General features: G+C 49.5%; 1 pseudogene; it reads right to left on the bottom strand.

Moving 5' to 3' along the window:
* Positions 1-18,412: 18,412 nt before the first annotated feature.
* LOC129037127 (succinate dehydrogenase [ubiquinone] flavoprotein subunit, mitochondrial-like) lies at positions 18,413-47,484 on the bottom strand (annotated as a pseudogene).
* Between the last annotated feature and the right edge of the window lie 24,605 nt (positions 47,485-72,089).

A 72,089-nucleotide genomic window follows, 5' to 3' on the forward strand; every position in this document is an offset into this window, starting at 1 on the left:
CCGTGCAACAAAAAGCCTCTGTTCCACCCAGAAGAGCCCTGAGCAGAGAGGGCCCTGCCGAGGCCTGCCGCGATGGACTCACAGATGGGCGCCTGGAGAGAGCGGGCTTTCATTAGGTCAGCCCAAGGGTGGGGGGAGCAGACAGCACCGCTGGGCTTGGCTGGGGAAAGAGGCGCCCTGAACCTGGAGGAACTTCAAGAGTTTACAGGATGCTCAGGAGCCTCCTTCACTCCGCCTTTTCTTCACGTCCTAAAGTGCATGGAGCTGGTCTTCAGTTTCCAGGCAGTGAGCATTGGCCCATGTGGGCTCTCCTCTGCCAAAGAGGGTCCTGAGAGGACCCCCACAACTTACAGCCCCCACCGCTTAGAGCCCCCACCGCTTAGAGCCCCCACGACTTAGAGCTCCCACCACTTAGAGCCCCCATGACTTGTAGACCCCATGGCTTGGAGACCCCATGGCTTAGAGCCCCCACAGCTTAGAGCCCAACCACTTAGAGTCCCCACCACTTACAGACCCCACAGCTTAGAGCCCCCACCACTAGAGCCCCCACTACTTAGAGCCCCTACGACTTGGAGACCCCACGACTTGGAGACCCCATGGCTCAGAGCCCCCACAGCTTAGAGCTCCCACTACTAGAGCCCCCACCACTTAGAGCCCGACCACTTAGAGCCCCCATGACTTAGAGCCCCCCATTCCTTTGGATTTTGGGGAGTTGCCCCGTCAGCTCCCAGTCTTTGTGGCTCTGTAATCTGAGATGTCCGAATGATCCTTTGATAGAAAAGCCCAGCCCTGCGGTTTCCTCTGCAGCCCATTGATGGGGGAAGTGGGGTCCCGCAAGGCTCTGGTGGGCCTGGAAGCTGGGCCTGCTGAGCCATGGGGCTATTCTGATCACCTCCTTCCTCTCTGCCCTATTGATGAGGGGGACCCGCTGCCCTCAATAGCACCAGATGCCTGAGTGCCCAGCACCCAACCCCGGACAGCTGAGAGCGACAGCAGGCCATGGTCACAGGTGCTGATGTGCTGGTGGAAGGCGGCCCACTCCACTCGGGGACAGGGTGGGCTCTCAGGGGCTGCATGGCCTTGCAGTGACCGCCCACAGGGTGAGGGGACCCTGGCTCTGTGGGGCTCGGGGCAGGCTGTTGAGAGAATCCTGTGGGCTGGCAGGGATCTGAAGCCCAGAGGGCTGAGGACCGGATGGGTGCTGCTGGTCCCGCTAGTGGAGGAACTGGCAGGGTGGGGAATCTTTCCCCCTGGGGGGGCACATCCTATGAGGACAGCAGCTCCCAGGAGGCCTCCAGAGGCTGGGAGGCCTTTCAACACGAGGATCTTACTGGCCAAAGCTGCTGCTCAAACGAACGCTCCGAAAGTCTCAGCAGGTGAGAGCGCAAGTCTCAGTGCCGGAAACTGCTGTGCTGGGGGTGAGGGGGGGTAGACCCAAGGGCAGCCAAGGGCTTTGTGGGGGCACCTGGGGCCCAGGGGCACAGGAAGAGCCATGCCCCACATCCAGTGCCCCCAGGTGTAATCCCGCTCCTCATGGCCCAAAAGGTTTTATGCGTGGGTGGGTTTTAACTGGGTGTCTGGAAGCAGGTAAAGTTGTGTCTGAGCTTGGTAATGAGAGGAAGGGTGAAAGGGAGGGACATCTTGGAGGAGACATGCCTGATGCAAAGTCTTTACCAAACAGAAACTCCACAGGCCTGACCATACCTGACCAGGGCACAGGGCAGCCGAGGCCAAGGGACAGGTCCTGGTTTGGGGTCACTGTGTGTTCTTGATCAAGGCATTGGGTGTTCAGCACCTCATCTTCCTTCTCTGCAAGGTGAGGGGCTTGGTCCCTCAAAACCCCAGTGCATTTACGAATTTTAACTATTCTACAAGGCTACGGCCAACACGTGTGCCTCCGAGTCAGCCTGAAGGCAACACGCGGGGAGCCTGGCGGAAAGCAGCCGTGTGGCCGAGGGCGGACGCATGCCGGGAAGAGCCCCTGTGCTGCGTTCATTAAGTTGTGATGGTGGCTTGTTAGCAGCTTGTTTTACTTCAAGATACTTCACTACATAAAGATTTTCAATTGTAAGATAGATTGAGTTGAAAACTGACTTTTCTAAAAACAAGGATTATTCCACATTGCAGAAATGATCCTCAGCTTCAAAGTTTTGTTTTTTAATGAGTGCACCCTTTAGGCATTTGGCACGTCTGGGCTCCAAATGCTTGTGTTCGTCCTGCGGACCTTGCAAAACGCACAGTGCCTCATGTCTCCTTCTGAACCTGGTCTGGTGTGAGCAGTGAGGAGGGAGTGTCTCAGGCTCCCATGGGGCTGAGGATGGGCTTGGCGATGTCCCTCAGCCCACAGAGACAGAGACGCACCCGGAACCTCCAAGCCATGGGTCTTGTCTGCAGCTGGGCCAGGTGGGGTGCACCTGCCAAGGGAGCCTCCAGGGTGGGTGCTGGCTGGCCGTGTGCCCTCTTCACACACAAGGGCAGGCCAACTTGAGTGGAACCGTGTCTGCACGCAGTGCTGTCTCTGCCCCCAGCAGCTGAATGCCACCTGCTGAGCTAATATTTGCTGAGCCATCGAGTCATGGATTCCTTCCTGACAACGTTGCTTAAGTGTTTATCTGAGCAAGAGCTTGGGTCAAGGTTGCCCTCGTCTCCCTGCCTCCCTCTGCAAACACCATTCAACTGCCAGCAGTGCCCTTGATGTCCCGTGTCCAGCTCCTCTGAGGGTGGTTTCCTGGCTCATAGTTGCCCAAAGTACGGCATTCCTTGTGGTGAACCACAGGGCTGGCCCAGGCTTCTTAGAGGTCGGAGGAGGAGAAGATGCCACGTCCAGCAGAAAGAGCTGCACAGTGGCGGCCCCGCATCAGAACGGCAGCTGTGGGGTGGCTGTGGAGCAGGGCACTGGCAGTGCGTTGTTTATGATGAGCTCTGCAACCAGTGGCTGTGTCTGGTTTTTTTTCTTTAATGGAATGAAGCAAACACAGGAGTCCCATGTCCCTGCAAGGACACAGTAGGGGTCTGGGTGATTTAGGGCCCTGGTGAATTCACACCCTCCAGGACACGAAGCCCTGTTTTCTGCACCATTTTACTGATGAGAAGCTTGAGGCTAAGAGAGGCCACTGGAGCAATCCGAGGGGAAGCCGGATCAGTGCTGAGCCCTGCGGGCCTCACCTCCCAGGCCACAGCCTCCCTTACCATCTCTCCAACCCCAGCCGAGGCCCTGGGTCCACCCCATGTCCGGGTCATGCTCCAGGAAGGGGTCAGTGCTGATCTAGAGCCTGGCGACAGAGCCCCTGGCCCGAGGCCTCCAGGAGGAAGTGTATCTCCAGCTTGCTGCCCATTGGCTGAGGACAGCGGGCCAGGGCATGAATCCCACGTGCACACAAGTGCTGTTCTGCTCTGTGCTCCATGAACACAGGTGCCCCGAGCGCCTCCGGAGCGCCAGTGCAGAGTGCGGTTCTGCTCTGTGCTCCATGAACACAGGTGCCCCGAGCGCCTCCCGAGGGCCACGTGCGGAGCGGGCAGTGCCAGATGGGGCCCACCGCTGTCCACAGGGCTTGTGGAGGTGCTGCCGTGCCTCCCGGATGCCCTGTCTGGGCCTGCACCCTTGCGCCGAGCTGAGGAGGCTGTGTGCCTATTTGGGAGGTGCCTGGGAGGTCACAAGCACAGCCTGTGGGTGGCCCAGAGCCAGTGACTGACAGTGGCGGGTGCCATGGCCACCCTGGCCTCCCCAGGGCCAACAGTGGGGTGCGGGTCACTGCCCAGAGCCCCCGGGCACCGGCTGACAGGGACCCCCTCCTGATGCCTGGTCCTGCCCTATCCTGCTCGCCTCGCCCCTCACCCTCAGGTTTCTCCTGCAGGAATCCCCATGGGGGTGCTGGCTGCTGAGGGACGGAGCTTCCCTCCTGGTGGGGCTACAGGGTGAGGAGGGCTTCGCATGGCGGAGGCGGCAGAGGGAAGGGCGCTGTGAAGGCCCTGGCAGCGTGAGAACAGGTTCACGGGGTGGGGGGGCATTGGAATAAATGGAAGAAGAACCGATATGATACAATATAGTGCTTTAAATTATGCACCTGCAGCACTTTTATGACATGGAATTGTCTTAAGAAAATACTACGTGACAATGAAGGACGCAGAACTGTGCGACTCAACCCTGAGTAGACACGAACACAGAGGAAAGTCCCGGAAGGCCTGTGGCCATGGTTTTCAGTTTCTTCCTTTCCCTCAATGCCTCTTCCAGTTTTGTAGGGTTAGCACGCATTGCTTTCATAAATAAATACAAAATAATAATGTGTGACATAGAAGGTTCGACTTCTTGAAATGTTGAACTCTAGGTAACTGTTTGACTCTAAACTTGTTTCTGGAAATGATTTTCCTGTTTCTCATGAACTGCTCAGGTGGGTAGAGGCCACTTACAGTTGGCAAACGGCAGAGGGCCCAGGTGTGGAGCTGTGGCCCAGGCTGGTAACGGGGAAGTTCCTCTGATTCCCAGTGCCTTTCCAGGCACGCCCACCTCCGTGAGTTGTTGAAACCTTTGCGCCTCCTCCTCAGGTGGAGCCCACACTGCACTCCCCTGTCAGCTCAGGTCCTGTGTTTTTTACCTGGGGTGAGCAGGGCCCAGCCCACCGTGTGGGTGAGAATTTGGTGAATTCCCTGTGTGCGGGTTTCTGCGTGCCCCACGTGCGTGCACCAGGGCCAGGTGCTGTTTCACTCACAGCCAGGAGGTCCATGGCCCTGGATGGTAAAAGTGTGTTTCTCCCCAGGGCCTGACTGCCTTGAGATGCTGCCTTCCTCTAGGGGCCTCTTGGAGTGTCTGGCTGGGTCCCTGCGTCCAGCTGGGGACTCAGTGGACAAGTGGGGGCGTGGCGGGGTGGGAGAGAGTGCCGGGGAGCATGGCATCCTTGCCCCCTATGCTACCAGGCAGGAGCAGTCACGTGGTCGTGTCTGAGTGCAAGGGCACAGAAGCCAGTGGCCCTGTGCTGTGGGAGGGAGTTGGCTTGGCCAGCACACTGACTTGTTGCTGCACTGGTGCCCGAAGCATGGCTCCTGATCGGCGTAATAAATGCCGGCTGCCACGGGGAAATGTCTCTCAAAGTGTGTGCATTGCTACATCCAAGAACAAGCCACTTTCTAAGACAAAAGGAGCATATCCCAGGCATTTTAGCAGTAACTGGCCTCACATCTATTCCTATCACATCTGCAGTGACTTCCTTCACTGAAGGCTGGAATCCCTCAAAGTCATCCATGAGGATTGGAATGAGCCTCTTCCAAATGCCTGTTCATGTTGACACTTTGACCTCCTCCCATGAATCATGAATGTTCTTAGTGACATCTAGAATAGTGAATCCTTTCCAGAAGGTTTACAATTTACTTTTCCCAAATCCATCAGAGGAATCACTAACTATGGCAGATACAGCCTTAAAAAACGTATTTCTTAAATAATAAGGCTTGAAAGTTGAAATGAGTCCTTAGGCTGTGGAATGGGTGTTGTGTTAGCAGGCATGGAAAGAACATTCACCTCCTTGTTCATTTCTATCAGAGCTCTTGGGTGACCAGGTACATTGTCAGTGAGCAGTAATATTTTGAAAGGAATCTTTTTTTCTGAGCAGTAGTTCTCAACAGTGGGCTTAACATAGTCAGTAAACCACGCTGTAAACAGACATGCTGACATCCAGGTTTTCTTGTTGCATCTATAGAGCAAGGCAGAGTAGACTGAGCGTGATTTTTAGGGGCCCTGGGATGTTCAGAATGGTCCATAAGCATCGGCTTCCAATGAAAGTCACCACCACACCAGCTCCTAACAAGAGCGTCAGCCTGTCTTTGAAGCTTTGAAGCCAGGCACTGACTTCGCCTCTCTAGCTAGGAAAGTCCTAGATGGTGTTCTTCCAATAGAAGGCTGTCCTATCTACATTGAAAATCTGCTGTTAAGTGCAACCACCTTCATCAATGATCTTAGCCAGATCTTCTGGACACGGAAGGTAACTTGCTGCAGCTTCTCCATCAGCACCTGCTGCGTCACCTTGCGTTTTTATGTTATGGAGATGGCTTCTTTCCTTAAACCTCATGAACCCACCTCTGCCAGCTTCCACTCTTCCTCTGCAGCTTCCTCACCTCTCTCAGCCTTCACAGAACGAAAAAAGTTAGGGCCCTGCTCTGGACTAGGGTTTGGCTTAAGGAAATGGTGTTGCTGTTTTGATTGTCTATCCAGAAAACAAAAACTTTCTCTGTATTAGCAACAAGGCTGGTTCACTTCCCATCATTCATGCACTCTCTAGAACAGCACTTGTGATCTCCCTTAAGAACTTTTTCTTTGTCTTCACTACTTGTCTCACTGGTGCAGGCCTTGCTTAGCTTTCAGCCTATCACAGCTTTCAACCTGCCTTCCTTGCTAAGCTTAATCATTTCTGGGTTTTGATTTAAAGTGAGACGTGGTGGGTCTTCCTTTCACTTGAGCACTCTGCGGCCATGGAACGGTTACTAACTGGGCTAATTTCAATATTGTTGTGTGTCAGGGAACAGGAACACTTGGGAAGAGGGAGAGAGGTGGGGGAACGGCTGACTGGAGGGGCAGCCAGAACACACCAAACATTTATTAAGTTTGTGTCTTATATGGGTGCAGTTCATAGCACCCAAAACAATTACGTTGGTAGCATTGAAGATCCCTGATCACGGATTGCCACTGCATATATAATAATATGAAGAAGTTTGAACTGTGGCAAGAATCACCAAAATGTGACCCAGAGCCACAAAGGCAGCACACGCTGCTGGGAAAACCGCGCCCGTGGAATTGCTCCACGCCGGTTGCCACAAACCTTCGATTTGTAAAAAAAGTAACATCCATGGAGCAAAATCAAGCAAAACACCATAAGACAAAGTACACCTGTACAGCTCTCTATAGATCTACATTTTTAAGTACATAGATCTATATAATTTATATAATACTTACATAATATCTCTATATAGTATATATTAGGTATGCAATATTGATTATACAGAGCTACATGTAGATCTATAAATTATATACATAGCCAATATTTTAAAACATATAAGAATGACTCTTTATAATGGCAGAAGACATAAATGTCTCCTCCTTTTCTATCTATGCATCTGGAACCTGATAGAGAAACCAACCCTAACAAGCTTTCACCGTACAATGGGCCTGGCTTCACTGAATCCTATCTGTGAATCTGGAACCTGACAGAGAAACCAACCCTAACAAGCTTTCGTCGTACGATGGGCCTGGCTTCACTGAATCCTATCTATGAATCTGGAACCTGACAGAGAAACCAACCCTAACAAGCTTTTGTCATACGATGGGCCTGGCTTCACTGAATCTGCATCTTACGTAACACTTACTGCCAGTAGGACCTGCCTAGTGACATTTAGCTGCCCTTCAAGTGGGCTGGCACCAGATGGAAATTGGACATAAGCTTTCGTGAGAGATAGTGTGCAGTTCCTGAGCTTTGTGTTACCAGATACTGTCTCTTCTCAGATGAGGGTCAAATTGAAATTTCATTACAGAAACCACCAGTCGCCACTGTTGAAGTTCAGAAGGGGTCCACCTGGTAAGGAAGGAGAGCACTACTACTCCTGCTGCCCACCTTGCCTAGTTCACAAGACAGGAGGAAAGAGAGAAAGCAAAGAGTTGGAAAGAAACAAATGTAAGATAAATAGCTAGGCGACCTTGGCACCACCACCCAGCCCTAGGAATTAAAAAATAATAATAATAACATCAACCCCTGACCTAAACTACTTGTGTTATCTGTAAATTCCAGACATTGTATGAAAAAGCATTCCAAAACTTTCTGTTCTGTTAGCTGATGCATGTAGCCCCCAGTCACGTTCCCCACACTTGCTTGATTTATCACAACACTTTCACGTGGACCCCTTAGAGTGTAAGCCTTTAAAAAGGCCAAGAATTTCTTTTTCAGGGAGCTCGGCTCTTAAGATGCAAGTCTGCTGACGCTCCCGGCTGAATAAACCTCTTCCTTCTTTTGTTTTTTTTTTTTGAGACAGAGTCTTGCTCTGTCACCCAGGCTGGAGTGCAGTGGCATGATCTCGGCTTACTGCAAGCTCCATCTCCCGGGTTCACATCATTCTCCTGCCTCAGCCTCCCAAGCAGCTGGGACTACAGGTGCCCACCACCACACCCAGCTATTTTGTATTTTTAGTAGAAATGGGGTTTCACCATGTTAGCCAGGACGGTCTTGATGCCCTGACCTCGTGATCCACCCATCTCGGCCTCCCAAAGTGCTGGGATTACAGGCATGAGCCACTGCATCCGGCCAAACCTCTTCCTTCTTTAAGCTGGTGTCTGAGGAGTTTTGTCTGTGGCTCATCCTGCTACACTGGGATGGCCTTTTCTGGATCCATGAAATGAGAATTCAGTGAGTCAACTCTCAGGGTAACAGGATTTTAAGACATCTTCATTTATGTAAAAGAAATCCCGTTCACAAACATTCCATTCTCAGTAACTGTGTTAATTGTAAATGAGTCTTGTACAGTCACTAGAGCAGGCATCACAAAAACATTGGTGCCTCGTTTTCTCATTGATAAATATGCATGAAAGTCGTCTGTTTCAACGATGCAGACAAAGATACAATGTTCCCTAATCCAGGTTACATCTTTTAGCCTGATTGATGGATTATCACTAATTAGATTTTATTCTTAGTTTTGTTACATGCAAATTTATCTCAGTGAAAAATAAACTCAACTAAATACTGTTCTTTACTTGCTCTCTTGGATAATAAGAATGTGGAGGGAAGGGTGAGGTTGCAGTGATGTGAGGATAAGGGGAAGGTGGTGACAGACCTGGACCTGGCAGAGGAGGAAGAGGAGGAGGAGGTGAGAGAGGCCCCTCATCTTCCCTGGTGTCATGCACGTGACCTCAACTCTCAGCTCCTGTGGTCTGGGTGGATCCTGGGTGCACAGAAAGCCTGGGACAGAGGTCCCGGGGACAGAAGGTCCTTGTTTCAGAGGATCCAGGGTGAGTCTGCAGCGAGTTTGCAGCAGCTCACCCAGCACGATGGGGAATGGCAGGGCTGGCTCCCTTTCTTGGGTTGCAGCTTTTCCAGGTCATGACATTGGCTCACTGAGCACAGTTCACACAGAGGAATGGCCAAAGCTCCAGGAACAGGGCTGGGCACTGGGTCATTCCGTGTTTGGGAAGATATCTTTCTTTTCATAAGGAATGTGGCATACATGCACACACACACACACAAACTGATTAACACACATATACACATAAACTAATAAACACATATACACACGTGTACACACTCACATATTTACCAACATATAAACATGCAAACACACACACCCACACACACACCGACACACACGTATATAGAAATTCATAACAGACACACACCAACACATGACCATACATCTACAAACTTATAAATGCACACACACACACGACATACATACAAATTCATAACACAGACACACAACAACACATGACCATACATCTACAAACTTATAAATGCACACACACACAAACACACATCAACACTCATACATACAAATTCATAACACAGACACACACCAACACATGACCATACATCTACAAACTTATAAACGCACACACACACATGACATACATACAAATTCATAACACAGACACACACCAATGCAGTACCATACATCTACAAACTTATAAACGCACACACACACACACCCCAGCAATACATATGTGTTAATCCATTTGTGCTACTATAATGAAATGCTTCTTGCTGGGTAACTGATGAAGAACAGGTTTTTTTCTTGCACAGTTCTGGGGGCTGTGAAGTCCCACATTGAGTCACCAGCCTTCATCCACCCTCCACCCTCGTGACCTAAGTTCCTCCCAAAGGCCTCACCCCCAACACTGTTGTACTGGATATTAAGGTTCCAACACATGGATTTTGGGGGACCCGTTCAGACCATAGCAACATTCATACACACAAACTCTTACCCTTGAAAATTAAAACCCTCACACTGAACTTAGGTCCTGAAACCTCCTCTCTGTTCTAGACTCCACTCAGCTCAGCCTCAGCCCTGGACTTCTCGCTCCTGGGGAGTTCAGTTCCCCGCAGCAGCTCCAGCTGGGCCTCCTCGCCCGGAATGGGCTGGGTCGCTTCGGGACCTCAACATGCTCGGCCATCACCACACTTTGAGGGGTCTCAGGAGGTAGCAGGATGCATCGTGCCATTGGTCATGCAGGTTGCACGTTCCTCAGCCCCTAGAGCAGCGGTCCTAAACCACAGTCTGTGCCGGCCGCAGGCCTGGTGAGCACGGAACAGAGGCAGCTCTCGGGACGAGAAGGAAGCTTTCTGGAAATGCCTCCCTGGCTGAGCCTGGTCAAGTGGCTGCGAGCCCACGCCAGGCAGCTTCCAGGGCCCAGGAAGTGATGCTGCATCGGGGACCCCCCTGTCAGGAGGCTGATGCGGACCCACATGCTAGCTGGCCACATGCGGAAGGGTCTCCGGGGGCTGCTGCCTCATGTCTCTGCCGCTGCTTCTCTGGAGGACAGCCCCTAGACAGGCTCCTGAGATGTGGCCGCTGCTGCTGCTCCCCTCACTCACTGGAAGCGCACGGTCTGCAGCTCACCCCAGAATCCTTGGGTGGGCTTCACCCACAGCCTGTAGAAAAGCCACATGGATTCAAGGCCGTGCCTCTGCACCGTGTCCTCTGTCCCTGAAGGCAGAGGGGACTTGGAGCTGGCCCCAGCATGGCCATCAGGGCTGTGCCCAGGAGCCACCTTCTCACACCCAGTTGAGGGCCTGGTAAAGCAGCACCCCCAGCAACAGCTATACAAAGAGCCCCTCTGGCCAGCCCTGCCCCCCACCTTTCCTTGTGGAGGGTCTTCAAGTCCAAGGTCCTCAGGGGTTTGCTAAGGCCCGTCCAGGGCCCTGCTCTGCAGAAGCAGTCTCCTCCTGTGGACAAGGCTACAGGCACTCACAAATGCCAAAAAGCAGCAGAGCCTGCAGACCACAGAAGCCACGAGCCAGGGCAGCTGCAGGCACTCACCTGGTGACAGGCACCCTGGCCCACCGGCATCCGAGATTCTCCTCCACACCTCCCCCTGTCCTCCGCACCTCCCCCTGTCCTCCTCACCTTCCCCCACAACCCCATCCTCTGGGCTGTGACTTCCCACCCTCTGGGTCCTGGCCCAGTGTCTGGCCTCCCAGCAAGGGGTGAGGTTGAGAGAGGCTGACAGGCATCTCAGACATGAGTCAGCCCATTCAGTTCCTTTTCCAGGGGCCACACTGAGTCGGCCCATTCGGTTCCTTTCCCAGGGGCCACACTCGAAGTCACAAGAGCCTTGATATGTTGCAGTGACCACCTGTTGCCGGGGCTGACTGGCTTGTTACCCTGGCACCTGGAGGCCTGTCTCAGATCCAACCCATCCTGCCCACCACATTTGCTGGACAAACCCTTGTCCCCAAGGAGACAGTGGCCACTGGTCTCTGAGTTTCTCAGGGAGTTGGGCCTGCCCCTTGGGATCTGGAGGCCCCTGCAGCGTGGGGAGGAGGGGCCATCCCTGGTGTCACAGGGGAGCTCAGCAGGCAGGGGAGAACCTCGCAGAGGCTTGGAGCTGGGATGGGACAGGCGACGTGCGGCTCTTCAAAGGCGACTGTGGCTGTTTGTTCATTTCAGAATATCCCTTAAGCCAACTCTCCCCAGCAGGTGAATTATAAAATCAACACAGTGCTTGAAATGTCTAAACCTTTGAAGAAATCCCTAAAAGGACGACATAAAAGTGTTAAGTTTATTTTAATTAATTCCGCTAAATATGTGGATGGATAGAGACCATGCTTTAAGACAACCTCCAGCAAATTAAGGTGAACAGTTCTGCAGAAGAATGAGTATCATGCCTAGTGTATACCTCCGAGGTCCTGGGAGTCCTGGGCACAGGCGAGACCCGGAGGACAAGGGTGAGTCCATCCACAAGGCGGGTCTGTGCGCTGGTGAACTTAGAGAGTGCAGGATGTTCCCGGTGTCGTCTGGATTCCCAGGCTTTGCTTTGCATCTTGCCTCCCTCTGGCCCCTTGCTCCCGGCCTGGCTCTGGCTGCCCCTCCATGCAGCGCCGCCCGCCGTCCAAGGCTGTGAGTGGGGCTGCCTGGAAGAGGAGCCCAAGTCCTCCTCACCCCTTCCAGCCGCCAGCTGGGGGTCCCACCCAACATCGCCCTGTGGCATCTGCCCGAATGCCCCATGGGCGTCCTGCCTCCCTCCACCTGGTGAAAGTTCTGTGAGAGGCGCCCTCCATTCCTGCCAGGCCTTTATCACACCATGCTCTGTGCAATGTTTTTGTTAAATAAGATAACGTGAGCCCTCTCCAAGTTACTTATCCTGCAGGGTGCAGGGTGGCGACTCATGCCCAGGCGAGTGACCTTCACCAGCCTGTCCTGGATTAGCCGGTGACTGTGCAGGATTGTGCAGCTTAGAGCCAGAGCTGCTGTGCAGGGTGCTGCCCCTGAGCCATCCCAGCGCATCCCGGCATGGGCAGGGTCACGGCTGGATTAAGGGGAAGGTGAAGTGGGGTCAGCGCCCTGCCCCCTGGACACACAGCGGGGGCTGCTCCTGGGCATGGCCTTGGGGCGTGAGGTGCAGCTGACTACACACACTGGCCAGGGGAGGACCCCTCTTCACCTCCACACCGCATGCCCCCCCCCACCGGTTTTTCTGCTTTTGCTTCCTGACCTGTTGTCTGCCAGCACACACCCATCAGCTGGAGGGCAGAGGAGCCCTCTCCCCAGTAAGGACTCACCCAGGCCGAGGAGCCCAGGTGGACAGCAAGGTTGCCATGAGCTGGGGCCGTCCTGAGTCCAGTCCAGTCCTCCCTCGGGGCATGTCAGCCTGGTGGGCAGAGCTCCATGCCCTTGAGGCTCACCAGGTTTGGAGGCTGGACAGGTGAAGACACTCTGGTGCCATGTGGCTGAGTGGATATGGCAGGCAGAGCGAGGACGGAGGGAGGGGCACGTGCTAGTGCCAGGAGGAGGCTGCCCATGGCCAAGTGGCCGACACTGGTCTTCCCAGCCAGCATGGAGAGTGCCAGAGGCATCAGGTGGCCCCTGGGGAACACAACTGGCCAGACAACAGGCTGGAGCCAGGGAAGGCCTGGGCGCCTGCCAGGCCACCCTGGAGATTCCTGTCACTGTGGCCTGCACTGCTGCATACTGGGCCCCCAGGGCGCCACGACCATGGCCATGGCCAGCCCCGGAGGATGTCCCCTGTCCTGGAGGCAGTAACCATGTGCCGGGACCCACCTCAGGGTAGGCTGTGTGGGGCAGGGGGTCAGGGCTTTAGATGCAGGACGAGGGGCCCACCTGGCCTCCAGACACACAATTTGGGGAATTCCTCTCGCTCACTGGCTTGTGTGGCTGGGCAGTCTTGTCTGTGTCTTGCCGTGTGGGACGGGACCAAGAACCCTGGGCACCAACTCACCGTCAGCCGGACTCCTCCCTGTAGCTGGCGGTGCGAACCTGACTGGAAGGCACCAGCTGTTGTGATGCCCAGAGCCCGGTTCAGGAGGCCTCTCCACCTTTCTCTCGGGGTCCTGTGCAGTGCAGCCTGACTCTGAAGGGGGCTGCAGGCACGGCTTTCCCAGCACCCATAGCCCAGCTCATTTTCCCCGCCTGGGTGATGCAGGGTGTGTGTGGCTCTGTCTTTTTCGGAAGCCTTGGTGCTGGCCGATTCAGCTCATCATAAAAGGCTTGAAACATTGGTTTGGGAGAGCGCCTGTGGACCTCCCCTCAGACTAAAATAGCAACTTGGGGATTTAGCCCTGTCCCATCGATCCCCAGGCCTACATGTTCTCCTTTCTTCCAATGGGGGTCTAGGGGATTAGAGATTATTAGTTCTAGTGGGTTACACAGTGACCAGCAGCACAGGAGAGATTGGCTTCCCCTTTTTGAAGGTGAACTGGGTCTTTTTTGTCCTTTTTTTAAGTAGCCTAAATAACACATGGCCAACAGGCACAATTTTCACAGACTCTTGACTTATGACAAACATATTTATTTTTTACTGTGTAGCTCTTTTCCTAGTTAAGAGAACTCCATTTTAATTCTAGCTTGTTACCATTAATGGCTGCACAAGCATCAAATTTTAAAGTTACTTGTTTGGGAATTTCTTTTTCTTCTCTTCTAGTTATTATTTTACTTGTATCGCCAAGGAAAGGACCAGTTTTTTATTTTAAAAACGGTGGTTGCAGGGGGCTTGGATGGGTTATAACCCCCATCAGATTGGTCATTTCCTGGGCTACATACCTTGTACTGAGTGACATTATACAAACAAGTTCCTTTTAACGTTCCTGTACATTTATAATAACTATAGAACGAAGGGGCCCAGCCCCTCCACACCTGTTGGTATTTCTTGTCAGGTGGGATGTGAGACTGAGAAAAGAAAGAAGACACAGAGACAAAGTATAGAGAAAGAAAAGTGGGCCCAGGGGACCGGCGCTCAGCATACTGAGGACCCACACCAGCACCGGTCTCTGAGTTCCCTCAGTATTTATTGATCACTATTTTCACTATCTCAGCAAGAGGAATGCAGCAGAACAGGGTGACAGCGGGGAGGTCAGCAAGAAAACATGTGAGCAAAGGAATCCGTGTCACAAATAAGTTCAAGGGAAGGTACTATGCCTGGATGTACATGTAGGCCAGATTTATGCTTCTCTCCACCCAAACATCTCAGTGGAGTAAAGAGTAACAGAGCAGCATTGCGGCCAACATGTCTCGCCTCCCACCACAGGGCGGGTTTTCTCCTATCTCAGAATTGAACAAATGTACAATCGGGTTTTATACTGAGACATTCCGTTCCCAGGGGAAGGCAGGAGACAGAGGCTTTCCTCTTTTACTAATCCTCCTCAGCACAGACCCTTCACGGGTGTCGGGCTGGTGGATGGTCAGGTCTTTCCCATCCCACGAGGCCATATCTCAGTGGGGAGAAACCTTGGACAGTACCCGGCTTTCCTGGGCAGAGGTCCCTGCGGCTTTCTGCAGTGCATTGTGCCCCGGGTTTATCGAGAATGGAGAATGGCGATGACTTTTACCAGGCATACTGCCTATAAACATACTGTTAACAAGGCACGTCCTGCACACCCCTAGATCCCCTAAACCTTGATTCCATACTACACTTGTTTCTGTGAGCTCAAGGTTGGGGCAAAGTTACAGATTAACAGCATCTCAGGGCAAAACAATCACTCAGGGTATAGATCAAAATGGAGTTTCTTACATCTTCTTTTTCTGCATAGGCACAGTACCAGCCTGATCTCTCTCTCTTTTCCCTACATTTACAAATGCCACAGTGAAGAACTTGGTTGCAAACACATTCAGGCTGTGAAAAGAACTCTGTGAGTAAAGTCCTTTCATTTCTTTGCCAGAGTTTTTTTGAGGCAGGTTCTAGAATTGCTGAGTCAAAGGGCAAATGCCACGTAGTTTTGTTAGATGCTGCCAAATCCTCTTCCATGAGGCTGCAACGTTCTGCATTCCACAGTGACGTATGAGAGTCCCTGTATCCCACAGCTTCACAAACAAAGCATGACGGCAAACCTGCACATTTACCAATCACACAGGTGAGGAATTTTATCCTAGTTTCACCTTTGTTTTTGGTTCACATTTTTATTACCAGCTTTTTTATGGTGTAATGCGCAGAAGGTAATGAACACACTCTACCCACAAGCTTCTTCTTGTGCCTTTGGAATCTGCTCCTGCCAGTCTGCAGGGAACCACGGATCTGCTTTCCGTCACGTAGGAGGCGTTCTCGACACCCTCTGTACACAGTACGCACTTTTTAAATTTGGCTTCTCTTACGCAGTGTAGTGACTTTCAGATCTATTCAAGCTGCTGCATGTGCCAATAGTCCACTCCTTCCTAGTGCTGAGGCCCCCATCACATGAGCACAACTGTTTCCTGTGTGTGATGTGTTGTTCTCTGGCTGTGCACTGCCAAAAAAGACATCATTAAAAAGAAAATCTAAATATAATGTAAAACCTGCCTTGCCTTAGGAAAAGTTTTTCTGGCAGTGGCTCACACTTATAATCCCAATACTCTGGAAGGGTGAGGCAGGAGGACTGCTTGAGCCCTGGAATTTGAGACCAGCATGGGCAAGATGGTGAAACCCCGTCTCTGTAAAAAATATAAAAATTAGCCAGGCATGGTGGCTCACGTCTGTAGTCTCAGCTCCTTGGGAGGCTGAGGTGGGAGGATTGCTGGAGCCTGGGAGGTGGAGGTTGCAGTGAGCTGAGATCACAGCACTGCACTCCAGCCTGGGCAGCACGGCAAGACTCTGTCTCTACCAAGAAAAAAACAAAAAATTAATAGAAGGAAAAACAAAAGGTTTTTCTTACCAAAAATACACTTTAAGGAACAAATTTATCATATTAAGTTGGAGCAAAAGTAATCGTGGCTTTTATCATTGAAAGTAATGGCAAAAGCTGCAATTACTTTTGCACCAACCTAATATTATTTTCTAATGACAAACTTGGAAATAATTGTCATTGTTCTCTAAAAAGAACAGTCTAAAAATAAAGAAGCAGCCCACTTACTTCTATGCTAGTTCTTTTAGTATTTGGTTATTTAAATTGGTGGTCCCTAACCTTGTTGGCACCAGGGACTGGTTTCATGGAAGACACTTTTTCCACGGACAAGTGTGGGGATGGTGGGGATGGTTTGGTGATGAAAAGGTTCCACCTCAGATCATCAGCATTAGATTTTCATAAGCGGCGCATAACCGAGATCCTTCGCATGTGCAGTTCACAACAGGGTTCCACTCCTATGAGAATCTAATGCCACCACTGATCTGACAGGAGGCGGAGCTCACACAGTAACGCTCTGACAGGAGGCGGAGCTCACACAGTAATGCTCTGGCAGGAGGCGGAGCTCACACTGTAATGCTCTGGCAGGGGGCGGAGCTCACACAGTAATGCTCTGGCAGGGGGCGGAGCTCACACAGTAATGCTCTGGCAGGAGGCGGAGCTCACACAGTAATGCTCTGGCAGGAGGCAGAGCTCACGGTAATGCTCTGACAGGGGGCGGAGCTCACACAGTAATGCTCTGACAGGAGGCGGAGCTCACACAGTAATGCTCTGACAGGAGGCGGAGCTCACACAGTAATGCTCTGGCAGGAGGCGGAGCTCACAGAGTAATGCTCCGGCAGGGGGCGGAGCTCACACAGTAATGCTCTGGCAGAAGGCGGAGCTCACACAGTAATGCTCTGGCAGGGGGCGGAGCTCACACAGTAATGCTCTGACAGGAGGCGGAGCTCAGAGTAATGCTCTGACAGGAGGCGGAGCTCACACAGTAATGCTCTGGCAGGGGGCGGAGCTCACACAGTAATGCTCTGACAAGAGGCGGAGCTCACAGAGTAATGCTCTGGTAGGGGGCGGAGCTCACAGAGTAATGCTCTGGCAGGGGGCGGAGCTCACACAGTAATGCTCTGGCAGGGGGCGGAGCTCACACAGTAATGCTCTGACAGGGGGCGGAGCTCACACAGTAATGCTGACAGGAGGCGGAGCTCACACAGTAATGCTCTGGCAGGAGGCGGAGCTCACACAGTAATGCTCTGACAGGGGGCGGAGCTCACACAGTAATGCTCTGGCAGGAGGCGGAGCTCACACAGTAATGCTCTGACAGAAGGCCGAGCTCACGGTAATGCTCTGACAGGGGGCGGAGCTCACACAGTAATGCTCTGGCAGGGGGCGGAGCTCACAGAGTAATGCTCTGGTAGGGGGCGGAGTTCACATGGTAATGCTCTAGCAGGGGGCGGAGCTCACACAGTAATGCTCTGACGGGGTGGAGCTTACACGGAAAGGCTCACTGGCCTGCTGCTCACCTCCTACTGTGCAGCCTGGTTCCTAACAGGCCATGGACTGGTAACAATCTGTGGCCTGGAGATTGGGGACCCCTGATTTGAATAATCGAGGACACACTCACCTAGTAAACCATCTGCCAAGAAAAAGGAGGAACTGTTAGTTTTCTCCATTCGTTCTCAGGCACCAACATTAATTTGAACTTAGAAATAAACTACAACAAAGCCAGGCATGGTGGTTCACACCTATAATTCCAGCACTTCGGGAGGCCAAGGAGGGAGGATCACTTGAGCCCAGGAGTTTGAGACCAGCCTAGGCAACACAGTGAGACTCTGTCCCTACAATTACAAAATAAATGAGCTGGGCGTGGTGGTGCACACCTGTAGGCCCAACTACTCAGAAGGCTGAGTCAGGAAGATCACCTGAGCTGCCCAGGAGTTTGAGGCTGCTGTGAGCTGAGATTGTACCACTGCACCGATCCTGTCTCAAAAAAAAAAAAAAGAAAAAAAAAAAAAAAAACTACAAGAACATATCTGGATTTTGATGTAACGGAATACAAAGATTATTACATTTGAGTTTTAAGTCAACAAATATGACTAAAGTCGTAACAGTAAAATATTTTAAATGGATTTGGAAATAAAAGAAAGTTTATTCATTTATATTTAAGAGCTGTGCCCAGTTTTATCATCTCACAAGAATGAAGCAAGGGACAAAGGTAAGTGCCACACTCCCTGGCCACTGGGTTCCTGGCAAGCTCCCAGCCTGGGTGCCAATCTCCCTTCAATGTACTCCTCCTTCCCCGGAGTGCAGAAGCGTATGAAGACAGTTATGACACGGACACATGCATGAGCTATTATACATAATTACAAAAGCTGATTCTGTCATCACTGCATCTTGTCTCATCAGTAGGAGCGAATGGCTGGGGGGACGGTGGCACAGTCAGCCTCGTTGAAAGTTTTGTCGATTACGGGTCTATATTCCAGGGTGACCTTGAAAAGAAGAGTCAGTGGTAAGTTAAGCACAAAAATGTACAAAAAACCATCTCTTGTGTTCCTTTTGAAAAATTTTAACTATAAAAGTAGATTTACAGCATGTGAACTTAAAGGTATTTGCTGCAGTATTTTCCAAAAACAAATTCAAAAATGATCTACATGCGCAACAGGGGACTGTAAATGACGGCAGATCCGCAGAGTGGAACAGAGCAATGAAAATGACACTGTACCAGATTCTCGGTACTTTACAAAAATGCTCCCGTCATGAAAAGTGGGAGAACCCTTGTCTATACCAAGACACTTTATGTTTAAACTATCTACTTCCAGTTTTTCTACTTCAAAGTAAATATTTATATAGGTTGAACATCCCTAATCCAAAAATCTGAAATTCTCTAAAATCTGAAACTTTCTGAGCACCAACATGACATTCAAAAGAAATGTGCTATGGAGTCAGATCTTCCGATTAGGGATGCTCAGACAGTAAGTATAATGCAAATATTCCAAAGTCTGAACAAGCCTGAAATCCAAAACACTTCTGGTCCCAAGGATTTCAGAGAAGGAATACTTAAGCTGTGTATTAAATATGCACACACAGGAAAAGGTAGGCACATATACAAAGAAATTTAAACCATAATGGGTCGTCTCTGGTTAGAGAGCTCTTATTTCAATCTCTTTGTACTTTCTAAAATGAGTATGTATTTCTTGAAAAATCACTAAAACTGGCTGGGGGTGTTGGTTCATGCCTGTTGGGGAGGCCAAGACAGGTGGATCACTTGAGCTCAGGAGTTCAAGACTAGCCTGGGCAATGTGGAGAAACCCCATCTCTACAAAACATATAAAAATTAGCCAGGCATGGTGGCATGTGCCCGGGAGGCTGAGGTGGGAGGATCACCTGAGCCCAGGGGAGGTTGAGGCTGCAGTGAGACGAGATCGAGCCACCACATTTCAGCCTGGGCAACAGAGATGAGACTCTATCTCAGAAAAACAAAAACAAAACAAAAAACCCGAACCCGGAAACATTAAAAACAGACTTGTGCTAAGCAAGTGAAGTGTGATTTCTATACACTATCAGGCAATGGCCTTCATGATAAATCCTAAAAATGACCTACTGCCTGAATCACAGACACACTAGATGATAGAGTCCAAAGGTAACTTCCACAGACACAGCTAAGTGATTATACGACTCTTACAAGCTATGAAAAGTTTAAGGGTAAAAGCTTTCTATCTTCATTATTTCTGAATCTTAATGTCCAGTGGAAATGCCACATGGGTGAATTCTGCTTGTGTGGAACAACCTGCAACCCCCCTACCACACCCTTGCCTAGCTGTTCCCAGGATGCTGCTCACCATGTGTGGAACAAGGCTGCAACCCCCTACCACATCCTCGGCTGGCTGTTCCCAGGATGCTGTGCTTGTGTGGAACAAGGCTGTGACCCCCTACCACACACTCAGCTGACTGTTCCCAGGACATTGTGCTTGTGTGGAACAAGGCTGCAACCCCCCTACCACACCCTCAGCTGGCTGTTCCCAGGATGCAGCTCACCCCAACCCCGCCTCCATTTCTGCCCTTCTCTGCTTGCTGAGTGCCCAGGGGATGCTAAGGGCTGTACCACATCCCCTCAGCTCCCCTGCAGACGCTTCCAGTTGGCCCAGCCCATGGGAGGAGAGGGGAGGGGTCTCTTCTGGGCTCCCTTGGCGTGGGACTGGTTTCTGGTAGTGGCTGTGTGTCCCCACCCCACAGATGTTTACTTTCTTGCTAGGTCCACAATCATCTCCTCCCCTGCCACCAGGCCTTGGACACTTGCTCCTGCCCAGTGACTTCCATCTGGCCCACACCACGGAGCAACCCTTCCTTAAGGCTCCTCTGAACTACCTGCAGGCACTGGATTTTTTCAGTGGTGCCTCAAATCTGTCAGGAGCTGATTTAAATCTGGCCTGCTCCTCCCGGTTCACCATCAGCAAGGCCAACCCGCAGACCTGGGCGGGGCCGTGTGGGTGCTGGGCTGTGGTGAGAACAAGCTCCATACTGACCTTCCCAGTGCTGACGTCCACATAGGACAGGGTGTGCTTCCTCCAGTGCTCCTCAAAGGGCTTCTTCTGTTGCCCCTGGATGGGCTTGGAGTAATCGTACTCATCAATCTGCACCTGAGGCCAGAAACACCATCACATTTCTTATTACTCAAACAGAGCAATACAGAAAAAACACAGCAAACATTAAAATGACCTAAGAGACAGATGCCCTAGAACTCATTCCATTTCCACTTCAGCCCAGGAGGTTGGCACCATCAACGTGTTCAGAACCCACGGAAGCCACATGGCTGGCCAGGGGGTGTGCAGCCAGCAGTGAGTCCAGAGTAATCCATGTCCGCATGTTCCTGTAGACATCCTTTATGTACCTAAGAGTTTATCATATACTTTGTCTTTTTGCTCCATGTGCTGGGAGACTACCTCAATCTTTTCTTTCAGCTTGTTTTTATTAAAAAAAATTTTTTTTTGAGACAGGGTCTCGGTATGTCACCTGGGCTGTAGTGCAGTGGTGTGATCACAGCTTGCCGGAGCCTTGACTTCCCAGGCCTTGACTTCCCTGCCTCAGCCTCCTGCGTGTACCACCACGCCTGGCTCATTTTTTACCATGTTGCCCAGGCTGGTCTAGAACTCTGGGGCTCAAGTGATCTGCCTGCCTCAGCCTCCCAAATGCTGGGATTACAGGTGTGAGCCACTGCGCCTGGCTTCTATTCTAATTAAAACTCGCTGTCACCAACTAAATTTATGCACTGGCCAGGCACAGTGGCTCATGCCTGTAACCCTAGCACTTTGGGAGGCCGAGGTGGGTGGTTCACTTGAAGTCAGGAGTTCAAGACCAGCCTGGCCAACATGGTGAAACCCGTCTCTACTGAAAATACAAAATTAGGCATGGTGGCATGTGTCTGTAATCCCAGCTGCTTGGGAGGCTGAGGCAGGAGAATCACTTGAACCCAGGAGGCAGAGGTTGCAGTGAGCTGAGATCGCGCCACTGCACTCCAGCCTGGGGGACAGTGAGACTCCATCTCAAAAAAATAAAAATAAAAATAATAAATTTACTATTATTCTGTATTCTGGCAAACACGGATTCATATACTTTGCAGGAAACCCTTAATATGTACAAGGAGACAAGAGCAAGTTCTGAGCAGTGATCACAGCCATCAGCATATTCTAGTGGAGGGTAAATCAGTAAAATTTCATGGTGAATAAAAATGATTTTCCCATTCACCATGTTCAGCTGACTGGAAAGGCTGCCACCAGCCACCCACACATGGTCCTGAACCAGCCTGTGTGCCTGCCTTGTAGAGCCTTTGTCCTTTTGCTGATGTGGTCCTGAACTTGCATTTGCACCCCTAGCTTCCCTTTCTGTGTTTTTTTGCTATCATATGTAAAAAACTCTTACCAGGCAGAATCCAACACATGTGCTCTGCACAAAAAATCAGTTCATCTGAAGAACAAGTGACCACAGGGCAGGCTCTATAATACCTTTTCCAAACCACAGGGCAGGTCTGAAACGGTGGCTTACTCGTTATTTAATAAACTGGCATTTCCTCCACAGGGCAGGTTTGAAACGGTGGCTTACTCGTTATTTAATAAACTGGCATTTATTTCCTGGTCATGCCACTCTGGCTGCACTTCTAACCTTGGCCTTCTAACAACAAAGCACGTTGGCTTGGAGATGCCACTGCTGGCATCAGTGGACGCTGACCCAAAGCAAGGAAAAGGTCACAGTGATCCAGAAGATGGCGAGAACCCAGGGATCGAAGTTACCAAGGGGAAAAGGGCATTTTTTGGATTTACTTTTGGGGAAACGAAATAAAATGCAGAGAAAATGCAGGTGTGGGGTTGAGTCCCACCAGGTGGCAGGAAAAGGCAGGTGCAGGTAGGCATGGTGAGAAGGCCCACCTTGTAGTCCTCCCTGGTGTGTGCGCCCCGTGACTCCTTCCGTGCCTCTGCTCCGTAGATGGTCTGCAGCGCACACAGCATCAGGTTCTGCAGCTCCAGAGTCTCCACCAGGTCCGTGTTCCAGACCATTCCTGGGGACACAAAAAGTTCCATCAGGGGCAGGCGGGACCCAGTCACATGGGCCCTCCGAGCTGTCAGCCTGGGCCTGCTAGTCCATGGAATCACTGGTTGTGGCTTTAGAGCTGTGGGCCAGGACCCATCTAGACAGCAAGCACGGAACTAAGTCAGCACTGACGGTACAGACACCAGCCCACCCTGCAGAAGGCAGGGCCCAACAGTGTGCACAGAGCCCACTGTCTGCTCACCCCGGTCGAACGTCTTTAGGTGCTTTAGGTCTCCATAGAGCTTGCTGATTTTCCCACAACCTTTCTGCAACACGCTTCCCACACGGAACACGGCAGCATGATTTTGCATTGACTGTGGCACAAAATATTATTTGTAAACTTTTAATCCATAGAAGCAGCCGTACCAAGAACTGCTTAACTTTTAGACCTGTTGTTTTGCATTTCATTTAAAAGTTAAGTAAATTAAACAGAAAAATTAGGAAATTCAGACTGTGAGTTTATTACTCCAAACTTAAAAATGAAGTTTTGACTAAAGCTTCTGAATAAATAAATGTTTCTATTACATACACATCTTAGACTCACACACATCCTTTCCAGCAGGATACAGCCTGGGTCCAGGACTCTGAGCAGACTGCCTGTGAGGCACCATGTTCCATACGGCTCCGCGGCCAACCAGGCAGCGCTGCCTCCCCACACCCCTGGCGGGACTCCTGACACGGGGTCTGGTGGTGAACGTGACACAAGCCAGCAGCCCTGTGGTGATACACACTAGGAGGAGCTGAGCAGAGCCCTGGTGATGGTGGTGTTGAAGCGGAAGGTCTTCAAGGAGAGGGAGGGGCATGGGTGGCTGCGGCCCTTGGCCCATCTAGCTACTGTCTTCTGCCTATCTTGTAGAAGCTCCTTGTACACTGAGTTCCTTCATAGTTTTACTGTGGTGAGAAACGTGCTATGCAGTGGACCTGAAGTTTACTGTAGGTATGCTGGGAACTGGGCGTCAGCTTTTGCTTCCTGTGGGACAGACAGGCACCATCTCCATGATCCCTCCTCCTCCTTGCTTCTCCCTCTAACTGTGCCTTGCTCCACTGACCCTAATTGTCTCTTCCTCTACCAATGCACCTTCATGGTTTAATTTGGACATTTCATCTGATTTTCCTTAGACTCATACATAATCGTAACACTGTAATGCACATCAACCTAATGGTTTTTCAGGAAGAACAAATGAAAAAAATTGCATCTCAGAATCTAGTATTACATTCTTTCATGTACTTTAGCAACCACGTGTTTTCATATCCTTTTTTTCGTATTTCTGGTTACATTATTTCAAGGCATTTTTAATTTTTTGTTTAAAATATGAATGAGATATTTACTGATGTCTGAGCAGATTATTGCTGGCACATTGTAAAGCTACTGATTTTTAGATACAAATCTCTTATCCAGACACCTTACTACATTCTTGTTTTGTTTCTGTTAGTTTTTCAGTTTATTCCCTGGGAATTTTTTGGAAATTATATCTGTAAATAATGGCAATTGTATCTATTCCTTTTCAATATTTACTGCTGAGACCAGCTCGGTTGTGGAGACCCTAACCCAGCAGTGCTAGAGGAATTAAAGACACACACACAGAAATATAGCAATTGGAGTGGGAAATCAGGGGTCTCACAGCCTTCAGAGTTGACAGCCTTGAACAGAGATTTACCCACGTATTTATTGACAGCAAGCCAATCATAAGATTTACTAAAAGTATTCCTTATGGGAAACAAAGGGATGGGCTCTGGCCAGTTATCTGCAGAAGGAGCATGTCCTTAAGGCACAGATTGCTCACGCTGTTGTTTGTGGTTTAAGAACGCCTTAAGCGGTTTTCCGCCCTGGGTGGGCCAGGTGTTCCTTACCCTCATTCCCGTAAACCGACAACCTTCCAGCGCGGGCGTCATGGCCATCACGAGCATGTCACAGTGCTGCAGAGATTTTGTTTATGGCCAGTTTTGAGCCAGTTTATGGCCACATTTGGGGGCCTGTTCCCAACAATTTACCTCATTTCTTTTTTTGCTTCTTACTATTAATGGCTGGAGTCAGCAGAAAAATCCCTTCCCCAACGAAACCCATTTCCACGAGCACAGGAAGCTCTGTTTGTTCAGTGCCGACTCCAGCATCTCACGGAGCCCGGGATACAACAGGCACCACGACGCACCTTGTTTGGTGGGAACGCTTCTAGTATTCTCACTTCAAGCTATCTCATGGATTTGCCATTTCTGTATCTGAAGGCGCGTTCCCATTCTCTAATGCACTGGTTCCTTCTTTCCCAGCTGCCCTCCAACCCTACAAAAGCACTGCAGGGCATCACTCAGCCTTCCGTGCCTTAGTCACGCTGTTCTTCTCGATCCACAAAGCACTGCAGGGCATCACTCAGCCTTCCGTGCCTTAGTCACGCTGTTCTTCTCACCGATCCACAAAGCACTGCAGGGCATCACTCAGCCTTCCGTGCCTTAGTCACGCTGTTCTTCTCACCGATCCACAAAGCACTGCAGGGCATCACTCAGCCTTCCGTGCCTTAGTCACGCTGTTCTTCTCACCGATCCACAAAGCACTGCAGGGCATCACTCAGCCTTCCGTGCCTTAGTCACGCTGTTCTTCTCACCGATCCACAAAGCACTGCAGGGCATCACTCACCCTTCCGTGCCTTAGTCACGCTCTTCTTCTCACCGTTCCACAAAGCCTCCCTCAAGCCCAGCCTCACCTGAAGACTGAAGGGCACAGGCCTCTGAAAATGTCAGCAGGGAACCTGTTCTCCCGTGTCTAACACCAAATGCCTTTCAGAATAGGACTAAAGCAATGGACTTCTTTTTGGAAAATACGCAGAAATTCTTGCAAATAGTAGAGGAGAGATCTCATTCTTGGACAAGAATCCTTGTTATTAGACGAATTCAGTTTCTTAGACTGACTATGTATCAGGTTCTCCACAGCCCCTGTGGCTAATGGCTGCCATACTGGACGGCAAACACTCAACATTTCCATCATCACAGACGGTCCTACTGGACCGACTCCCAGCAGCACAGGCCGCACAGATCAGTTTCCACCCGCCGCCCACTCTCCCTCTCTTCCGAGTATATTTAGGGCCAGCAACAGGCCCAGCTTAAAGACATTTCCAAGCTGCTGGAAGCCAGGCATGATGACATGATCAGTATCTGGGCCTGAGATGTAAGCACCAGTGTTGTGTTGAACTCCAGGAAACCTCTAAGAGAAAGCTGCCCTGCTGGGGACTGAGCTTCTCCGGCGGTCCTGCAGCTTCCTCTCCTCCACGCTGTGACTCATCCATGACAGCCAGCGACGGTCAGGGCACGGAGGTCACGCCCAAGCACACACGAGTGAACCACAGAAGGCTGTCCTGGATGCTAAGCAGTCACGAATTCTGCCCTAGCCTGCTGACCTTCTACGTGGAAAACAAGTGCACTTCTGTGTAGTTCAGGCCTCCTGGTCTCTTTCACATTCTTGATATGGTGAGGAGTACGTCCTACCGCTGTTTAGCTCCAGATACTGGTGCAGCCTCGTGTATTTATCGCAGCACTAGTCACAACAGCAAAGTCATGGAATCAACCTAAGAGCCCATCAACGGACGACCAGATGAAGAAAATGTGGTACATATATACCATGAAACACTACTCAGCCATAAAAAAAGAACACAACCATGTCTTCTGCAGCTACACAGATGGAACAGGAGGTCACTATCCTAAGTGAAGTGACTCAGAAGGTCAAGTGTCACACGTTCTCACTTGGAAGTGGGAGCTGAACGGTGAGTACACATGGACACACGGAGCGCACTAACAGAGACTGGGGGCTCCAAAAAGCGGGAGGGGTGGCGATGAGCAATTACCTGCTGGGTACAACATACACGACTTGGGTGATGGGTACATGAAAAGCCCAGACTCCACCACCTCACAGTACATCCACACAAAACTGCACCTGCATCCCCCTAGATCTATTTTTAAAAAAACAAAGCCAGTGCAGGGCCAGGTATGCGGCCAGCCTGCTCACTCCAGAGCGAGTCCAGGCTCTCACCTTCTGCATGCTGAGTCGCAGTTCTGATGTTCTTATGCTTCCATCAGCAAATCTCAATTTGTCAAGATTCATGACAGATTCTTCCCCAGCGTTTGGTTTAATTGGAGGGACTTTATCTCCTAAAACAAAAAAAAGCTAGAATTTAACTTTTGAAAACCGTTTTAAAAAACCAATGGATTAAGGACGACACACAAACATGTAGCACAGCCGCTCAAGGAGCCTGGAAACTGTGTAAGTCTCCTGAGCTAACACACTGCCAGCCCACCCTACATCTGAGGCCATCTGTTGAGTTGGGGCAAATTTTAAAGAACGGACATAAAAGGCAAAACTGTTGGCACACAGTAGATATCCATTAAGTGATCTTAGCGTGAATAAACTAGAAATCATCTCTAAAATTAAAAAATTAAATGCAGGCCGGGTGCGGGGGCTCACGCCTGTAATCCCAGCACTTTAGGAGGCCGAGGTAGGTGGAGCACTTGAGGTCAGTTCAAGAGCAGCCTGGCCAACGTGGCAAAACCTCATTTCTACTAAAAACACAAAAATTATCTGGCATGAGAACTGCTTGAACCCGAAAGGTGGAGGTTGCAGTGAGCCGAGATCGCGCCACTGCACTCCAGCCTGGGCAACACACTGAGACCCTGTCTTACAAAAAAAAAAAAATTAAATGTATACAAATTTATATACATTAAGTGTATATAAATGTCACTCCACTAAGAGGAAAAAAAGACACCTTCCAGATGGTGGTCCAAGGGGCCGGCCACCCCACTGTCCTTCACATTAGGGGGAGGAAGGTGGCTGCTGTGTGCTTGAAAGTCACCTGCTGATTTGGACTGTTGTGTGCTCTCACCTATACTTCAAGATTTGCAATTTTGTTTTTTTTGAGATGGAATTTTGCTCTACAGCCCAGGCTGGATTGCAGTGGCACCATCTCGGCTCACTGCAACCTCCACCTCCTGGTTCAAGCAATCCTCCTGCCTCAGACTCCGGAGTAGCTGGGACTACAGAAGTATGCCACCATACTTTGCTAATTTTTGTATTTTCAGTAGAGATGGCGTTTCACCATGTTGGCCAGGCTGGTCTCGAACTCCTGACCTCAGGTGAGCCACCTGCCTTGGCCTCCCAAAGTGCTGGGATCACATGTGTGAGCCACTGCGCACGGCCAAGATTTGCAACTCTTGTGTTTCCAAGATGTCTTGAAAAAAGTTTTAAAGTTTTTTTTTTTTATAACATTATATATATATTTTCTTCAATAGATAACACATGCAGGAGAGAGGAGGTATGAAATGCAGGAGTCAAACAGGCCCTGCCCCGCCTACCGCCTCTCCATGGGACCAGGCTGTGGGTCTCTTGAGGGTCTGCTCAAATGCTTCTAGGCTTGCTGGTGTTTCTTTCCCTTTTGTTTATAATGCTTTAAAAATTGATCATTCAGTAAAATTGACTTTTTTCTTTCGGTGGACAGTTCTACAATTTATTTTTTCTTTTTTTTTTTTTTGAGACAGTGTCTCCTCCCTCTGTTGCCCAGGCTGGAGGGCAGTGGTGTGATCTCGGCTCACTGCAACCTCCGCCTTCCAGGCTCCAGCAATCCTCCCACCTTAGCCTCCCAAGTAGCTGGGACTACACAGGTGTGAGCCACCATGCCCAGCTAATTTTTGTATTTTTGGCAGAGACGGGGTTTCACCACGTTGCCCAAGCTGGTCTCGAACTCCTGAGCTCAAGCAATCTGCCTGCCTCGGCCTCCCAAATGGTGGGATTACAGGCATGAGCCACTGCACCCAGTCCAGTTCTACCAATTTTAACACATGTATAGATGCATGTAACTACTTTGAGAGGCTGAGAAAGGAGGATCACTTGAGGTCAGGAGTTCAAGACCATACTGGACAACATACGGAGACCCTGTCCCTAGAAAACATTTTTAAAAATTAGCCAGATGTCGTGGCGTGCACCTGATCATACCACTGCACTCCAGCCTGGGCGACAGAGGCAGACTATGTCTAAAAATATATATATATATGTTTTTTTTTGGGGCGGGGGCGGTGGGGGAGAAGTTGTCATGCTACAAGCATTTTTTTCTTTCCTTTTCATTTTTAAAAATTAAAGCATAAAGATACAGTAAAATAAACTCATCATTTTTAATGTAGCATTTTTCAAATTTTGACAAAGAGCTGTGTCTGTAAGTCTCAGCACAATCAGGAAACAGCCTTTGGCAACCACCAATCCCTTTTCTTCCCTAGATGTGCCTTTTCCAGAATGTTGTATCAACAGAACCACAGGTGTACAGCCTTTTGAGTCTGACTCCACAGCATTCGGCGTGAGATGCTGCATGTGTGAGCGGTTTCTCAGATGTAAAGTATAGGGTATTCTTACAAAATGTTCTTTTCTGCATTTTCAAAGAAAGAGAAGCTCAAAATTTCTACATTGCTCTGAGAGAAGTGGTATCAGTCCTCACTGCTACAAAGTGCAGGGCTATGCAGTGAGACAAGCACTACCTGTGGCGTCAGGAACAATGGACCTGAACTCTGCCTTCACCGATGATCAGCAACGGCTTGGGATAAGACGCCAGCTCTGAGTGTGCTGGCCTCCCCAGCTGTGGTCAGATTCACAGAGACACAGTGTCTGAAGTAAGCTACCCTTTTAATACTATCCGTACCTTTCTAACTACAGATGTAAAAGGGCGCATGTTTGTAAGTTACGGCAGTGCTAGTTTTTATTTCACTTGAGTTCATACAAAAAGCAAAAAGCACCTGTTCTATAAAAACAGCAGAAATGATGCTAAACAGTTAACACCAGAGAAAAGTAACGGGAAGAACGTGGGCCTGCGGTCCCACCATCCTTGCCACACAAACACCCACCAGTGCCTCATCCACCTCACACTGTTCTGAGCACACGAGGCTGGATAAGCACCGTGAAGATCTCTGGAGGTGGGAGTGATGCTAACTGTCCTGTTCTTAGTGCACATAAGACTCACACTCCCACACATGGTATTTCTTTTCCTGTACATTATTTGATGCTATCATGAAAAGAAAACCAGCAAGTGAAATCCAATCTGTCTGTAGAGGGTGGGAATCCTGTTCACTCTAAGTCAGCCCTTCTCCTCTAAAAGAGGTTAGTTGTACTTTGTTTTTGGAATGGCCTAAATTATTTTTCTAAGTACCAAGAAGTTACATATTCATTCATGCCAACTATTTTAAATATTTCATTGCAAATAAATGATTTTTATCGGCAAGTAATACGTAATGATTCCCCTAAAAATGACAACTTCCTAATAGTGCTTTTTCTAAGCAGAAAATAATGACTGCAAAATAATTTTAAAAAAAAATGTAACCCCAAAAATGTCACCTTAACTGTTAAAATCCCCAACCAGCCTCTATCTAGTCCCAACATTACCACCATATAATCTCTGGATTTCTCAGTTTAATCACTTCTAGAGGAAAAAACCTAGACTACCTCTATACGATCACTAAGCAAATTTCCAGTAACAAATCAAGGCTTTGTAACCCGGCTGGGTGCAGTGGCTCATGCCTGTAATCCCAATACTTTGGGAAGCTGAGGCAGAAGGACTGTTTGAGTCTAGGAGTTCAAGACCAGCCTGGGCAATATTGTGAGACCCTGTCTCTACAAAAAAAAATTTTTTTTTTAATTAGCCAGGTGTGGTGGTGCACATCTGTAGTCCCAGCTACTTGGGACTCTGAAGGTTGAGGTGTTGAGGACTGCTTGAGCTCGGGAGGTTGAGGCTACTATGACTGTGACACTGCACTCCAGCCTGGGCTGACCCTGTCTCAAAAAAAAGAAAAAAGACTGTAACCTCCTGCGCCTTCTCAAATAGTGTGGCTCCTGAAGAAAACACTTACCAGGTCTGCATGACTCTTCGATGCTCAGGGCGCATGCCTGACCAGACAACCAGGTCCAACAGCGAGTTTGCCCCGAGGTGGTTGGCACCATGTACTGAGGCACAGGCGGCCTCCCCACAGGTGTATAAGCCGGGCACAATCTGATCCTGGCCATTCGCGTGCCTCAGGACCTGTGGAAAGGAAGATTTCAGGTGAAATGTCAAGGTGCCCATTCCTCCACAAGCCCACCTCCCTCAACAGGGTGTCTGTGCTGCAGGTCAGAGAAAGAGAGGGAAGTAGGCCAGGCGTGGTGGCTCATACCTGTAATCCCAGCACTTTGGGAGGCTGAGGCGGGTGGATCACCTGAGTTCAGGGGTTCAAGACCTGTCTGGCTAACATGGTGAAACCCTGTCTCAACTAAAAATATAAAAATTAGCCAGGCATGATGGCGAGTGCCTGTAGTCCCAGCTAATCGGGAGGCTGAGGCAGAAGAATCGCTTGAACCTGGGAGGCGGAGGTTGCAGTGAGCCGAGATTGCGCCACTGCACTCCAGCCTAAGTGACAGAGTGAGTCTCCATCTCCAAGAAACAAAGAGAGGGAAGTAAAGACCATATCTAAGAAGGAAGTAAGGACCATAGCTACTCTTCTTCAGAGGGAAACTTCTGAATGTATCCCCCACTTTCCTCTCTGCCCCTGAGCACCTGCTGTTAGAAGCAGGTCAGAGGACCTCCAATGTCAGCATCTGCGACTGTCCCCCATGTCCCATGTTCCCGAGGCCCTCACCACCTGTGCTCCAGCTCAGACCCAGGAGCATGGCAGGTGGAGGAACATCAGCAGGGGAGACTGATGTTCCAGACTCTTCTACCCCCTGTTCACCTCTTCGTCTATGCAGGGAACGTAACAGCTTCCACCCACCTCACCCAACAAGGAGCCTAAGTGACTGATAAGCTCTGTGTGAACCACAAACCACTCAATGGAATGAATTATAAAGATCCCTCGATGTATAAGATCATTAGAAATAGGAATTATAGATCCCTTGATGTATAAGATCATTAGAAATAACACAAGATCATATAGGAAAGTAATTATAAAATGGAAAAAGCTGCAAATGATGTATCTCTGACAATTTACTAAGGAGGAATAAATTATCAAGCCCCCTCCATCCTCCAGTATAGAAATTTAAAGTGCGATCTAGAAAACAACATAGTACTTTCTTGAAGGAAACATCTGTCTTTTCCTGTAAGATCTAAAGAGACAACTGCGAGGTGGGCCCCGTCGTCCCAGCCTTCTTTCCAGCTGTGGGAGAGGAGTCAGCACCATCACCTGCCCCTTGTAGCTGGTGGGAATGCTGTCCATGTTATAATGCACGGTGGTGAGGACAGGGATTGGCTCCTTCGTGACATCCACGCCAGCGAAGATCATGGCTGTCTCTGAAATGCCAGGCACGTGGCCAGCTGCTCTGGAGGTAGGTGGTGCAGCTGCAGGTAGACGTGATCTTTCTAAGGGCCACAGTCTCTGGTAAGACAGGACACCATCACATAAGGCAGAGAACGGCAATGGCAGGAGAACTGAGAATACGTCATCTTGTAAGCGTGTGAGTTTCAACATGTTTTTTGATACTGAGGAAAATTTCCCCTCATGTATGGTCACCCTCTCATCAAATCTTTTCTAAACATCTACTGTGTGCCAGGGACAATCCTAGGTGCTGGGACACAGCTAAGAACCAGAACAAAAACTCTGCCCTCACTGAACTCACACTCGTCTCAGGGATCACAGCCTGCTGCGGCTGTCCTTGGTAAGAGCATCAGAAAGGCCTCTATGCCAAATACAGTCGTCCCTGAGTATCCATGGCAGGTTGGGTCCAGGACACCCACGGATACCAAAATCCGTGGATGCTCAAGTCCCTAATATAAAATGGGAGAGTATTTGCATGTAACCTATGCACATCCTCCTCTATACTTTAAATCATCCTCATTTACAGTTTTACATTTAAGTTTTACAGCAACTCCAGGATTACTCATAGTATCTAATACAATGTAAATGCTACGTAAATAGCTGTTACACTGTTGTTTAGGGAACAATGACAAGGAAAAAAAGTCTGCATATTCGTAAGGATGCAATTTTATTTTCAATACATAGTTGGTTGAAACCACATATGTGGAACCGATGGATACGGAGGGCCACCATATTCCTAAAAACCATCTGACTTCTCTCTTTTTTTTTTTTTAAATATAAAAATGTAAAACCTCTAAAGGCCATACCAGCAGGTATTTAGCAAGTGTCATTACATTAAAGAATAGGGTCAGGCAATGAAAGAGCTGCAAACTGTCTTACTGAAAGCCAAATAACCCACAGACTTTGAAAGCTGCCGAAAAACATCTGTGGGTATCAGACACAACACCCAAGGTTCACATACCGACTTCAGGTTGGGTGTGTGTCTCTCTCTCCCATGCTCCGTCACATACTCACAGACACTAAGAGAAACTCTGTTCCACATATTTGAGAAAGAAACTGGCTAAAATTTTCAAAATGTAGGTCTTTAGGAAAATATCACAGACTAACAGACACCTGCCCACAGCTAAGAGAGGTGGCTGTACACGTGTGCCTGCACATGAAGGTGAGGGCGAGTGGTGCTGAAACTCACAGAAGCAACCCCGGCCCGTGTTCCCGCTCAGACAATGCTGGTGGTAAATCACACGCACCTTCCTTCGCGGCTCTCCAGTCATCGACCGAGACACCACATCTCTAGACGCCAGGTCCTTCGTGACGGGGGCGTATCGCTCCATAAGCCTTTCGCCTTGACGGTTAATGAGAATGCCTCCCTCTCCACAACATCCTTCCTTAATGAGACAACCAGCACCATATGTGCCTGCAAAAAACCACACATTTATAACCTAACAATTGCTAGGTCTCTATTTTAAATGCATTATTTTTTTTTCAAGATATTTTTTGGGGGAGAGACGAAAAAGATATGCAGAAGGCATTATATGCAAAACTGAATAGAAAGAACAGTTAAGATACAGTACAAAAAAAGTAAAGCAGGGATTGTTCAGTGTCCCTCTTCGCAGTGAGGTCGTCAGCTCCTCGGGCAGGCAGGTCTTCTCATTAACTGGGGTGCTCCATGCCAAGCACATGGTAGGGTCTCCATCGGGGTTTACTGAGTCAGCATTCTGAGAGCTGGGAGAATGCCATGGAACCGAGCAGCAGCACAGGCAGACTTCAGCTTTGTAGGAGAACATGGAGCTTCCGTGATAATGGGATGCAAAGTTAGGACGCAGCCGTGACAGAACCCCATGTGACGTTGGGCACTGGGCTCAGCCCACATGACCACTGAGGGAGCTTGTCGTGGGGAAGATGAACTCATCTTGGGGACGTCTGACGGTTGAGGTTACGAATGTGCAGTTTGGAGACATTAACACAGAAATGATAGTTGAAGTCTTGAGTCTGGGGGGGTTCTTCAAAATAAGTCAGAGACAGACTCACACACATCTGCCTCTCGTTTGAGGTGACTCATCCTGGACTTTCCTGGGTTGCTTTTCTGACCTGTGGACGATGGAGACCCCTGAAGTGGTGCCAAAGAACCAGACCTGTGTCTTCTGTTTCTCTGTCAGTGTCAGCTTTCTGCTCCCTGGAAGGGATGAAAATAAGAAATGAATTTGTTGTAGGTTTTTTTTTTTAAATTTGTTTGGAGACAGGGTCTTGCTCTGTTGCCCAGGCTGGAGTGCAGTGGAGCAATCTTGACTCACTGCAGCCTTTGTCTCCCAGGCTCAAACGATCTTTCCACCTCAGCCTGCCAAACAGCTGGGACTACGGGCATGTGTTACCATGCCCAGATAATTTTTGAAGGTTTTTTCGTTTTTGGTAGAGACGGGATGTCACCATTTTGCCCAGGCTGGTCTCAAACTCCAGGGCTTAGGCGATCCTCCTGCCTCGGCCCCTCAGGGTCCTGGGATTATAGCCATGAGCCACTGCACCCGGCCTGTTGTATTTTTTATTACTGTTTTAAATAAAAATTGTAGCTTTTGAAATACATTTAGTTTAGGGTTTTTGATCTCCTTTGTTAAAATTCGAGAGCTTGGCACGCCCTGTTTCTCATCGCACTGAGGAGTCACAGAGCCGCTGTTTGGAGCACAGACCGCCAGACTGCCCAGGTTTGGGTTTGAGCTCTGTCCTTCAGCTGTATGACTGGATGTTACCAAGCATTAATTTGCTTGTCACTGAGAAGGGGGGTTGTACTACCCAGAGTTGTTTTAAGACTTAAATGAGTTTAATATGTGGAAAGCAGCTAGAACTGCCCATAGCAAGGGCAGTGTTAAATATTAACTAAAATAATCATTATTACTGTTCTTGCCACTGTTTGGGTAACTTAGATATGAATTCTCCAAACCGTCTTCTCAGTGCTGTATGCACACAACCCCCTACTCACGCACACCCCACACACATCACTGGGGGCCATGCCAGTGGTGCTGCTACCCTGCGCAGGTAGGATAGAAGCCTGGGATCAGAGAAAGGACTTCCATTTGTATTTTATTTTATTTTATTTATTTTGAGATAGGGTGTAACTCTGTTGCCCAGGCTGGAGTACGGTGGCACAATCTCGGCTCACGGCAACCTCTGGCTCCCAAGTTCAAGTGATTCTTCTGCCTCAGACTCCCGAGTAGCTGGGATTACCGTGTGCACCACCATGCCCAATTAATTTTTGTATTTTTAGTAGAGACTGGGTTTCGCCATGTTGGCCAGGCTGGTCTTGAACTCCTGACCTCAAGTGATCCTCCCACTTCGGCCTCCCAAAGTGCTGGGATTACAGGCATGAGCCACTGTGCACCTGGCCCTATTTGTATTTTAGCTTTGTGCTGTTCAAAAGGTTTCCCCAATAAGTATATACTACTTTTATAATGAAAATTTTAAAATTTTTATTGATTTTGTTTTTTTCCCCCAGATTTACTGAGGTATGATTGATGAATTAAACAAAAAACAAAACTTATATATTTAAGGTGTAGAACGTTATGATTTATTTTGTGAACTGATGACACAATCAAGTTAATACACATCTATCACCTCATATAATTATCCTTTTTTTGGAGATACAGACGCCTAAGGCCTACTCTCTTCACAAATTTCAAGTTATATTAATGATAGCCACTGTACTGTATAATATTAATTCTAGCCACCGTGCTGTATAATGTTAACTTTAGCCACCATGTTGTATATTAGACCTTCAGAACTTCATCTTGTCACGGGAAGTTACGCCTTTAATCAGCATCGCCACAGTCTGCATTCCCCCAGCCCCTGGCAACCACTGTCCTACTGTTTCTGTGAGTTGTGACTTTTAGATCCACGTATGAGTGACATGCAGTATCTGTCTTTCTGTGCCCAGCTCATTTCACTTAACATAATGACTTTGGGTTCATCCACATTGTCACACATGACAGGATTTCCTTTGTTTTCATAGCTGAATAATATTCAGTTGTGTATACACACCACATTGTCACTAAACACCAACACATATTTAGGCTGTTTCCATATCCCAGGTATTGTGAATAATGCTGCAATGAACGTGGGGTCCAGGTGTCTCTTTGAGCTTCTGATTTCATGCCCTTTGGATATACACCCAGAAATGTGGTTGCTGGAGCACATGGTAGTCCTGTGAATTTTGAGGAACCTCCAGAGTTTTCTGTAATAGTTGTACTAATTTACATTCCCACCAACAGCACACAGGGTTCCCTTTTCTCCACATCCTCACCAACACTTACTATCTTTTGTCCTCTTGGTAACAGCCATTCTAACTGGAGCGAGATGAGATGATACTCATTGGGGTTTTAATTTGCATTTCTCTAGTGCTTAGTGATGTTGAGCATTTTTTCATACATCAATTGGCCATTTGTATGTCTTCTCTGGAAAAATATCTATTCAAGTCCTTTGCCCATTTTTAGTAGGGTTTTTAGTAGGGTTTAGTAGGTTGTTTTTAGTAGGGTTTTTTTTGTTTGTTTGTTTGTTTTTTTCTATTTTAGATACTAAGATATTAGATATATGGTTTGGAAAATATTTTTTCCCAACCTGTAGTTTTGCTGATTTTTTTTCTTGGCTGTACTGACATTTTTTAACTTTTAAAGTGGTTAAAGTAACTGACAGTGTATAAAATTAAAGTTATTTATTTTCATTATGTGGAGAAGACAGACTTATCTATCCCAGGAATCAGTATAAACACAGAACCCACTAAAACAAGAGAGATTTTGCCACAAAAACCCCATGTGACTCTTCCGGCTGCAGTTTCCTCATCTAAACTCGGGAGAGGTAAGCTGTGAACCTGATGGCAGCCACTACCGACTACTGAGGGCCATGCTTTCTCACCCCCGAGGCAGGTGCTGCTGTCCTCACCCTTTACAGGTGAGGAACCACGGCTGGGAAAGGCCATCACCCTCACACGGTTATATCAAGGCCTGTGTCTGAACCGTTATTCTACAATGCCTCTATTTTCATTAAAATAAAGAAACTCTAAATGAAATTTATTCATTTTTATAAATGAAATAAAGTAGAAATGAGATTCCTACCCTGTGGCAACAACAGTGTTCTTTGCTCTTATGCGATGGATGGACCCGTCCTCTATGCACAGTGCGATGACACCACGGCACTCCCCATTCTCCATCAGAAGATCCAAGGCAAAATACTCCACAAAATAGCTGGTATCATATCGCAGAGACTAAAAGAAAGAAAAAAAAAGGGCAAGAAGTGTTAAGCCAACCTTTAAGGTTTTAAGGTGGTATCTGCTCATGTGAACAGGTGAAAGAACTTGATCCAAATGGACCAGGTGAATCCAAGGAGATCAGCAACAGTGTCAGTGACACTGTCAGAGCCCAAGAGGTATTCCACGCAGAGCAGTACAGACAAGGCAGGTGTGCTAGAGAACGCAGCAGCAACAGCTCCTACGTTGGTGACACATTTCCTACTTCTACACAACCCGAAGAGGCACGCCACACTGTCCGGTGGCTGCATGCAGCTCCACTCAGAGTCTGGTGCCAGAGTGAGGTTCACAGACCAGGGGGTCACAGCCCAGATGGGAGCTGCTGGCAACACATAACCACTTAATTAATTAAAATAAAACAAAACATTCAGCTCTTCAGCTACACCAGCCACATTAGCAACAGCCCCATGTGGCTGGCAGCTACCAAAGCAGACGGTTGCAGACGAGCAGATTCCGGCACCGCAGAAAAGTAGGCACTGGATAGCGCTGCCCACCTGGACCTGCTGTTCCCTCAGCCAGCGCAAGTTGCTCTCGTAAGCCTGGGCCAGCTCCCCACATGACAGCTCCTGCTCCGGACGGAGCCGCTGTCTCCTCCCACCACACACTTGTCGATGCACTCAGCCACAGAGAAGTCACTGGTGTTCTAACAACCTGCAAATTAACGATCCGTCCCCATTCATCAAACAACAAAGTTCAGAATATTGATTACTCTGAATCAATACTGTTCAAAATATTATTTGGCCATGCCAAAGCTGACCCCGATTACCCAGTAACTATTGTCACCTCAAGTCTTTGTCTAGTGATAAGTTAATATTAAAACAATCCATGGCCGGGTATGGTGGCTCACGCCTATAATCCCAGCACTTCGGGAGGCTGAGGCGGGTGGACTGCCTGAGCTCAGGAGTTCGGGACCAGCCTGGGCAACGTGGGAAACCCTGTCTCTACTAATATCAAAAAATCAGCAAGGCGTGGTGGCGTGCCCCTGTAGTCCCAGCTACTCTGGAGGCTGAGGCAGGAGAATCGCTTGAACCCGGGAGGCAGAGGTTGCAGTGAGCAGAGATCGCGCCACTGCACTCCAGCCTGGGTGACAAGAGTGAGACTCCATCTCAAAAACAAAGCAAAACAAAATAAAACAAAACAAACAAAACCAATCCATTCAGGAACTCAGAGATGGTAAAAGAGGCTTAAAATACTTGTTCTTTTTCTTTTTTTGAGACAGGTCTCCTGTTGCCCAGGCTGGAGTGCAGTGGTATGAACATGGCTCACTGTGTCAAGTGATCCTCCTACCTCAGCCTCCTGAGTAACTGGGATTACAAGCATGTACCACCATGCTCAGTTACTTTTTAAACTTTTTGCAGAGACAGGGTCTTGCTATATTCTCCAGACTGGTCTCAAACTTCTGGTCTCAAGTGATCCTCCTGCCTCGGCCTCCTAAAGTGCTGGGATTACAGATGTGGGCCACTGTGCCTGGCCTGCTTGCTCTGTTCTTATAGGCTGAGTGTCACATATCCCAAGTTAAAACCTGGTATATAAGATTATCAATTCAACTTTCCAAAATAAATGCAAGAAGTCACACATTGCCTTAGGGGCAGCTCCTCAAGGCACATGTCTGGTTCTGTCACATCAACAGTCGCTGCATGTGTCCCACACCGCTGTTCTCTGTTGCTTTTTACGCAATCTCTGGCTGACTCACTGGGCACGCTAACCCATTCCCCGCTGTCACCATAAGCCCCAGCACTACATGTCCTGTCTCAAGTGGACCAGGGGTGGTCTTACCCTCCCATATAAGGTGTGCAATATTGAGTGGCTGGTCCGATCAGCCACACAGCAGCACCGATGGGCCTGCCTGCCCTTTCCAAACCTGAGGCTCTGTCCACCAAATGCACGCTGATAAATCTTCCCATCTTCAGTTCTGTTAAACGGCATGCCATAAGTTTCTAGCTGTGAAAGATAAAAACAAACAAAAACCTTATTACCTTAAAGGAGTCAAGATATTCACAGCTAATCTACACTAAACAACTTTAATACGAATCTGCAAACCCAAAGTAATCTATTTTATGAAAATGTCAACACTTCATCAAAGAGAAGTTTTTCTTGTTACATGTAATACATAGTTCATGATGGACAAAGACTTCTCTTGTGAGCTTTGCCAATCACCATTCTTTCGGCTGCCACATCCGCCTCAATTGCTTACATTTTTTTCCAAGACTCTTTTGTACTAGAAACAGACCACGAGAGCACCCAGAGCCTCCCGCCCATCACCTCGACCACGGCAGCAGGGGCCTGCTCCGTCATGTAGTGGATGGCATCCTGGTCCCCCAGCCAGTCGGAGCCCTTCACGGTGTCGTAGAAATGCCACCTCCAGTTGTCCTCCTCCATGTTCCCCAGAGCAGCATTGATTCCAACCTGGAAACACCAACCACTTCCTACAAGCCACAAACAGGAGCCCCAACTTTGTCTTCCAGGCCCAAATCCACCCACTGGGGGATTCAGAGACAGCCAACTACTCACGCGGTGACTCCCAGTGAGGACTGACCTCAGCAGAGGAGCAGCGAGACCTGACAGATTCCAGATCACAACCCCTCCCTGACTCGCCCAGTGATTCCATCCCTTAGCCTCAGTGTCCTCATCTGTGTGGTGGAGACAGAGGGAACTCCAGGAAGGGCTGACTGGAGCAGTGAGTGAAAGGCTACCTGTAATATGCTTATAACCTAACCTATCTGGCACAGAAAAGGTACTCCACAAATCTTTCCAGATAATTTTACTAACAAATCTTCCCAACGGCATTTACAGGCATGTGTTAAAGATTAGAAGTGCTTCCTGCCAAGTAATAAACTCCATACTCAAGAGTCGCACTCCCCTGTACCCCTGCTTCCTTTGGCTGTGTGTGCCCACCGCCGTCTTACCCCTCAGAGAGTCCCAGAAGACAGCAGCACAGGGACAAATGAAACCCTTGCCCTCTTCTTCCCCAACCTAAATTCTGATTCCTCCTCTTTAGGTGATCTCCTTTTCTTAAGGTGTTGGGGCGGCGGGGGTGGGTGGGGAGGGCAGTAGGTGAGATGGTCAGAGGTGTTGGGGTGGCGGGGGTGGGTGGGGGTGGGGAGGGCAGTAGGCGAGATGGTCACAGAAAACCCAAGTGTGACTGGAGTCTGAATTAGGAGTGACAACAAGGCTCCCATCGTTCAAAGTCTTCAGGGAAGAGGCTCCAGGGAGAGACCCCTGAGAGGGTGAGCTGAGTGAGCAAGGCACAGCAAGAGGCCATATGGCTGGAGCACGGGGAGGAGGCAGGAGGCTGCCCAGGTAGAAAGTGTGAGGCTGTGCAGGACCTGCACGGAGTGGGAGGACGGTGGGGCACCTTTCTCTTACCTGCGCTGCAATAGTGTGTGACCTGGTAGGAAACAGCTTGGTAACACATGCTGTATTAAACCCTGCCTCGGAAAGGCCAAATGCAGCTCGCAAGCCTGCCCCTCCAGCGCCTACCACCACTGCATCAAATTCATGATCCACTACTGGATACTGAGCAGAAATCTGGAAAAGAAAAATTCACCTGTCAATCACATGTCCCACCATGCCAAACATGAAGACTCTTGTGACAGTGAAAGAGCTTGACAAAGATAAAACGAGCAACTGCTGGGCACACAGGGCCTCCATCCTGTCCTGGGGCTGAGCCCTGAACAGTGCGGGGAGAGGTGGGCACATTCGCACCTGGAGAAGGGACTGACAATCAGATTCTATGAATGGTAGAGGGTCTATCCCATGGGATCAGACTGAGGACCACAACTCTACTTCAGGGCCTTGCTTATGCTTATGCCTGAGAAGGTGCCAAGGAGTATTCAGTCGCTATTGTGAGCTTATGAGAAAAGAACTTCGCAGCAAGTTTCAGTTTTCCAAGAGAGAGAGAACAGGCACACTCAATACCAAGGAACCCACACCGAAGGGGCCCCATGGTCGTATTTTCAGTAGGATTTTTTTTTTTTTTAAGTATTTATTGATGATTCTTGGGTGTTTCTCGGAGAGGGGGATATGGCAGGGTCATAGGATAATAGTGGAGAGAAGGTCAGCAGATAAACACATGAACAAAGGTCTCTGGCTTTCCTAGGCAGAGGTCCCTGTGGCCTTCTGCAGTGTTTGTGTCCCTGGGTACTTGAGATTAGGGAGTGGTGATGACTCTTAACCAGCATGCTGCCTTCAAGCATCTGTTTAACAAAGCACATCTTGCACCGCCCTTAATCCATTTAACCCTGCGTTGACACAGCACATGTTTCAGAGAGCACGGGGCTGGGGGCAAGGCCATAGATCAACAGCATCCCAAGGCAGAAGAATTTCTCCTAGCACAGAACAAAATGGAGTCTCCTATGCCTACTTCTTTCTACACAGACACAGTAACAATCTGATCTCTCTTTCTTTTCCCCATATTTCCCCCTTTTCTTTTCAACAAAACCGCCATCCTCATCATGGCCTGTTCTCGATGGTCGCTGTCTCTTTGGAGCTGTTGGGTACACCTCCCAGACGGGGCAGCCGGGCAGAGGCGCTCCTCACTTCCCAGACGATGGGCGGCCGGGCAGAGGTGCTCCTCACCTCCCAGACAGGACGGCCGGGCAGAGGCGCTCCTCACTTCCCAGAAGGGGCAGCCAGGCAGAGGCGCTCCTCACCTCCCAGATGGGGCCACCGGGCAGAGGCGCTCCTCACTTCCCAGACGGGGCGGCCGGGCAGAGGCGCTCCTCACTTCTCAGACGGGGCGGCCAGGTAGAGGCGCTCCTCGCTTCCCAGACGGGGCTACCAGGTAGAGGCGCTCCTCGCTTCCCAGACGGGGTGGCCAGGTAGAGGCACTCCTCGCTTCCCAGATGGGGTGGCCAGGTAGAGGCGCTCCTCACTTTCCAGATGGGGCAGCCGGGCACAGGTGCTCCTCACTTCCTCCCAGACAGGGTGGCGGCTGGGAAGAGGCGCTCCTCACTTCCCAGACGGGGTGGCTGGGCCTAGGCGCTCCTCACATCCCAGATGGGGTGGCCGGGCAGAGGCGCTCCTCACATCCCAGACGATGGGCGGCCGGGCAGAGACGCTCCTCACTTCCTATACGGGATGGCGGCCGGGCAGAGGCACTCCTCATTTCCCAGATGGGGCGGCCAGGCAGAGGTGCTCCTCACTTCCTCCCAGATGGGGTGGCGGCCAGGCAGAGGTGCTCCTCACCTCCCAGACGGGGCGGCCGGGCAGAGGCGCTCCTCATTTCCCAGACAGGGCGGCCAGGCAGAGGCGCTCCTCACTTCCCAGATGGGGCGGCTGGGCAGAGGCGCTCCTCACATCCCAGACGATGGGCGGCCAGGCAGAGACGCTCCTCACTTCCTAGATGGGGTGGCGGCCGGGCAGAGGCTGTAATCTTAGCACTCTGGGAGGCCAAGGCAGGCGGCTGGGAGGTGGAGGTTGTAGCGAGCCGAGATCACGCGACTGCACTCTAGCCTGGGCAACATTGAGCATTGAGCGAGAGAGACTCCATCTGCAATCCCAGCACCTCGGGAGGCCGAGGCAGGCAGATTACTCGAGGCCAGGAGCTGGAGACCAGCCCGGTCAACACGGCGAAACCCCGTCTCCACCAAAAATACAAAAACCAGTCAGGTGTGGCGGTGCGCACCTGCAATCCCAGGCACTCAGCAGGCCAAGGCAGGAGAACCACAGGAGCCCGAGGCAGGGAGGTTGCAGCGAGTTGAGATCACAGCAGTACAGTCCAGCTTCGGCAACAGAGGGAGACCAAAGAAAGAAGTAGAGGGAGACGGAAGAAAGAAGGAGAGGGAGACTGAAGAAAGAAGGGAGACGAGGGAGAGGGAGAGGGCCTAACCCTTAATCTTCAGTAGGATTTTATCATCTATCACAGCAGATACTGTTCATTTTAATTTATTGCTTTACTTGACCTAAATTTAAATCTAGTTTATAGATACATAAGAGATACAAGTAAAAATGTTAACATCTATGTTTATATTTGTACTTGCAATTAAGTAGTATTACACTGAAAATAATTTCAGCATGCATTGGATACCTATGAGAAATTTTTCTCTTATGTCTATGACTCATATGAAAACAAACTGGTATAGATCCTTACCCCCAAGCCAAAAAAATCATTTATAATGGAACAAAAAGCATGAACTTACAGAATCTGAAACTTTAGCAGATGCCCTCTTGTTCCTTCAACAGTGAAGTGAAAACCTCGGGTTCCTGATTGCAACACTGTTGGCCACTGGAGACACAGAAGACACAGATCCAAAGGGTTAGTGTCCTGAAGGAACAAATGTGGGGGACAGTAATTCAAATTTCCCCTTTTTGCAAACTCTTCACCTTCTTATGTATCCAGGTGCTCCTGTGCATCCAGAAAGCTCAGCTGGGACCCTCTACTTAACCCTGAAGGGCAGCCCAAGGGGCAAGGAAGGACTTAGCCCCCAGGTCCTCCTTTCCACCCTGACTTGGCACTCTAGAAAACCAGGATGATGCTTGTTTCCAAAAAGGATACTCACTGACTCAGATACAAAATGAAAAAGGCACACTTCCTCTGTGAAGTCTTAATTCATGCTACTTAGTGGAGAAGGTGAAAGACATCTAGATCGTATTACTGTATGTGATATTTTGCAAATAATGAAGCATTTTAACTGGCTCCATCAGAGCCCTTTCCACATTACAGTTGCAATCGTCCATGAGGGCTTGCGGTCAGTTCAAAAGGCACTGGACACTGAATCAGGAGATCTGTACCCTGGAACAGTAAAAGCTGACAGCCCAGAGGGACGAGGTGTCATCCCTTCATCACACAGGAGGATGTCGGATGCACACTCTCTCCTGCCTGGCTGCTGCTGGCTTTTTCCTGGCCAACGTCTACAACTTGACATATCTCGCTGCTTAAATTTTCCATCTTAGAACCTTTACCCAAGAAAACTGGTTTTAGTGTTTAGTTTTTAGTGGCTCTGTGTGAGAGAGATGACACTGTCCATATGCTAAAGTTGGCCAGCCATTTAGGGGATATGTTTTCCATTCTGCTGGCGGCATTTTAGAAGACCACTGAATAGTCTCAGAAATATCATAAAAAATAGTTTTAGGGGCTGGGCGCGGTGGCTCATGCCTGTAATCCCAGCATTTTGGGAGGCCAAGGTGGGCGGATCACCTGAAGTCAGGAGTTTGAGACCAGTTTGGCCAACATGGCGAAACCCCCTCTCTACTAACAATTAGCTGGGCGTGGTGGTGGGCACCTGTAATTCCAGCTACTTGGGAGGCTGAGGCAGGAGAATCGCTTGAACCCAGGAGGCAGAGGTTGCAGTGAGCCTAGACTGTGCCACTGTACTCCGGCCTGGGTGACAGAGCGAGACAGTGTCTCCAAAAAACAAAAGAAAAGAAAAAAAAGCTTTAGGAAATTATACACTCAACAATCAGAAGAGGGGATGTGAGGAATGTCTTCAAGTATTTAGAAATACTTGCAATTCAGAAATTACTTATTATGTGGGATAAAAAATTATTCTTCATTTCTCCAATTTCTAGTCTCTGTTTTTATTGACATAAGCTAATTTAGTTTTTTCTTTTTTCAGAAAATGAGAAAGAACGAATATTCTTCTACCTTAGTATAATTTTTGACATGATAAAATCATATTTTAAGAAAGAAGTCTCTGAAATAATTTTAATACAAACGTTCTTGAAAATTTTGTAAAGTGCCCTATTAACATAGGGTAATAGCACCAATAAAAACAGTATATTATACCAAACATAAGTAGAAACAGTGAGCTCACTAAATGTTTATTTGTTCTTTCTAGGATGTTGATGTGGAATACACACTGCCCCCCCCCGCCCCCACACACACACACAGAGCTAGCTTAAAAGGGCAGCTACTATAACACAATCTTGAACAAATTATCATGCCATTCCCCGGTGGAAAAGGACACTAACCCTCTGCATCTAAATCTAATCTGGGGCAGATTTTTGAATTTGGAAAGCCCAACTTTAAGCCAATGTCAGTCTTTAGATAAAACTCAAAACTAGTTTTGACACAAAACTAGTCTTTTGTGTCAATTATTAATTTTTTTAGGAGAAACTATCAAACATTTCCTCTAAGAAAAAAAATGGAGAACATATAACTAAAAGGAATACTTGGACCTTGCTTAACAATACAGAATTTCAGATGACTGAATCAGGAGGTGGAGGGGGAAAAGTAAGAAGTGCAGAGACTTTAATATCCGAAATCTAGCAACATAAGGGGTCCTCATCGAATAAAATGCACCTATAAATCATGAGCAAGAAACTAATCTGCATGTACAACCTACACAATCACAAAAGCAGCCAACGAAGAACCTAAAAACGCAAGACTTTCTGTAGGAAAAGCTACCTTCATCAAGATAAAAAGACTTTTACAAAACCCAAGACTAAATTTTGGTTCCATTTTGCTATCTTGCCATCTTTCTGAGGTGCCTGGGGTCTTAGTCTGCAGAAGGAACACCGGGCACCATCTGGGTTGAGAACAAAGGCACTAGCTCTAACTAGCTTTTCTCCAACCACAAGCTACCATTTCCCCTAAAAAGTCCCACTGACCATGGGCTTTACTTCCTGCTTGTGGACGCCCTCTTAGCAGCTCCTAAGAGCCCAAGATGCGGCGGGGGTCTCTGCTCAGTCAGCACCAACCACAGCAACACACTAGAACGTTTACATGCTTTCTGATGTTGACAGGATGGCTGTATGACTAATCCTCACATTTAATTCAGAGATTTTTAATAACTATTTCAAAAAGGAGAAAATTGCACAATTACAGGCATAATTCAAATCAATATTGCTGAATGCGTTGGTTCCTACTGAGATTTTTACTCTGCAACTTAAAATTACTTTGTAATTAAGGAGGTGGGTGGGTAAGTTCATTTAAAAGAACCAAACAACTAAACCTATCCAATTTAGCTTGATTAAATAAAATCCTAGAAGGCCGATTCTGAAGATGCAATCGTAGAGGGCACATTCAGACAAACTCAGAGAGCAAGGGCTCAGGGAAGCATAACCCTGACGACCATCCTGGACTAAGGGGAGCCCGGCCCTCGAGGCACTCAGCGCACAGGCAAGCACAGGTCCTGGAGTCCTCGCCCGGTCAGTGCGCTGAGCTCTCCGCCTGAGTTTTAAAAACCGGCACAGCTGCTTTTAAACACTAGCACATTTTTGGTGGCACAAGGGCCACCACACAGGACCCAAAGTAGAGGTCCTTAACTTACAAGGTCCCGAAGTGGACATACACAGATTTGCGCTTTCTGGAAAGGGGAACTGCAAGCCCAAGCTCGGGCACGCCACGCTTCCCACCGGACGCCAACCCGGCCGAGCCCGGCCACTCCTCGCACCCACCCGGAGGGTTTCACCCGCCCCGCGGGCCCCACCCACGGGCTGCGGGCTGCCCCTCAGGACAACCCGCACAGAGGGCGGTAGAGGCCCAGCCCAACCAGGGCTCCACCCCGGTGACCTTGGGCAGACACGACTCCTCCCCGAGTCCACCCGCCAGGCACTGAGGCGAGGGGCTACCTCAGCCCGCGAGGTCGCCGGACCCCAGGCCCGGACAAAAGCGGCGGAGGGGACACCCAGCAAGCCCGCGGGGTCGTGACCTTCACCGGGACGCGGAATACCTGCTAAGGACCGAACTCCCCAGGCCCCCGAGTACACCCCGCGGCTCCCCCTCGCACCGGCCCAGGGCTCTCCCAGCCCCTTCCCCATCCCCGGGCAGGCGGCGCGGGGACCTGGCGCCCGCTCCACTCGGACCCGCTGGGGACCGTCCCGCTCCTACCGCCGCCTCGCCCCCCGCCTGCCCTGCCCCGGTCCGCGGCAGGGACTCACCGCCTTGGCCAGAGCCAGGCGCCGAGCGCTTAGCAGCCGCGATAGGCCCCGGACCCCCGACATGTCTGTAGTCGCCGCCGCGCAGTCCCGCCAGTCGCTGCGCAGACTGCGCCTGCGCACCACACCGGGGTAGAACGCGGGGGAAACCCGGCCCGCGCACCACGCCAGGGTCAAAGCGGGGACGGTAGTGGGGGACATCGCGCCTGCGCACCACGCCACGCCCGGGCTGGGGTCTAAGGGGCGGGGGCGCCACGCCTGCGCAAAGCGGACCCGCGGACGGTGGCGCTGGGTGGACACGGCGGTCCTGCGCTCCCCGACCGAGATAGGGTGGGCCCTATTTCGGGGAGGTGTTGGGCGCCAACATTTTCTAAAGCCCCGTGGGTGGTTCTCCGGGATCTCCCAGACCCAGAGGGCCTGAACGTCCAGAACTCAAGGAATGGGGTGCAAGGGGCGGCGCTCGCCCGCGGAGGTGGGCGGGAGCGACCCGGGGCCTCCGGCCTCTGGTGATCCGGAGTGACCCTCGGTTTCCGGCCTCCGAGGGACGGGAGCGATCCTCAGCCATGTGCCTAGCCTCTGGCTTCTGGCTGATTTTTAAATTTTTTGTAGAGGCGGGATCTTGCTCTGTTGCCCAGGCTGGTCTCGAACTTGTGGCCTCAAGCGATCCTCCCTCCTGGGCCTCCTGAAGTGCGGGGATTACAGACAGAGCCACTGCGCACTGCCGTGGTCAGCTTTGAAAGCTGGGTAGATCCCTTTGGCTTATACGCCTTTCTGCTAGCTTACCCTGATTTTGCTTCTGGTTCAGATAGTATTTTAATATTTCTACTGTGTCTTTTTGTAAGATATCTGAAATCTTTTTGTGGAATGAAGTGGTATGAAAAACCAATAATCATTAGTAATTATGTTTCCTGTCTTTTCACTTTAAATTATTAAAATCTTCATCTTGTGCATAATGTTTAACAATTTTGAGTTACTTTAGTAAATTTGCAAGGTTTCAGTCCCATTTTATTGATATTTGGGTTGTTTCCCATTTTTGCTCTTAATAACACCATACAGAACATATTTGTGACCATAACTTTATCTTTAGGATTTTTTTTTAGATGTATGCCCCAGACGTGGCCTTTATTGGCTTGCAAGGAATGAACATACCTCCTAGACTTTTTTTTTTTTTTTTTTTTTTTTTTAAGTTACGCTGTTTTAGTCCTGGGTTAGTTATCTAATTTTGTTTGGTTTGAGATGGAGTTTCGCTCTTGTTGCCCAGGCTGGAGTGGAATGGCGCGATCTCGGCTCACTGCAACCTCTGCCTCCAGGGTTCAAGAGATTCTCCCGCGGAGCTTACAGTGAGCGGAGATGGCGCCACTGCACTCCAGCCTGGGCAACAGAGCAAGACTATATTGCTTTAATTTACTCTGCCGGCTCTCTGGAGAAATGCAACCTCATCAGCAGAAATTATTTCCTCCCTGACACTTTTTAAATCTGTTATTTCCTATAGCCAGGTACTGAGCCCTTCAATTGAAGTCTAAACCCTCCACCCTCTCCCTCCGGGATTGCCAAGCCTGTGGTTTCAGTTCCATGCCCCCAGGTAGATTATGTCAACTCAAAGTCAATGCGCTTATGAAATACTTTTTGTGTTTTTTTCTTAAGAGTTTTTTTTTTTAATGTTTTTGTTTGATGGAGGTGACACCCTCTGTCTTTTGAGTTGTGGGAGCCTTCCTCCTTCAGTCTGCATGTACTGAAGCCAGTGTTTGCTGTACAGCCCCTCAGCCGCAGCAGCCCACAGTGAGGTGCAGGTGCTCACGCCATCGCCCCAGAGAGCTCCTCCATTCGCCCCTCCACCTGTAGCCCCTCGAAACCACTGCCCTGCTCCCCAACATGGTACACTGTCTTCTCCAAGATGTCATGTGTTGGCATCCTTCGGCCTGTGCCCACCGAAACTAGCTTCCTTCACTGGGCATGTGGCCTGGGAGACCTGGGGCATTTGGGTGCATCTTTCCACTGCTGGTTGGTGCCCCCTATGTGGAAGCATTCGCGTTGGTTCACGCCTTCTCCTGCTCCTGCCAATGGACATTTTGTTTTCTTCCAGTTATTGGCAAAGAGGAATGAGGCCTAAACACTTGTGTGCAGGTTTGTGTGTGCACGTTTTTCTCTTGGGGGACGTTTCAGGAGCGGGGTTGCTGGATGACGTGGTAAGGATGTGCTTAACTTCATAAGAAACTCCCGGACCACTTTCCAGCATGGCGGGACCCCTCCCATTCCCACTGCAGCTTATGAGGGTCCCTCCCAATTCCTCTGCATCATCACTAGAACCTGGGTTGGCCCATGGTTTTTGTCTGTTTTTAGCCATTTTAATAGATTTGCAGAGGTACTGTTGACTGGCATTTCTCCAGCATCTCTATGATGTTGAGCCTCTTTCTCGGGCAATATGCCCTCCTTATACCTTCTTTGATGAGGCCTCCATTCAAATATTTGCCCTCTCTTTAATACTGGGGTTTTTACTTTCTTATGGTTAAGTTTTGATGGTTCTTCATATATTCTGTGTGCCAGTACGTTGTGAGATGTGTGATTCACAAATATTTTTTTCTAGACCATAGTTTGTGTTTCATTCTCTTTAGATTTTTATATTGCTTTATAGAATTATAATTTTAAATTTATGACTAAATTTAATTTGTTAATCTTTTATGAATCATGCTTTTGGTGTCATGTCTAAGAAATTTTCGCCTAACCCCAGGCCATACAAATTTTCCCGTGTTTTTACCTAAGGGTTTGATAGCGTTATGTTCTCCATTTAGGCCTGTGATAAATGTTGAGTAACATTTTGTGTCAGCCATGGCCATACCTTTCTCCATCTCTCACAGTATCATGGGCATTTGCAGCTCCCAGTGCCCTGTGCTGTTCCCGTCTTCTTGGTCCACTCTTCCTGTGAGTTTCAGGGCACGTCTTAGTGCTGGCGCTGTCCTGGTCCATCAGGGGGTCCCATGAGCTTGTCCGTGTGGGAAGGTCGGGACTGTGATGTTGACGGGATGCCCTGTGAATCAGGAGGAGGTGCTGACGGGGGTTTCCATGTAGGAGAGACAGGTGTTTGGTTTTCCGGATGGGGCAGACTTGAGAGGGGACAAACTTGAGAAATGCCACCAACGAGAAGCCCAGGCAGAGCAGGTCTCGGGGCCGCCCAGCCGTGTGAGAGCCAAACGTGGATGTGTCAGTGGCCATGCCAGGAGGTAAACCCTCAACCAACGGCCTCTGGATGTCCAAGGCCAAGTCTTGTTCAAGAGGTGCATTCAGCTGAGCCAACCATGGCAGAAATGCATAAGGGAGATCCCATGGTTCCTCTGTTTAAATCCCCTGCTAATCCCACCCGACTCAGAGAAGGAGACAAGTCCTCACAGCGGCCTGCAACCCCAGCCTGACTCAGCCTCCTCTTGGCTCTGATTCTCTGTACCCTTCTATCCCTCTGTCTCTTCTCCCATCAGAGAGGAGATCCGGCACGTTTATCCTGGTGGATTCAAACCCATCTTTGCCACACATATAGTCACCGGAATGAATAGGTATAATCTAGAAAGAGTCCTTCTAAAAAAGAAAAAGGCAGGCCGGGCATGGTGGCTCATGCCTATAATCCCAGCACTTTGGGAGGCTGAGGTGGGAGAATCACCTGAGATCAGGAGTTTCAGACCAGCCTGGACAACATGGTGAAACCCCATCTCTAGTAAAAATATAAAAATTAGCTGGGCTTGGTGGCACGTGCCTGTAATCCCAGCCACTTGGGAGGCTGAGGCAGGAGAATCATTTCAACCCAGAAGGTGGAGGTTACAGTGAGCTGAGATTGTGCCACTGCACTCCAGCCTGGGTGACAGAGTGAGACTCTGTCTCAAAAACAATAATAGGAATAATAAAGGAAAAGTGCAAAAATTCAAACAACAGAAACTGGGCAAAAGAGCTGAACCGGCCCTCCACAGAAGAGGAAATGTGGAGGAATGCTAATGAAAACATGAAGAGGGGCTCAGCCTAACGGGGAGATATCACGTGACATCCACCAGATGGGCAAAAATCCCACAACCCAATCCATGCAAGTGTTGGGGAGAATGGAGAGAAGCAGGAACACCAGGCCCTGCTAAGAACAGTTGTGAAGTATATTTCTGTTATGCTTGTATATGAAAGAGTGTGTGTTGTGAGTTGTGAGGAAAATTACATTTCTTACCTGGGATGAAATTTTAAAACTTGAAAGCTACTGACCAGAAGAAACTTGCACTTGTGTACAAAAGAAATGCTCAAGAACGTTCCCAACAAAACACAGTCCTAAGCGCCCCAACCTGGCCAAACACTCATCCACAGGAAGATGAAGACATTTCCCATGTTCCCATCAGACAACGGGAGATCAGGCAGCAATGAAAATGAACCATGTCAGTGTGGGTGGGTCTCAGGGAGAGAATGGAGGACAAAAATAGACATAGAGCAGATGCTCAGAGCCATGCAGTGTAGGAGCAGCCACGCAGGAGAATTTCCTCACATCAAAGTTCAAAACTACAGCCGAGGCAACAGAGCAAGACCCTGCCTCAAAAAGAAAACAAAGTTCCAAAACCAAATGGCATATTTTTTAGGGATGTACACACAAGGTGAAAGAAACGCACTATGAAGGAAAGTGTGGGAATAATAAAGACTAAAGCAGGAAGTGATTCCCTCCGTAGGAGAAGGGAAGGGACTGGGACTCAGGCAGGGCCTCCAGGGAGCATCCGAAGTTATGTCTCTTGAGATTCTACTCCCTAAACCTGGTGGAGGTCCTCTGTGTCCAATGTGTCAATATTCTTTATACCTTACCCATACTGTACAAATGCTTTATTTCTATTCAATATTTAGAAGACAGTTATAAACAAGATGCATTAAATAGCAAGGTGGCAGAGGAACATCAGGAAGGAACATCCATGAGCTTCCATCCACGGAACCTCACCATGGATACGCTTGTGATCAAGGGCCTGGTCTCCCCTCAAGACACGGTCACAGATCAGAGGCCACACCATTATAGCAGTGGAGCAGGACCAGCTGGGACAGGGTCCTTCTGTGACACCTGCTGCATCACCAGGCTGTGTGAACGGACTCAATTGCCAGAACTCACAGAATAGCAGTATCAGCACCAAAACCTCACAGGAAAAATGGTAAGTTCTAAGTTTCTCCATTAATAGCAACTCTCAGATTAATCTCTGTCATCCATCGCTTCTCCAAGAAATAACTTTTCAGGGGGACGTGCCAGGCGCCATGTTGGAGGGTTGGTGGTAGCGGCTTGGGGAGGTGCTCGCTCTGTCGGTCTCCCTCTCTCACACGTTTCCCTGGCTCCCTTCGTTCCCCCCCACCCCACTTGGCCTGCGAGCTGGAGTGTGTGTGAGGGAGTGGGAGGACGTCAGGGGGTGGGGGGAGGAGTTCCGGTCCCCAAGAGACCCGCGGAGGAAGGTGGAGGCTGTGAGGGACTCTGGGAAGCCATGGACGTCGAGAGGCTCCAGGAGGCACTGGAAGATTTTGAGAAGAGGGGGAAAAAGAAAGTTTGTCCTGTCCTGGATCGGTTTCTTTGTCATGTAGCCAAGACTGGAGAAACAGATTCAGTAGTCCCAATTTAAAGGCTATTTTATTTTCAAACTGGAGAAAGTGATGGATGATTTCAGAACTTCAGCTCCTGCGTCAAGGGGTCCTCCCAATCCTAAAGTCGAATATATTCCCTTTGATGAAACAAAGGAAAGAATACTGAAAATTGTCACTGGATTTAACGGTATCCCTTTTACTATTCAGTGACTATGTGAATTGTTAACAGATCCAAGGAGAAACTATACAGGAACAGACAAATTTCTCAGAGGAGTAGAAAAGAACGTGATGGTTGTTAGACGTGTTTATCCTTCTTCAGAGGAAAACAATTCCAATAGTTTAAATTGAATGAATGGTGTTATGTTTCCTGGAAACGCACCAAGCTATACTGAGAGGTCTAATATAAATGGGCCTGGGACACCTAGGCCACTTAATTGACCAAAGGTTTGTCGGCCCCCATGACAACAAATGGGTCACCTGAGAGCACAGACAGCAAAGAGGCAAATTTGCAGCAAAATGAAGAGAAAAATCACAGTGACTCTTTGACATCTGAATCAGAGGCTTCCTCAGTGAGCCCTTTGAAAAATAAACATCCAGATGAAGATGCTGTGGAAGCTGAGGGGCATGAGGTAAAAAGACTCAGGTTTGACAAAAAAGGTGAAGTCAGAGAAACAGCCGGTCAAATGACTTGCAGCGAAGTTTCTTCAGTTATGGTAGAAGAAACAGAAGCATCATCTTCATCTCAGGATAAAGACAAAGCTGTTGTACCCGGCAGCACTGTACAGAAGAGGATGAAGAGGAAGAAGAAGGTATTGGGAGATCATCCGCAAAAGGGAGGAGTAAGGAGATCCTCAAATTCTTGCTTTCATTGTTTTCATGAAAGAATTGTACATCATGGAACTCCTCGTAATGCCGACGCTGGGCTTCTCTCCCACCTGTATGTAGCTGCTGCTGAATTTCAGGGGATGTGATTTGAACTATAGAACATCCGAATCATGAAACTTAACTGCGGAGAAATTTTGAAAATAAAATTTAAGTACAACAACATTTGCTTATTTTTAGAGTCTTTTATGACATCTAGAGAAATGATCCCAGAAAGAAAAAACCAAGAAAAAGAATCTGATGATGCCTCAACTGTGAATGAAGAGACTTGTGAGGAAAATAATCAAATGGAGGAATCTGATGTGTCTCAAGCTGAGAAAGATTTACTACATTCTGAAGGTAATGAAAACGAAGGCGCTGAAAGTAATGAAAACGAAGGCCCTGAAAGTAATGAAAACGAAGGCCCTGAAAGTAATGAAAACGAAGGCCCTGTAAGCAGTGGTTCTTCTGACTGCTGTGAAACAGAAGAATTAGCAGGATCCAATTCCAGTGAAACTGGAGAGATTCTTTCAGAACCATCCATGGAAAATGATGATGAAGCCACAGAAGTCACTGATGAATCAATGGAACAATATTATTTAGAAACATTTAGGTGCAGTATTTTACATACAGTTCTGGTTTTAACACCGTATAAAACTTTTATGTAAAAAAGTGGACCTTTAGTTTTACAAGAAAAGCATGTTGTAAAATAAAGTACTTTATGGATAATTCCTGAAAGAGTTGTACATGTAAGAACTGTGAATATCAGCTCCTCTGGGTCCTGCTTACCTTACCGTGGATTTTTCTTTCTTTCTTTCTTTCTTTTCTTTTTTTGGTCTGGGCAAATCAGTGGTTTGTGTATAGATTTTTTTTTTTTAATTGAGGATTGAAGTTTTTAAACTGGAAAGTAATAATTTTGAACAGTTTTTTGAAATTATCACATTTAGTTTATACATGTGCAAGCAGCTTTTTGTCTTGTCTCTTTCTGATAGCTCTAGCAGTTTTCATATTTTGGTCATATTTTCAACATTTTGACATGTGAATAATAGGGTTTCATGCTGGTTTCCAGATTTTATTGTTCGGCTACATACAATGGAACTTTAAGTTTTATATATATATATTATTCTAAGGGGGGAAACCTTATATTTTTCTGTTTCTATAAGAGATGAATACAGTGGATACTTTTTCTGTTGGTAATGATTGAATTCATCTCTTTCAGAAGACATTTTCTTTCTCTTCTGAGTAACTGAAATAAAATCTGGCCTTTGTGAAACCCTGGAAATACCACGACCCTCAACTAAAAACACCAATAGCAGATCCTCCGCGCGTTTCCAGCTCCACAACCTAAGACATCAGAGGCAGCATTGGCTCCTCACATAGAATCCAGCTCCGGGACCCTCATATTTGAACCGCAGGACCATCTCATCCCTGGATCTCCAGCTGCACCACACTCAAGTTAGAACAATATCAGCTCCTCCCCAGGTCTCCACCTGCACAGCCCTCGAACGGGAACGTCAGCTCCTCCCCAGGTCTCCAGCTGCACGGCCCTAAAACTAGAACATCAGCTCCTGCCCGGGTTGCCAGCTGTACCACCCTCAAACTGGAACATCAGATCCCCACGGGTCTCCAGCTGCAGGGCCCTCAAACTGGAACATCAGCTCCCCACCAGATCTCCAGCTGCACAGCCCTCAAACTGGAACATCAGCTCCCCACTGGGTCTCCAGCTGCATGGCCTGCAAACTGGAACATGAGCTCCCCGCCGGGTCTCTAGCTGCATGGCCCTCAAACTGGAACATCTGCTCCCCACCAGATCTCCAGCGGCACGGCCCTCAAACTGGAACATCAGCTCCACCCGGGGGCTCCAGGTACACAGCCCTCAAACTGCAACATCAGCTCCCAGCCAGGTATCCAGCTGCATGGCCCTCAAACTGCAACATCAGTTTCCCCCCCGGGTCTCCAGCTTCACGGCCCTCAAACTGGAACATCAGCTCCCCACCCAGGTCTCCAGCTCCATGGCCCTCAACCTGCATCATCAGCTCCCCACCGGGTCTCCAGATGAACGGCCCTCAAACTGGAACACTGGCTCCCCACCGGGTCTCCAGCTGCATGGCCTTAAACTGGAACATCAGCTCCCCACAGCGTCTCCAGCTGCACGGCCCTCAAATTGCAACATCAGTTCCCCCCTGGGTCTCCAGCTGCATCGCCTCAAACTGCAACATCAGCTCCCCGCTGGATCTCCAGCAACACGGCCCTCAACCTGGAACATCAGCTCGCCCCCACCTGGGTCTCCAGCTCCACGGCCCTCAATCTGCAACACTAGCTCCCCACCGGTTCTCCAGATGCACGGCCCTCAAACTGGAACATCAGCTCCACGCCGGGTATCCAGCTGCATGGCCCTCAAACTGGAACACCAGCTCCCCACCGGGTCTCAAGATGCACGGCCCTCAAACTGGAACATCAGCTCCCCACCGGGTGTCCAGCTGCATGGCCCTCAAACTGGAACATCAGCTCCCCACCAGGTCTCCAGCTGCACCGCCTCAACCTGGAACATCAGCTCCCCCCTGGGTCTCCAGCTCCATGACCCTCAACCTGCAACACTGGCTCCCCACCGGGTCTCCAGATGCACGGCCCTCAAACTGGAACATCAACTCCCCACCAGGTATCCAGCTGCACGGCCCTCAAACTGGAACATCAGCTCCCTGTCAGGTCTCCAGGTGCACGGCCCTCAAACTGGAACATCAGCTCCCTGTCAGGTCTCCAGGTGCACGGCCCTCAAACTGGAACATCAACTCCCCACCAGGTATCCAGCTGCACAGCCCTCAAACTGGAACATCAGCTCCCTGTCAGGTCTCCAGGTGCACGGCCCTCAAACTGGAACATCAGCTCCCTACCAGGTGTCCAGCTGCATGGCCCTCAAATTGCAACATCAGCTCCCAGCAGAGTCTCCAGCTGCACGGCCATCAAACTGGAACATCAGCTCCCCCGCGGGTCTCCAGCTGCACAGACCTCAAACTTGAACATCAGCTCCCCGCCGGGTCATCAACTGCACAGCCCTCAAACTGGAACATCAGCTCCACCCCTGGGTCTCCAGCAGCATGGCCCTACAACTGGAAAATCAGCTTCCCCCCGGGTCTCCAGCTGCACAGCCCTATAACCAGAACATCAGCTCCCTGCCGGGTCTCCAGCTGCACGGCCCTCAAACTGGAACATCAGCTCCCCGCTGGGTTCAAACTGTTCCAGTCTGAGGGCCGTGCGACTGGATACCCGGTGGGGAGCTGAAGTTCCAGTTTGAGGGCCATGCAGCTGGATACCCGGTGCGGAGCTGAAGTTCCAGTTTGAGGGCTGTGAAGCTGAAGACCCGGTGGGGAGCTGATGTTTCAGTTTGAGGGCCGTGCAGCTGGAGACTCGGGGGTAGCCGATGTTGCAGTTTGAGGGCCATGCAGCTGGAGACCCGGGTGGGAACCGATGTTCCAGTTTGGGAGCCATGCAGCTGGAGGCACTGCAGGGAGCAGATGTTCCAGTTTGATGTTCCTTCCTGGGTCTCCAGGTGCACGGCCATCAAACTGGAACATCAGCTCCCTGGCCCTCAAACCGGAACATCAGCTCCCCGCTGGATCTCCAGCTGCACAGCCCTCAACATCAGTTCCTCCCCGAGTCCTCAGCTGCACAACCCTCAAGTTAGAACATCAGCTTCTCCCCAAGTCTTCAGCTGAGTGACCCTCAATCTAGAACATCAGTTCCTCTCTGGGTCTGCAGCTGCAAGACCCTGAAACTAAATAAGATCCTCTCTGGGTCAGCAGCTGCAAGACCCTCAAACTACAACATCAGCTTCCCTCCAGGTCTCCAGTTCCGTGACCCGAAATCTAGAAAATCAGCTCCTCCCTGAGTCTCCAACTCTTAGACCCTCAAGGCGAACAACATCAGCTCCTCCCCGAGTCCTCAAATGCACCACCTTCAAACTACAACTTCAGCTCCTCCCCGAGTTTTCAGCTACATGACCCTCAATCTAGAACATCAGCTCATCTCCAGGTCTGCAGCTACAAGAAACTAAAACTAGAACATCAGTTCCCCTCTGGGTCAGCAACTGGACGATCCACTAACTAGAAAATTAGCTCCTGTCTGGGTCTTCACCACCATCACCCTAAATCAAGATTATCAGCTCCTCCCTGAGTCTCCAGCTGAAAGAGCCTCAACGCGAACATCAGCAGCTCCTCCCCGAGTCTTCAACTGCACGACCCTAAAACTACAACATCAGATCCTCCTTGAGTCTTCAGCTGCACGACCCGCAATCTAGAACATCAGCTACTTTATGGGACTGCAGCTGCAAGAACCTAAAACCAGAACATCAGCTCCTTTCTGGATCTGCACCTGGAAAATACACTAATTAGAACATCAGCTCCTGTCTGGGTCTCCAGCTCCATGAAACTCAATAAAGATCATCATCTCCTCCCTGAGTCTCCAGCTGAAAGAACCTCAACGTGAACAACATCAGCTCCTCCCTGAGTCCTCAACTGCACGACCCTCAAACAACATCAGCTCCTCCCCGAGTCTTCAGATGCATGACCCTCAATCTACAACATCAGCTCCCCTCCGGGTCCGCAGCTGCGAGAACCTAAAACTAGAACATCACCTCCTCTCTGGGTCGGCAGGTGGAAGATCCATTAAGTATAACATCAACTTAAGTCCGGGTCTCCAGCTGCATGACCCTCAATCAAGATTATCGGCTCCTCCCTGAGTCTCAAGCTGAAAGACCCTCAACGCGAACAACATCAGCTCTTCCCCGAGTCCACAACTGCACGACCTTCATACTACATCAGTTCCTCACTGAGTCTTCAGCTGCATGACCCTCAATCTAGAACATCAGCTCCTCTCCGGGTCTGCAGCTCCAAGAACCTAAAACTAGAACATCAGCTCCTCTCTGGGTTGGCACCTGGAAGACACACTAACTAGAACATCAGCTCCTGTGCGGGTCTCCAGCTCCATGACCCTCAATCAAGATTATCAGCTCCTGAGTCTCCAGCTGAAAGACCCTCAACGCGAACAACATCAGCTCCTCCACGAGTCCTCAACTGCATGAACCTCTAACTTAAACATCAGCTCTTCCCCGAGTCTTCATCTGCATGACCCGCAATCTAGAACATCAGCTCCTCTCTGGGTCTGCAGCGTCAAGCTCCTAAAACTAGAACATCAGCTCCTCTCTGGGTCTGCAGGTGGAAGATCCACTAACTAGAACATCACCTCATGACCGGGTCTCCAGCTCCATGACCCTCAATCAGGATTATCAGCTGCTCCCTCAGTCTGCAGCTGAAAGACCCTCAATGTGAACAACATCACCTTCTCCCCGAGTCCTCAACTGCACGACCCTCAAATTACAACATCAGCTCCTCCCCGAGTCTTCAGCTGCATGACCCTCAAACTAGAACATCAGCTCCTCTCTGTGTCTGCAGCTGCAAGAACCTAACAGTAGAACATCACCTCCTCCCTGGGTCTGCAGCTGGAAGATCCACTAACTAGAACATCAGCTCCTCTCCAGGTCTCCAGCTCCATGACAATGTATCAATAGTATCAGCTCCTCCCTGAGTCTCCAGCTGAAAGACCCTCATCGCCAACAACATTAGCTCCTCCCCGAGTCCTCAACTGCATGACCCTCAAACTACAACATCAGCTCCTCCCCGAGTCTTCAGCTGCACGACCCTCAATCTAGAACATCAGCTCCTCTCCGGGTCTGCAGCTGCAAGAATCTAAAAGTAGAACATCAGCTCCCCCCTGGGTCTGTAGCTGGAAGATCCACTAACTAGAACATCAGCTCCTGTCTGGGTATTCAGCTGCATGACCCTCAATCTAGAACATCAGCTCCTCTCCCGGTCTGCAGCTGCAAGAACCTAAAACTAGAACATCAGCTCCTCTCCGGGTCTGCAGCTGCAAGAACCTAAAACTGGATCATCAGCTCCTCCCTGGGTCTGCAGCTGGAAGATCCACTAACTAGAACATCAACCCCTGTCCGGGTCTCCAGCTCCATCACCCTGAATCAAGATTATCAGCTCCTCCCTGAGTCTCCAGCTGAAAGACCCTCAACGGGAACAACATCAGTTCCTCCCCAAGTCCTCAACTGCACGACCCTCAGACAACAACATCAGCTCCTCCTCGAGTCTTCAGATGCATGACCCTCAATCTACAACATCAGCTCCTCTCCAGGTCTGCAGCTGCAAGAATCTAAAAGTAGAACCTCAGCTCCTCCCTGGTTCTGCAGCTGGAAGATCCACTAAGTAGAACATCACCTCCTCTTCTGGTCTCCGGCTCCTTGACCCTCAATCAAGATTATCAGCTCCTCCCTGAGTCTCCAGCTGAAAGACCCTCAACACGAACAACATCAGCTCCTCCTGAAGTCCACAACTACACGACACTCAAACTACAACATCAGCTCCTCCCTGAACTTCAGCTGCATGACCCTCAATCTAGAACATCAGCTCCTCTCCGGGTCTGCAGCTGCAAGAATCTTAAAGTAGAACATCAGCTCCTTTCGGGGTCTGCAGCTGGAAGTTCCACTAACTAGAACTTCAGCTCCTGTCAGGGTCTCCAGGTCCATGACCCTGAAACAAGATTGTCAGCTCCTCCCTGAGTATCCAGCTGAAAGACTCTTAAGTCAAACAACATTAGCTCCTCCCCGAGTCCTCAACTGCACGACCCTCAACTACAACATCAGCTCCTTCCCGAGTCTTCAACTGCATGACCCTCAATCTAGAACACCAGCTCCTCTCCGGGTCTGCAGCTGCAAGAACCTAAAACTAGAACTTCACCGCCTCTGTGGGTCTGCAGGTGGAAGATCCACTAACTAGAACATCAGCTCCTGTCTGGGTCTCCAGCTGCATGACCCTCAATCAGGATTATCAGCTCCTCCCTCAGTCTGCAGCTGAAAGACCCTCAACGTGAACAACATCACCTTCTCCCCAAGTCCTCAACTGCACGACCCTCAAATTACAACATCAGCTCCTCCCCGAGGCTTCAGCTGTATGATCCTCAATCTAGAACATCAGCTCCTCTCCGGGTCTGCAGCTGCAAGAACCTAAAACTAGAACATCACCTCCTGTCTGGGTCTGCAGGGGGAAGATCCATTAAGTAGAACAACTCCTGTCTGGGTCTCTAGCTGCATGACCCTCAATCAAGATTATCAGCTCCTCCGAGTCTCCAGCTGAAAGACCCTCAATGGGAACAACATCAGCTCCTCCCCGAGTCCTCAACTGCACGATCCTTACACAACAACATCAGCTCCTCCCCAAGTCTTCAGATGCATGACTCTCAATCTACAACATCGGCTCCTCTCCAGGTCTGCAGCTGCAAGAACCTAAAAGTAGAACATCAGCTCCTCCCTGGTTCTGCAGCTGGAAGATCCATTAAGTAGAACATCACCTCATGTTCGGGTCTCCGGCTCAATGACCCTCAATCAAGATTATCAGCTCCTCCCTGAGCTTCCAGCTGAAAGACCCTCAATGAGAACAACATCAGCTCCTCCTGAAGTCCTCAACTACACGACACTCAAACTACAACATCAGCTCCTCCCTGAACTTCAGCTGCATGACCCTCAATCTAGAACATCAGCTCCTCTCCGGGTCTGCAGCCGCAAGAACCTAACAGTAGAACATCAGCTCCTCTCAGGGTCTGCAGCAGGAAGTTCCACTAACTAGAACATCGGCTCTTGTCTGGGTCTCCATCTCCGTGACCCTCAATCAAGATTGTCAGCTCCTCCCTGAGTATCCAGCTGAAAGACTCTCAATGCAAACAACATCATCTCCTCCCCGAGTCCTCAAATGCACGACCCTCAACTACAACGTCAGCTCCTCCCCGAGTTTTCAGCTGCATGACCCTCAATCTAGAACATCAGCTCCTCTCCGGGTCTGCAACTGCAAGAACCTAAAACTAGAACATCACGTCCTCTCTGGGTCTGCAGGGGGAAGATCCATTAAGTCGAACATCAACTCCTGTCCGGGTCTCCAGCTGCATGACCCTCAATCAAGATTATCAGCTCCTCCCTGAGTCTCCAGCTGAAAGACCCTCAACGCGAACAACATCAGCTCCTCCTCGAGTCTTCAACTGCACGACCCTCAACTACAACATCAGCTCCTTCCCGAGTCTTCTGCTGCATGACCCTCAATCTAGAACATCAGCTCCTCTCCTGGTCTGCAGCTGCAAGAACCTAAAACTAGAACACCACCTCCTCTCTGGGTCTGCAGGTGGAAGATCCATTAAGTAGAACAACAACTCTTATCTGGGTCTCCAGCTGCATGACCCTCAATCGAGATTATCAGCTCCTCCCTGAGTCTCCAGCTGAAAGACTCTCGACTGGAACAACATCAGCTCCTCCCCGAGTCCTCAACTGCACGACCCTCATACTACAACATCAGCTCCTCCCCGAGTCTTCAGATGCATGACCCTCAATCTACAACATCAGCTCCTCTCCAGGTCTGCAGCTGCAAGAACCTAAAAGTAGAACATCAGCTCCTCCCTGGTTCTGCAGCTGGAAGATCCACTAAGTAGAACATCACCTCCTGTCCGGGTCTCCAGCTCCATAACCTTCAATCAAGATTGTCAGCTCCTCCCTGAGTATCCAGTTGAAAGACTCTCAACACGAACAACATCAGCTCCTCCCTGAGTCCTCAACTGCACGACCCTCAACTACAACATCACCTCCTCCCTGAGTCTTCAGCTGCATGACCCTCAATCTAGAACATCAGCTCCTCTCTGTGTCTGCAGCTGCAAGAACCTAAAACTACAACATCACCTCCTCTCTGGGTCTGCAGGTGGAAGATCCATTAAGTAGAACATCAACTCCTGTCCGGGTCTCCAGCTGTATGACCCTCAATCAAGATTATCAGCTCCTTCCTGAGTCTCCAGCTGAAAGACCCTCATCACCAACAACATCACCTTCTCCCTGAGTCCTCAACTGCACGACCCTCAAGCTACAACATCAGCTCCTCCCCGAGTCTTCAGCTGCACGACCCTCAATCTAGAACATCAGTTCCTCTCCGGGTCTGCAGCTGCAAGAATCTAAATGTAGGACATCAGCTCCCCCCTGGGTCTGTAGCTGGAAGATCCACTAACTAGAACATCAGCTCCTGTCCAGGTCTTCAGCCGCATGACCCTCAATCTAGAACATCAGCTCCTCTCCCGGTCTGCAGCTGCAAGAACCTAAAACTAGAACATCAGCTCCTCTCCGGGTCTGCAGCTGCAAGAACCTAAAACTGGATCATCAGCTCCTCCCTGGGTCTGCAGCTGGAAGATCCACTAACTAGAACATCAACCCCTGTCCGGGTCTCCAGCTCCATCACCCTCAATCAAGATTATCAGCTCCTCCCTGAGTCTCCAGCTGAAAGACCCTCAACGGGAACATCAGCAGTTCCTCCCCGAGTCCTCAACTGCACGACCCTCAGACAACAACATCAGCTCCTCCCCGAGTCTTCAGATGCATGACCCTCAATCTACAACATCAGCTCCTCTCCAGGTCTGCAGCTGCAAGAATCTAAAAGTAGAACCTCAGCTCCTCCCTGGTTCTGCAGCTGGAAGATCCACTAAGTAGAACATCACCTCCTCTTCTGGTCTCCGGCTCCTTGACCCTCAATCAAGATTATCAGCTCCTCCCTGAGTCTCCAGCTGAAAGACCCTCAACACGAACAACATCAGCTCCTCCTGAAGTCCACAACTACACGACACTCAAACTACATCAGCTCCTCCCTGAACTTCAGCTGCATGACCCTCAATCTAGAACATCAGCTCCTCTCTGGGTCTGCAGCTGCAAGAACCTTAAAGTAGAACATCAGCTCCTTTCGGGGTCTGCAGCTGGAAGTTCCACTAACTAGAACTTCAGCTCCTGTCAGGGTCTCCAGGTCCATGACCCTGAAACAAGATTGTCAGCTCCTCCCTGAGTATCCAGCTGAAAGACTCTTAAGGCGAACAACATTAGCTCCTCCCCGAGTCCTCAACTGCATGACCCTCAACTACAACATCAGCTCCTTCCCGAGTCTTCAGCTGCATGACTCTCAATCTAGAACACCAGCTCCTCTCTGGGTCTGCAGCTGCAAGAACCTAAAACTAGAACTTCACCTCCTCTGTGGGTCTGCAAGTGGAAGATCCACTGACTAGAATATCAACTCCTGTCCGGGTCTCCAGCTCCATAACCCTCAATCAAGATTATCAGCTCCTCCCTGAGTCTCCAGCTGAAACACCGTCAACGTGAACAACATCAGCTCCTCCCCGAGTCCTCAACTGCATGAACCTCTAACTTAAACATCAGCTCTTCCCCGAGTCTTCAGCTGCATGACCTGCAATCTAGAACATCAGCTCCTCTCTGGGTCTGCAGCGTCAAGCTTCTAAAACTAGAACATCAGCTCCTCTCTGGGTCTGCAGCTGGAAGATCCACTAACTAGAACATCAGCTCCTGTCCGGGTCTCCAGCTCCATGACCCTCAATCAGGATTATCAGCTCCTCCCTCAGTCTGCAGCTGAAAGACCCTCAACGCGAACAACATCACCTTCTCCCCGAGTCCTCAACTGCACGACCCTCAAATTACAACATCAGCTCCTCCCCGAGTCTTCAGCTGCATGACCCTCAATCTAGAACATCAGCTCCTCTCCGGGTCTGCAGCTGCAAGAACCTAACAGTAGAACATCACCTCCTGTCTGGGTCTGCAGCTGGAAGATCCACTAACTAGAACATCAGCTCCTGTTCGGGTCTCCAACTCCATGACAATGTATCAATAGTATCAGCTCCTCCCTGAGTCTCCAGCTGAAAGACCCTCATCACCAACAACATCAGTTCCTCCCTGACTCCTCAACTGCACGACCCTCAAACAACATCAGCTCCACCCTGAGTCTTCAGCTGCACGACCCTCAATCTAGAACATCACCTCCTCTCTGGGTGTGCAGCTGCAAGAATCTAAAAGCAGAACATCAGCTCCTCCCTGGGTCTGTAGCTGGAAGTTCGACTAACTAGAACATCAGCTCCTGTCCGGGTCTTCAGCTGCATGACCCTCAATCTAGAACATCAGCTCCTCTCCCGGTCTGCAGCTGCAAGAACCTAAAACTGGATCATCAGCTCCTCCCTGGGTCTGCAGCTGCAAGAACCTAAAACTGGATCATCAGCTCCTCCCTGGGTCTGCAGCTGGAAGATCCACTAACTAAAACATCAACTCCTGTCTGGGTCTCCAGCTCCATCACCCTGAATCAAGATTATCAGCTCCTCCCTGAGTCTCCAGCTGAAAGACCCTCAATGCGAACAACATCAGCTCCTCCCCGAGTCCTCAACTGCATGACCCTCAACTACAACATCAGCTCCTCCCCTAGGCTTCAGCTGTATGACCCTTAATCTAGAACATCAGCTCCTCTCTGGGTCTGCAGCTGCAAGAACCTAAAACTAGAACATCACCTCCTGTCTGGGTCTGCAGCTGGAAGATCCATTAAGTAGAACATCAACTCCTGTCCGGGTCTCGAGGTACATGACCCTCAATCAAGATTATGGGCTCCTCCCTGAGTCTCCAGCTGAAAGACCCTCAATGCGAACATCAGCTCCTCCCCGAGTCCTCAACTGCACGACCCTCATACTACAACATAAGCTCCTCCCCGAGTCTTCAGCTGCATGACCCTCAATCTAGAACATAAGCTCCTCTCCGGGTCTGCAGCTGCCAGAACCTAAAACTAGAACATCAGCTCCTCTCTGGGTCTGCACCTGGAAAATCCACTAACTAGAACATCAGCTCCTGTCCAGGTTTCCAGCTCCATGATCCTCAATCAAGATTATCAGGACCTCCCTGAGTCTCCAGCTGAAAGACCCGCAACACAAACAACATCACCTTCTCCCCGAGTCCACAACTGCACGACCCTCAAATTACAACATCAGCTCCTCCCCGAGTCTTTAGCTGCACGACCCTCAATCTAGAACATCAGCTCCTCTCCGGGTCTGCAGCTGCAAGAACCTAACAGTAGAACATCAGCTCCTCCCTGGGTCTGCAGCTGGAAGATCCACTAACTAGAATATCAACTCCTGTCTGGGTCTCCAGCTCCATCACCCTCAATCAAGATTATTCAGCTCCTCCTTGAGTCTCCAGCTGAAAGACCCTCAACGTGAACAACATCAGCTCCTCCCGAAGTCCTCAACTGCACGACCCTCAAACTACAACATCAGCTCCTCCCCGAGTCTTCAGCTGCATAACCCTCAATCTAGAACATCAGCTCCTCTCTGGGTCTGCAGCTGGAAGATCCACTAACTAGAACATCAGCTCCTGTCCGGGTCTCCACCTCCATGACCCTCAATCGAGATTATCAGCTCCTCCCTGAGTCTCCAGCTGAAAGACCCTCAACACGAACAACATCAGCTTCTCCCCGAGTCCTCAACTGCACAACCCTCCAACAACATCAGCTCCTCCCCAAGTCTTCAGCTGCATGACCCTCAATCTAGAACATCAGCACCTCTCCAGGTCTGCAGCTGCAAGACCCTCAAACTAGAACATCAGCTCCTCTCTGGGTCTCCAGCTGCACGACCCTCAGTCTAGAACATCAGCTCCTCTCCGGGTCTGCAGCTGCAGGGCCCTGAATGTAGAACATCAGCTCCTTCCCAAGCTAGAACACCTCTCCCACCTGGATCTCCAGCTCCACGACTCTCACAGAACAGCCACACTGGCTCCTTCACTGTCCTCAGGTCCACAACCTAAGACATCAGTGGGAGCACCAGCTCCTCCCTGGAGGTCCAGCTCAACGACTCTCATAGACTTAAAAGGCAGCACCTGCTCCTCCCCAAGGCTCCATCTCCACCACCCTCAGATTTGGAGAGTGGTAGCACCAGCTCCTCTCCAGGTCTTCAGCCCCATGACCCTCCCTGAACAATTCCTTCTCATGAAATTCATCAGTCAAGAAATCTGCAGCGGAAGTAAATGAATAAATGTTTTGTTTTCAAATTGATATCTCTTTTATGTTCATGAGTTAACTTTTCTACTTTCCATTAGCCTTGCAATCTAATGTCCAATGTGAAACAGAAACACACCATTTGAAATCACGTTTAAAAACTTAGTAATATTTTTAAACAAAATCATCACACAGCTGTAGACACGATCTTATTTCTCTCTGCCTGTGAAGAAGTCTTATGAAAATTCGAACTATGAATTTACTTTGTTGAGATTCCCAGAATACACATTAATTCCAACTGTTACTCCCCTCCTTAAAATCTTTTCACATATTCCCATCACCTGAGCCTAAATGCCAGCTCCCATCCACAGCCCACAGTGCCCAGCACAGCCCTGCCCTCTGCCCTGGTCTATGGTCTCACCTCTTAAATGCCAGCACCATCCACAGCCCAAAGTGCCCAGCACGGCCCTGCCCTCTGCCCTGGTCTATGGACTCCCCTCTTAAATGCCAGCACCATCCACAGCCCACAGTGCCCAGCACAGCCCTGCCCTCTGCCCTGGCCTATGGTCTCCACTCTGGTGCCCGGCCCAGCCCTCCCCACCCCTCTGCCCTGGTCTATGGACTCCCCTCTTAAATGCCAGCTCCATCCACAGCCCACAGTGCCCAGCACAGCCCTGCCCTCTGCCCTGGCCTATGGACTCCCCTCTTAAATGCCAGCACCATCCACAGCCCACAGTGCCCAGCACAGCCCTGCCCTCTGCTCTGGCCTAAGGTCTCTCCCCTGTGCCGTTCCCTTCCTGCGGGACAGGCCTCTGTCTGTTCCTCAAAACACACAGGCTCAGGCCTGACTCCAGGCCTTTGCCCTGCTGTGCCCTCTGCCTAGGGTGCCTTTCCCGGGCTCTGCATCCTCCTCTCAACCCGCTGAGCTCCAGCCTGCTGGTCGCCCCTCAGGTGGATGAACACACGGTGTCCTCTCGCCCCGCCAGCTTTTGCATAGGCTCTTCTCTGTGCCAGACACACACCCTCTACTCTCTAAATACCACTCATCCTTGGAGTCTCCACTGAAATATCGCTCCCTGCCCACACCCCTCCCTTGGGCTTCACCTTGGTTAGGTTGCCAACCCGTCTCCTGACTCCGGGAAGCTAGATGCTCTCCTAGCACTCGGAACTCGCCCATCGCCACATTTTGCACACCCGTGATTACTGTGTTAGCTTGGTGCACAAGTCATCGCGGTTTACTATTAATGAACTGCAGCACTGGCTCCTCCCCACTTTTTTTTTTTGCTATTACTTTTAATGATTGCTGCACCAACCTATTAGAATCATTCATATTTATTCATTCATCATCTGTCTTCCCCTCTAGAAAGGAAGCTCCATGAGAACAGAGGCCAGATCTACTCAAATCACTCCACCTTCCCAGTACATTGTTTGTCAATAATCATTTACCAACTGACTGATAGAGAAATGCCTTCACTGTTGCTGGGATGAGGCACATGACACGCCCCTTTGAAAGTCACTGTCATGGACAGTTGGCATTTGCTCTTCACTGCTGCACCCGTGGCGTGGCTGGGCTTAGGCTGATCTAGTCTGGGCTTGACTCCAGGCTGAGGATGGGAACCATGCCTGCTCCACACGCCTCTCATCCTGCAGCCAGAGCCGCCGTTCCCTGGAGCACGCGCATCTCGTGGGGAAAATCAAGAGCCTTAGGAGGCAGGCCCGGTAGTGCCCACACATTCCAGGCTTCTGCTTGTGCCATGTCTGTGAAAATCTCATTGGCAGAAGCAAGTCACCCAGCCATGAGCAACACCTATGGGATGGATAAGTCCATCCACCCTCCCTCAGGCCCTGGCAAGGATGCGGCTGTGTCATACTCTTACGGGGGGAGTGAAAAATTGAGGCCCAACATTAAATCACCCACGGCAAGAAATGTCAGCCTCTGTGTCCCCACACTGGAATTATTCTTCACCAGCAGGTTTGCCTGAGCTGACTTCCCTTTGCAATGGCGTCTGCAGGTTTAGGCCAATGCTGTTCCCCGTGGAGGACAGAGAAGCCTCAACGGGCCTCTGTCTGTTGGGAAGAATAAGATATTAGCTTGGCGCAAAACAACGGCAAGCCGCAGGTGGCCCACGCCCCGTGAGACAGGAGAGGAGCAGAGAATTGTGGGAACTCAGCAAAGCTTGCGTCTCCAGCCCCTCCCGTGTCCCCAGCACCCTCCCCTGCGTCCCCAGCACCCTCCACTGTGTCCCCAGCACCCTCCCGTGTCCCCAGCACCCTCCCCTATGTCCCCAGCCCTCTCCCCTGCTTGCCCCATCTCTGCTTTCTTTTTTTCATTTTCTTTCTTTCCTTTTGTTTTATTTGAGACAGGGTCTGGCTCTGTCACCCAGGCTGGAGTGCAATGGCACGATCTCGGCTTACTGCAACTTTCACCTCCTGGGCTGAAGCAATTCTCCCTCCTCAGCCTTCCCAGTGGCTGGGACTACAGATGCACGCCACCACACCCAGCTAAAATTTTTTTTTTTTTTTTGGTAGAGACAGGATCTTCCATGTTGCTCAGGCTGGTCTCAAATTCCTGAGCTCAAGTAATCCTCCCACCTCAGCCTCCCAAAGTGCTGGGATTACAGGCATGAGCCACCGAGTCCAGCCTGCTTTATTTTTCTCTACAGTACTTGGAATCTTCTAATGTACTAAGGACACGTGTATTTTCTTTCTTTTTTGTCTTCCCTAGAACAGGAGCTTAACGTGAGCAGGTGTTTTTGTTTATCTCATTTATCACCCTATCCCCAGTGCCTGGAACAGGGTCTGGCACATGAATGGTGTGTTCTAAATAAATATTTTTAATAAATAAATGAAATATCCTACAAGAGAAAGCTAGTATTTGGAACTCACCCATCAATAGAACCTAAAAGCCAAAGACCTTTAGCCTGTCTCCGCCTCTGAACACACCCAACCCCGGAGGAACCAGCAGAGGAAAAACAGGAACAAAGGTGGGGAAGGGAGCGGGTGGTGCCCACCAAGCAAGGACCCCTGAGACTTAGGCCAAACCTGAGCTGGAGAAGGGACTACTCTAGGAACCGGGTGTGAGATTAAAGTTTAGATTTGTCTGGCTTGGATTTTGTAACACCTAAACAAGGGTTATTCCATTCTTTTTCTTTTTTTTGAGATAGAGTCTCACTGTCCCCCAGGCTGGAGTGCAGTGGCGCGATCTCAGCTCACTGCAACCTCTGCCTCCCAGGTTCAAGTGATTCTCACGCCTCAGCCTCCTGAGTAGCTGGGATTACAGGCGCACACCACCATTCCCAGCTAATTTTGTATTTTTAGTAGAGATGGGGTTTCACCATGTTGGTCCCCTGGCTCATGCCTGTAATCTCAGCACTTTGGGAGGCTGAGGAAGGCAGATCAAGAGGTCAGGAGATTGAGACCATCCTGGCTAACACAGTGAAACCCCGTCTCTACTAAAAAGACAAAAAATTAGCCGGGCGTGGTGGCGGGCGCCTGTAGTCCCAGCTACTCGGGAGGCTGAGGCAGGAGAATGGCGTGAACCCGGGAGGCGGAGCTTGCAGTGAGCCAAGACAGCGCCACCGCCCAGCCTGGGCGACAGAGCGAGACTCTGCCTCAAAAAAAAAAAAAAACAAAAAAACAAAAAATTAGCTGGGCGTGGTGGTGGGCGCCTGTAGTCCCAGCTACTCAGGAGGCTGAGGCAGGAGAATTGCTTGAACCCCAGATGTGGAGGTTGTAATGAGCCAAGATCACGCCACTGCACTCCAGCCTGGGCGACAGAGCGAGCCTCTGTCTCAAAAACAAACAAAAAAAACCTTCAAACGAATATAAGAATTATTATTTTTTAAAGTACAGCTTTAAAAATGCCCTTTACAAATACATAAGTGTTATATTAAGGCAAACCTACTTCAGAAGCACAAAGTTAATTTCTTATAATTCCAAGAAATATGTGAATGTTTAAAAAAAAAAAAAAACAAAACACCCGAAAAGGGATCAAACTCAAGACAGTTTGGAACATTTTATTGCAAAAAGAAGGGCAGAGAACAGTCTTCTTCTTCATACCTGTTCCCCACAGACCTCCCTGAGAGCAGTAATTTTTAGCAGCTCTCCTGTGCAAACAAGTCTCATGAAGGAATCAGTGTACGGGCCACAAATACCTTCTCAGTGTGGTTTCACCTAGAATACAAGCACTCAGAAGCACAAATTTAACTGAAGTGAGAAACCAGGCCATTTTGTAGCTTCAGTTTTTCTACCAGTAATATATTAATTTCTTGAAATAGCCTAATAATTTAGTTCTACTATCAAAACAGAAGCACAATCTGGGAGCACAATTATTATAGAAGTCAAACTAATTTCAATCATATTAGTATAGGAATTCATATTAGTATAGGCTAAGGCAGGAGGATCGCTTGAGCCTAGGAGTTTGAGACCAGCCTGAGCAAGACAGTGAGACTCCATCACTAATTTTTTTCTTAAAATAAAGAAATTCAGAGAGAAGAAGGAAGAGGATTGATGTGTTTATCCAAGGACAAATTTTGTGTACCTGTACATACAACACAACTATGAACCTTCCTTCACGCAGCTCACAATCTAGTAGCGAGAGGAAACTATGAAAACATGAGCCCCCACGGTGAGGAAAAAGGCGCGCATCAGAGAAAAGAAAAATGCTGCGATGATCCAATGGCAGGAGCAGCGCGCATCCACTTTGTTTTTTTTGAGATGGGGTTTCGCTCTGTCTCCCAGGCTGGAGTGCAGTGGCTTGATCTCAGCTCAATGCAGCCTCAACCTCCCAGGCTCAAGTGATCTTCCCATCTCAGCCACCCAAGTAGCTGGGACTACAGGCGTGCACCACTACACTTGTTTACTTTTTGTAGAAACAGGGTCTCACAATGTTACCAAGGCTGGCATTCTGAAGGGCGGGTGGGGCTTCATCCTACAGAGATGAAAGGCAGAAGAAGCTCAGAGCCCAAAGCAAAGGGGTGGAGGACAAGGGCGTCTTCAGAACAGAGTGGCTCGGCTGAGACATCCAGTAGAATGCCACCAGGTAGAGGTGTGGTGGGAAAACACAGGGCCACAGGGTGAATGCTCACATGTGAGGAGCAAACCACCACAGAACATGACAGAAACACGGTGTACTAAATCAGGCTTCAAATTGCAGCCCTGCAACTTCAGAGCTACCACAGGTAACCCAGAAAGGGAGCACGGACAGCACCGCCCACTGCCTGAGGCTATGTGATGGACCAGAAACCTGTGCTTACTAACAACCTGCCTTATTCCAGAAGGAATTCAGGAAACACAAAGACACTCACAGTACAGCAAAATAAAGTAAATGTGAATCATGTTGGCTGAGGAGAAAGTGAAGAGTCTGACTATGTCATAAAGTTTACCTCTACTCTAAACTCATTACTGGTGAGCCACCAATCTGACTTTAAGTTTTCTAGCAGCTAAATTGAAGAGGAAAATGTAATCAGGTAAAGGTTTATAAGATGCAAACAAAACAGAACAGCCACC

The sequence above is a fragment of the Pongo pygmaeus genome, chromosome 4 (assembly GCF_028885625.2).
Source record: "Pongo pygmaeus isolate AG05252 chromosome 4, NHGRI_mPonPyg2-v2.0_pri, whole genome shotgun sequence".
In the NCBI taxonomy this organism is placed as follows: Eukaryota; Metazoa; Chordata; class Mammalia; order Primates; family Hominidae; genus Pongo; species Pongo pygmaeus.